Source organism: Hibiscus syriacus, unplaced genomic scaffold (assembly GCF_006381635.1).
Source record: "Hibiscus syriacus cultivar Baekdansim isolate YM2019G1 unplaced genomic scaffold, ASM638163v2 tig00112523_pilon, whole genome shotgun sequence".
NCBI classification, from domain to species: Eukaryota; Viridiplantae; Streptophyta; class Magnoliopsida; order Malvales; family Malvaceae; genus Hibiscus; species Hibiscus syriacus.
The window spans coordinates 1,128,206-1,189,153 of NW_024063355.1; the positions used below are offsets into that span (position 1 = coordinate 1,128,206).

General features: G+C 33.1%; 9 protein-coding genes, 1 non-coding gene and 2 pseudogenes across 13 annotated transcripts; 5 read left to right on the forward strand and 7 right to left on the reverse strand.

Moving 5' to 3' along the window:
- Positions 1-5,413: 5,413 nt before the first annotated feature.
- LOC120181469 (1-aminocyclopropane-1-carboxylate synthase-like) lies at positions 5,414-7,164 on the forward strand. Its single transcript, XM_039186585.1, has 3 exons — positions 5,414-5,694; positions 5,806-6,098; positions 6,195-7,164. The coding sequence occupies exons 1-3, from the start codon at positions 5,548-5,550 to the stop codon at positions 7,162-7,164; spliced, it is 1,410 nt and encodes a 469-aa protein (XP_039042516.1). The 5' UTR covers positions 5,414-5,547.
- Positions 7,165-14,329: 7,165 nt separating this feature from the next.
- On the forward strand, positions 14,330-15,556 carry LOC120181321 (homeobox-leucine zipper protein HAT22-like). Its single transcript, XM_039186484.1, has 3 exons — positions 14,330-14,979; positions 15,070-15,149; positions 15,255-15,556. The coding sequence occupies exons 1-3, from the start codon at positions 14,464-14,466 to the stop codon at positions 15,529-15,531; spliced, it is 873 nt and encodes a 290-aa protein (XP_039042415.1). The 5' UTR covers positions 14,330-14,463; the 3' UTR covers positions 15,532-15,556.
- A 10,647-nt stretch (positions 15,557-26,203) lies between these two features.
- Positions 26,204-28,508, reverse strand: LOC120181320 (annotated as a pseudogene).
- A 2,589-nt stretch (positions 28,509-31,097) lies between these two features.
- LOC120181407 (receptor-like cytosolic serine/threonine-protein kinase RBK1) lies at positions 31,098-33,115 on the forward strand. Its single transcript, XM_039186538.1, has 8 exons — positions 31,098-31,125; positions 31,212-31,619; positions 31,712-31,969; positions 32,094-32,245; positions 32,325-32,404; positions 32,488-32,623; positions 32,708-32,857; positions 32,951-33,115. Exons 1-8 carry the CDS (start codon positions 31,098-31,100, stop codon positions 33,113-33,115), a joined length of 1,377 nt encoding a protein of 458 aa, XP_039042469.1.
- A 1,848-nt stretch (positions 33,116-34,963) lies between these two features.
- TRNAA-CGC lies at positions 34,964-35,036 on the reverse strand. Its single transcript has one exon. It is a non-coding gene; the product is annotated as a tRNA-Ala (tRNA).
- A 600-nt stretch (positions 35,037-35,636) lies between these two features.
- On the reverse strand, positions 35,637-38,421 carry LOC120181310 (annotated as a pseudogene).
- On the forward strand, positions 38,112-59,841 carry LOC120181308. 2 transcript variants are annotated; one of them, XM_039186472.1, is made up of 3 exons: positions 38,112-38,122; positions 44,380-44,387; positions 59,294-59,841. In XM_039186472.1, the coding sequence occupies exon 3, from the start codon at positions 59,295-59,297 to the stop codon at positions 59,808-59,810; it is 516 nt and encodes a 171-aa protein (XP_039042403.1). In that variant the 5' UTR covers positions 38,112-38,122; positions 44,380-44,387; position 59,294; the 3' UTR covers positions 59,811-59,841. The 2 variants fall into 2 exon arrangements, with proteins under 2 accessions (XP_039042403.1, XP_039042404.1); XM_039186473.1 differs by lacking the exons at positions 38,112-38,122; positions 44,380-44,387 and adding exons at positions 53,105-53,111; positions 58,989-59,005.
- On the reverse strand, positions 42,996-45,148 carry LOC120181306 (IMPACT family member in pol 5'region-like). 2 transcript variants are annotated; one of them, XM_039186471.1, is made up of 6 exons: positions 44,916-45,148; positions 44,713-44,828; positions 44,518-44,623; positions 44,398-44,451; positions 44,131-44,319; positions 42,996-43,437 (listed from the first exon to the last, which is right to left on the reverse strand). In XM_039186471.1, exons 1-5 carry the CDS (start codon positions 45,144-45,146, stop codon positions 44,305-44,307), a joined length of 522 nt encoding a protein of 173 aa, XP_039042402.1. In that variant the 5' UTR covers positions 45,147-45,148; the 3' UTR covers positions 42,996-43,437; positions 44,131-44,304. The 2 variants fall into 2 exon arrangements, with proteins under 2 accessions (XP_039042402.1, XP_039042401.1); XM_039186470.1 differs by lacking the exons at positions 42,996-43,437; positions 44,131-44,319 and having other exon boundaries at positions 44,331-44,451.
- LOC120181304 (cyclin-D4-2-like) lies at positions 46,755-48,748 on the forward strand. Of its 2 annotated transcripts, XM_039186468.1 has the most exons (7): positions 46,755-47,401; positions 47,519-47,605; positions 47,685-47,783; positions 47,868-48,069; positions 48,142-48,263; positions 48,336-48,600; positions 48,632-48,734. In XM_039186468.1, exons 1-6 carry the CDS (start codon positions 47,063-47,065, stop codon positions 48,582-48,584), a joined length of 1,098 nt encoding a protein of 365 aa, XP_039042399.1. In that variant the 5' UTR covers positions 46,755-47,062; the 3' UTR covers positions 48,585-48,600; positions 48,632-48,734. The 2 variants fall into 2 exon arrangements, with proteins under 2 accessions (XP_039042399.1, XP_039042398.1); XM_039186467.1 differs by having other exon boundaries at positions 48,336-48,748.
- On the reverse strand, positions 53,303-53,785 carry LOC120181408 (GLABRA2 expression modulator-like). The gene is made up of 2 exons (XM_039186539.1): positions 53,719-53,785; positions 53,303-53,595 (listed from the first exon to the last, which is right to left on the reverse strand). Exons 1-2 carry the CDS (start codon positions 53,783-53,785, stop codon positions 53,303-53,305), a joined length of 360 nt encoding a protein of 119 aa, XP_039042470.1.
- On the reverse strand, positions 53,793-54,439 carry LOC120181309 (GLABRA2 expression modulator-like). The gene has a single exon (XM_039186474.1). It carries the CDS (start codon positions 54,267-54,269, stop codon positions 53,850-53,852), a length of 420 nt encoding a protein of 139 aa, XP_039042405.1. The 5' UTR covers positions 54,270-54,439; the 3' UTR covers positions 53,793-53,849.
- On the reverse strand, positions 55,640-56,842 carry LOC120181305 (putative clathrin assembly protein At4g40080). The gene is made up of 2 exons (XM_039186469.1): positions 56,342-56,842; positions 55,640-56,250 (listed from the first exon to the last, which is right to left on the reverse strand). Exons 1-2 carry the CDS (start codon positions 56,824-56,826, stop codon positions 55,662-55,664), a joined length of 1,074 nt encoding a protein of 357 aa, XP_039042400.1. The 5' UTR covers positions 56,827-56,842; the 3' UTR covers positions 55,640-55,661.
- Positions 59,842-60,948: the final 1,107 nt, after the last annotated feature.

Below are 60,948 nucleotides of genomic sequence, written 5' to 3' on the forward strand. Positions count from 1 at the left end.
AGTACTAAACGGATCAAAATTGATAATTTAGGTATTAAATATGTCATTTACGCTTTTATTTATTATTTAGTAAAACTAAGAAAAATAACAAAAATAAGAATTTAAAAAATGTATTTTAAAATAACAAATCTCTTCCCATAATTTCTCAATCTTTTACTGCTAAATAAAAGAAAAATAGGAGGCTTACACGTAATGAAATGATCTCCTGTTCCAGTACTAGAGTTTAAATTCAACGTGGTTTGTTCGAGTAAACCACCTTCTCTAATTAAATTCCACTAAGATTACATGACCTGTCCCTTATTTTTTAAATAATATTATAGTTTAAATTATTAAAATATATTTAATGCATTAATTGTTTGATTATTAGGGTCTGTTTGTTTAGTTGTAATTGGTTTTCCAATTACAAAAAACCAATTAATTTTCTGGAAAACCAATTCAGAAAACCAATTACAATGTTTGGATGTTGCATTGTAAAATGTTTTACACTGTTTGGTTAATTTTCTTGAAAACAATTTACGAAATCTATTTTTTTTTTGTAAAAATGTATATATTTTTATATTTTTCTTGTTATTTACATTTTAAAATTTTTTAAGTTATTTTATCATATACACAAATATACATAAAATTATTATTATATATACTAAACTGATCCCAAGATTTTCAAGCAAAAAAGTGTTTGTTTTTAACAAATATCAACTTATATTACATGGTTTCACTCATCTAATACAGATCATAACCACAGTATACAAGCATAAAATATGGCTTAATTTTACTTACTTTCCCTTGAAAAAGAAACAGATTTATCACCAATAACTCCTTGATTTCTTGATCCAACGACAAGCCTATTCAACTGCAGGAAAAAAAGAGATATATTAAAATCCAATCACCATGAAAAGACAACAAAAGCAAAATAGGTAGCAATAGAACAACAGAAAACAAACAAATAAGCACATTTACAGAAGTACATGAATATATGCATGCTAAGATATTCAATATGCCAACACCATGGTAAAACAACCATCTTCAAACCAGTCTTTATATGAAAAAAATGGAAAGGTCATCTTGTTGAAACCATCAATTCTAAACTCCCCTCTCTCTGGTTCCACACTAGTTCATATAAGGTATGAAAGTGAAAATGGAAAGACCAATATCATATGAAACATGCATATCAAATCTTATAAACAACTGCTACTGAGAAAGGCTAATTATTGACATTCATCACACTGCAACGTTTATAAATAAACAGAACATATATAGGCAGGAATCATATGTTCCATTGCAACTTTATTTTTACGAGCGCAACTTCTTGCATTTAGATATCCCTTGAGGTGTTGATTTAGCAAACCCGCTAACAGGTCTAGGGCCAGAATAAATCCTAACACATATTAAGTTTTAGGGTCATAATATAATGGAAGGGAAAATAGAAGTAGCTACAAAAGCAATGCAGAAGTGTCAATGCAAACAAAACAAGGACCCACAACTCAATTAGTAACCAAAGTAATGAAATCTCACCTCTCCTTTATCAAACAAACGGTACTCATCATCTTCAATGTATGCAATTATAGGGGCTTCCTCTTCACCATCTTCCAGACCTCCAAACACCACTTCTTCCATAGCATTTTGACCCAAAAATTCATATTGGGAAGCATCATACGAGTGAACATGCCCCGTTTGGTGGGTGTAAAGATCCAAAAAATTCCAACGGAATCTAAGTCCTTTCTATCAAAATAAAAAAAGGGTTGAGGAAACGTAAAAAGAAACTTCGAATGGTCGTGATTGTGCCAAGGTTAATCATTTCGATCATTAGCTAATAACTTCCAAATACTTGAAATCTAATAACTAGAGCAATTACAACGGAGATCAAAGAACAAAAGCCCGTAGACAATTGAAATCCATTATGTGGATCAAACAAATTAAAAAAAATAACGAATTCCCTTTCAAAATAATAATCGCATGATATTATGAAGATTCTATCACAAATCCAGGAAAAGAAGTGAAAATTTTACCTAGTAGCAGGTAGCTCAGGATGAAGGAGAACAAAAATCAAGAGGAAAATAAGGGGAATGATGGAAATTGGAAGGAAAGAATCGGAGGAGGAAGGGATTTGGGGAAATGAAAATAACCGGTGAGTTTAGGAAAATGACTTACCAAGAAATAAACGGTAAGTTATTTTCCCGTGTTTTATTTCATTTTTTCCGTTGACTGTAGTTTGTTTTCCTTTGACTGTGTTTTCCTTTTCCCAACCAAACACCGGAATTGGGGGAAAACCTTTTCCGTAAAATGAAATACCTGAAACAAACAAACCCTTAATATAATTAATAAATTATACTCCATATTTTATTGTAAAAAGCAAAAAGTGCATGAAATCTACGAGCGGAGAGCACGACAACCCATCTCAATCTCACCGACCTAATACCTTATGCGTTTGGTTCATGGAATGTAAGATTACCAGTGGGAATAAAAGATTACCAGGGAATAGGATTACTGGGAATGTTGTATGTTGTGTTTGGTTGGTTTAGCAGGAATGTAAGATTATAGTGTTTGGTTAAAGGAATAAAAGATTATTGGAATGTATATTTGACCAAATTGTCCTTATTATATATTTATATAATATTAAAAATTGTAAAATATTTATATATTTTCTTTAAAAAATTAAATTCATAATATTTATATAATTTTTTTTACAAAATTAAACATATAAAAAATGTTTAATGAAAGGGTAAATTTTTTTAACCCCTGAACTTCATATAAAATTTTAATTATAGATTTTTTTTGTAAATCTAAAATAATTTAAGGATAAATTTGTAATTTAATTTCGTATAATTTTTATTATTCAATGACATAAGAAGGATATTTTATAAAAAAAATAAAAATTTAAGGGCATTTTAGTCCAAAACGCCGGTAATGTTACAATACCTAAGGGAAGGGAGGTAATGACATTCCCGGTAATATACCCCAAAATATCTACTATTGGTAATAAAATATTATCGGGAATGAGATTCCCGGCCAACCAAACATGGGAATGTGGGATTCCTATCTCATGTGAATCCCACAATCCTTGAACCAAACACCCCCTAAGGGTACGTTTGGTTCATGGAATGTAACATTACCTCCGGGAATAGAATTATCGGAATGTAATGTTGCCTAATACATTACTGAAAATGTTATATTGTTGTGTTTGGTTCGTTTAGTAATAATGTAAGATTACAGTTTTTGGTTAAAGGAATAAAAGATTAATGAAACTTATATTTTATCAAATTGTCCTTATTATATATCAGTTTTTTTAACAAGTTGAATTGTAAATATTAAAATGAAAATATTTGAATAAAAGATTATAGAAAATATATAATTTTACTATTTTTAATTTATTTAATTTCTTTACAATTTTAAATTCATAAAATTTATATAATTTTTTTACAAAATTTAAAAGATAAATAGGTTTAATGAAAGAGCTTAATTTTATTTTAACCCTTGAACTTCATATAAAATTCTAATTATGGACTTTTTTTTGTAAATCTAAAATAGTTTAAGGATAAATTTACAATTTAACTTCGTAGGATTTTTTTATTCAACGACAGAAGAATGATATTTTTGAAAAAAAAAATTATGTTAAGGGCATTTTAGTCCAAAACGCCGGGAATGTAACAATACCTAAGGGATTGGAGGGTATCACATTCCCGGTAATAAGCCCCCAAAATGTCACTGTTGGGAATGACTTATTACCGGGAGTTGAGAATCTTTGCAATCCAAATGGATGAATCACATTCCCGAAAAAATATTCCCATGATAATCTCACATACCCCATCAAGCGCACCCTAAGGAGTTAATGCTTTTCACCCAACCCTTTTTGTCCCTAATTGTTAAACCCTAAACAAATACCTTTTTAATCACTTCAAATTAAAGTTCATTACCACCGTCTCCATGTGATCATGACACCCCCAAACCAGGTAGTTATGAGAAACAAAGGGCGGATTAAACGATTGGTTTAGATGATTCTTAAGGTTAAAGATGTTCAAACCGTAGATTCAATTGATTATCAAATTTTATTTTTTAATAGTCCGAGTTAATGATATGATTATAAGATAATATAGTTTAGAATTTTTTTTTAAATTATTAATAATACATCCGTACTCTATAAACACAATTACTCAAATTTAATACATTTATGAATAACCTTCTCAAATCACTGATGAATTCTTAAATTAAATTTTAGTTCGATTTTAACTGAATAATGAGCATCCCTAAATAAAGTAATTATTGCTCGTGTTGATATTTAAGTGCTATCTCGAGCCTTGTGACTGCCCCACTCTTTAGTAATTGGACATATACCCCTTCTTTCATTTCACCATCAACCATTATACTACCATTTATCCATTATGTTAGAATCCACCATTTGTGTTTGCATGTGATGGCCCATATATACACTTACATTTTTTCTCCATTTGTATTATTTTATGCTGATTTAGGGATTATGGGAGATTCTGATTTGATTTTTTGTAGAATCTGGGGAAAACAAAGAAACATGGAAATTAAGCTAGTTAAACGAAAGAGTGGCCGACAAGGGTGTTAGATGGGTTAGGACAGGAAAGGGGACATATGGACCAGATTGGCATACTCTACAGTCCAATGACTTTTGTGGGTCACTTTTGCTGTTGTCTAATTAGATTTGCTGTCGGTATGGCTTTTAGCTCTCTCTATTTTTGCTTCTTTGTTTTTCATTAAACATAACACTATAACAAAATCAAAATCTGAAACAAAATGCTCTGCTTACCCCAGTTGATTACTAAAATTTGAGTATAGAAGATGCCTATGTCCCCTTCACGGTGGAGCAATTGTTTATAAATGATGACTCATTGAATTGTCTTAGTAGAAAAAAAATAATATTCTTCGAAGACTTAAATTTAAATAGTAATATTTGTAGGGTTTGCACATGTTGTCGATAATAAACTAAAAACAATTGCAAACAAATTATAAAAAAACATATTATAACCATCCAGACTATTTAAAATATATAAATACAAATAAATCATGAAAAATGTCGTCTTTATGATAAGTCTTTACAATATCTAACTTAAATTAGTTTACCAATCAAATATCAATTGAACTAAAGGAAGTTGTTTGTAAATTTATAGAACTTCATTTCAAATATATGCAAAACCAACCCTAAAATTGAATTATAAGGACATACTCTTGAGAGGAACTTAAAAATGTCTAGCATAAATAGTGAAAACGAACATCCAAGGCACATATATAAACAACCCTAGATTTAAAGTCCTTGTCTTTGACCACAGAGGCAATGTTTTGAAGTGGGCTAAGATATAATAATTTTAAATAGTTTTTGGGAATTTTTTATTATTTTCTCTGCCCTTATATATATCACTGAATTTTGGATAGGTTTGGCCATCACCAACAACAATCAAAGTTTTTCTACTCTTTTTTCAACACTTGCTCAAAAGCAACAGCAAACTATCATTTTAGTGTTGTTGTTTTTTCCCTGGCTAGTTTTGATCTAAGCATTGCTTTCACACTTTTGGCTGGAATCTTATAATGGGGATGTTGTCGAGGAAAGTCACGTGCAATTCGCATGGACAAGATTCTTCTTACTTCCTGGGATGGCAAGAATACGAGAACAACCCGTACGATGAAGTGAAGAATCCTCAAGGGATTATTCAAATGGGACTTGCAGAGAACCAGGTAAATAAAGAAAACCCAGAAAAATACAGAGTATGTTCTTTTTCATGATTAAAAGATTATTGTAGTTCGGTGTTTGTAGTTTAATAATGTGCATGCTTTTTTCTTTTTCAGCTGTCGTTTGATCTTCTAGAGTCTTGGTTGGCTAAGAACCCAGATGCTGCTAGTTTCAGAAGAGAAGGGCAATCCATATTCAAAGAGCTTGCTCTTTTCCAAGACTATCATGGCCTCCCTGTATTCAAGAAGGCATTGGTTGATTTCATGGCTGAAATCAGAGGAAACAAAGTAACATTCGATCCCAATCACATCGTCCTCACCGCCGGTGCAACCTCCGCCAACGAAACGCTCATGTTTTGTCTCGCCGAACAAGGCGACGCTTTCCTTCTTCCAACGCCGTATTATCCAGGGTACGTGAAATCGTTTATCCTTCATCATAAACCTAAAAATGTTAAAACAACATCTTTGAGTTTGTGTATTAATTCATTCATATTTTGTTATTACAGATTCGATAGAGATCTTAAGTGGCGAACGGGAGTTGAGACTGTGCCGATCCAATGCACCAGTTCGAATCGCTTTCAAATCACTGCATCAGCTCTCGAAGAAGCTTACCAACAAGCTCAAAGAAAGAATTTGAGGGTGAAAGGCGTGTTAGTCACCAACCCTTCGAATCCATTGGGCACGACTATGACGAGAAACGAATTGGATCTTCTCGTTAACTTCATTACGGACAAAGAAATCCATTTAATCAGCGACGAAATCTACTCCGGAACTGTGTTTAACTCACCCGCTTTCGTTAGTGTCATGGAGGTTTTAAAAGATCGAAAGCTCGAGAAAAGTGAAGTATGGGAAAGAGTTCATACTGTTTATAGCCTTTCAAAGGATCTGGGTCTGCCTGGTTTTCGAGTTGGTGCAATTTACTCCAACGATCCCATTGTTGTGGCCGCCGCCACAAAAATGTCCAGCTTCGGCCTAGTTTCGTCTCAAACACAGTATCTACTCTCCGCCATGTTATCCGACAAGAAGTTCACGAAAGAATACATGTCCAAAAACCACAAGAGACTACAGAAGCAACAGAGCAAGCTCGTTGCCGGACTAGAAAAGGCCGACATCGGCTGCTTAGAAAGCAACGCCGGGCTATTCTGTTGGGTCGACATGAGACACCTTTTGAGGTCCGACACGTTCGAAGCGGAAATGGAGCTTTGGAAGAGGATAGTTTACGATGTTAAGCTGAATATTTCCCCTGGTTCTTCGTGCCATTGCAGCGAACCAGGGTGGTTCCGTGTTTGCTTCGCCAACATGTCTGAAGATACCCTAAAACTCGCCATGCAACGGTTGAAATCCTTCGTAGGTTCGATCACCGTTAACGACCAGAGCCACCAAGAGTTGAAGAACTCGAGGAGGAAGTTTCGCACCAAATGGGTTTTCCGGCTGTCGTTTCTGTCGTTCCATGATCGGGAGCAAGATGAACGATAAGCCAGGCAAAAAAAATTTCCAGTATGTACTACACATTGTTCATTTTGAAAATACTTTTTGAGAGAATTTTTCTCTTTTATATAAATTGTCCAAAAGTAATTATTTCTTTAACTGTAGACATTGAAGAAGCTGCACTCAATCCATATGAGATTTGGTGTGTGCTCAGTAAAATTTAAGTTACCACGTGGCATAGAAATTTCTTGAATTTACATTTAAACTGTTGTCTTGTCTCCTTAACGTCCTTATTTTAGTTTTTACATAGCGACATATATTTTGTTATTTCATAATTTTCTTAATTAATTAGTTGATAATAAACCCACACAATTTAAGAATATAATTATTTAAACTCAAAATTTTAATAGAGAATAATATTTTTTTCATCGTGGTTTAGTGAATTCTTAAAATATTAAAGTTTAAATATATTTAAGTGTATAATATATTTGCACAAATCAAGTGACATCAATGGTAAAAGTATTGTTGTTATTCCTTGAGGTTTTAGGTTTAAGTATCAGGAATACCAGAGATATAAACGTTCAATACCAAATGATTAAAAGTTATCACTAAATATATATTACCTTATATTTACTATAGATTAATAAAAAAAGAATTATAGATAATTTAAACACTCTTTAAACCGGTTGGACAGGGTGACTTTGATGATCATCATGTAGGTTTGCTCGGTACTCATCCATTAATCGTGGCTCAACCGACCCTATCGAACGCATTAGATTTAGGGTTTCCGAAAATACATTCTTCTGTACAAACATATAGATAATATTCATACGTATAATTACTATAAACCTTCAATTCTCTTCAGCTGAAAGAAAGATTGTGTGTGTGTATATATATATATATATATATATATATATAAAGGTTGAAACAGTTTTTGTTTGGTTTCAAAGTCGTCACCTACGACGCAAGATCTATGAAAGAAGAGTTGCTTGCAAGAAAGATAATTAAAGGTGAAAGAAATAGGGTTTGAACTTTCTAGGGTTTCTTTAATCAGTGCTTAAAAAGGTAGACAGTTTACACGGTTTTCAAATCAATAAAAAGACTGATTTCATGGATGTTTAGTCATCAGTAATTACAAGAAAGCAAACAAAAAGCATGCCAATTAGTGATTATATTGTCGACGACTTGTGCAATAAAATAAGCTTATCAAACACAAATAATATGATTTACTAATTTATACTTTGCAATAAAAGAAAATTGTTTAGCATATTTTATGAATATCACACTATATAAAATATTAAGATTAAGAGTCACCTTGTCCCTATAGTAGACCCGATTTATAACTTTTTGCTCCTATCACATTTTCACATCAATTTAACCCTCGAAGTTGCTTAATTGCACCATTTTATAATTTAATTAGCATATTTTATGTGCCAAATTAGTGTAAAAATACGATAGGGACGAAAGTGATAAATCAAGTCTACAATAAGAACAAAAGCTACCCTTTTACCAAAATATTATTAAAATAATATAGACACACAATAATGAAATATATGTTTAAGTATAATAATTTAAATATGAGTATAATACGTGAAGATAATGAAGATATGATTGGGATAGCAAATGAAGATAGCAGGGCAAATGAACAAAAATTGATTACTGGGTATGGGAAGCATGTGGTTTTCACATGAGCAAGGACAAACCAGAACATGCCATCGCCCAAATGGAACATAGAAACCACCTGCACTTCACAAGAGTATATATAACTAATGCAAACCAATATGTAACTATTTTTGTAAAAACAAATCAATTCATGAATATATTGAATATTATAAAATTTTAATTTTTTTAGTATTATTTTAATAAAAAAGGTATACATATGCAAATCGTTAAGCCTCACATATTTTGAATTATAATTTATTTTTTGGTTGGATAAATATATGAAATTGGCAGAGCAACCTGGTATGCACCCCTGTGGGTGGTGCCGAGGGTCGTGGATACATGAAGGGCCCAAGTGAACATGTCTCACTGCTCATTGCCCTTCTTTTCATGGCTCATGAACCCCCTAACCCACTTCCCATGCTCATAAATAAATTTATAGTAAACAAAATAGAATCTTGAATTTGGGGTCCCATCCATGGGGGCTCCAGATGTTGGTCTGTGTCGATGATTTTTTTTTTTGAGTTCTGGATTTTGAACCATTGTGAAATAACATGATTTAATTGTATTACTTTTGTCTTTATAGTAATGGTACGAATAAAATACTCATACGAGTCGAATTGTATGGTACTTTAGTTCCACTCGATTCATAACTCAAATTGTTTGAGCTCAAATCGAATTTGATTAACTTACGAGAACAAATATCTCATTTACACCCTTAATTCTTTAAAGTCTGTCCAGTTTTCTCAACCCATACGTTTGCATATGGAGAAAAAGACGGCATTTGTTTAAACACACGAGCGCAGTGTCTGGGAAAAGTATGTTTTGATGTTGGGAGTGGATGAACAACCTACAAAGCTTTTCAAAAGTTAGCTCTTTTTGCTCAAAGATCTTGCCTTGATTTCAACCAACACCACCATTTGTAAATTTCCATGCCAGTCGGAGTTTGCAGCCATGATCATATTCTGACATAAAGTCAATCCCAAAATGAAAAATATGTACATAATGACTATTTTATAGTACCATCTACAAGCAAATTGTACTATGGGAAGAACAGCTAATTAAACTGCATTGATGCAAATGGGCAATTTCCAGGAAATTTCAGGCTTTTCTATACATTATGGGATCTGGTGATTTGGGTTTTGTTTGGTTGGATGGAAAATGGAAGGAGGAAAGGAAGAATTAGAAAAATGAAAAGAAAATAAATGTATCAAATCAAACTTTAATTAGCTTTCTTATTCATTTACATCTAAAAGCGGAGCAATATCCCTAATTTCACTCTTAAACATCATGGTTTTTGGCCAAAGTTTTTGTTCTTACGTGCTTTGCTTTACATGTGGGGATTCGGGAAAATCAAAGGAGTTATTGGCCCCACAATCAATAAAACAGAGAGTAAAATACATAAATAGTCTCTTTACTATAAGTGCACTTTATTAAGTAATCCTACTATAAAAAGTTAAAAATATCCTCTCACTATAGAAAGTTAATTTGTTGAGTCTATTGACTATTAAAAGTTATAAAATGGTTATTTGACTATTTATTATGTTCCAAACTCTTCATTTTCGGTTAAAAATTTAACGCTAGTATGAGTTGTAGATTAACCTGCTGACTGAGATCATGAGATTAGATTTTATCATATCTCAGTCAGCAGGTTAATCTACAACTCATACTAGCGTGACTCAACAAAACAACTCCCTATAGTCAGAGGGTCATCTTATAACTTTTAATAGCCAAGGGACTTAATAAAGTAATATACAATAGTCGTGGATCATCTGTGTATTTTACCTAATAATTTTTTAATGAAATTAATTTGCTATTACCTCATATACCAAAACAAGAGTAAAAAAATAGTAGTTAAATTAACTAATGCATTCATGATTTTAGTACAATTATATGCCCTAACAATGTCAGCTGGTTTCGTAAAGGGCCAAGGCTTAGGGGAATCAAACGGTCAGGCCATTAAGCCTATCATGCAAGCAAGCCCAATTTAGCAATCACAAAATAATTTACATGAAATAAATACATTATTAAATTTCTTATTAAATTAAATTAATCTGATTACGTCATGATTACACTAAAATTACCAACACATTTTAGAATATAATATTTCTATCAACAAGAACATTACTTATTACATAATCATCCGTATAAGATGTTTTAACTGATAATGCTTTTGTCAGTAATTGAAGTTTAAAGCAGAGTTATTATCGTGTGAATAAGAATGGTCATCTTAATTAATGTATTTGGACAACTTTTAAATTATAATCTAATCCTCATTATTTTCTGGATCTATCTCTTTATTTCTTTACCAACTTTAGGTAACATCCAATTACCCAACCACAATTTACAAATGTATTAAATATGTATATATTTCTCTCTCGAACATGTCGATTTTATTTCTCAAATTTTGGGATGTGTTTGACAATTTAGAAAATTAAATATTTAATTCAAATTATAAAAAATATTTTTTATTTTATTTAAAATTAAGTTTAAAAAATAACTAGGTTTTTATATATATATATATATATATATATATATATATACAAAAATATTTTTTATTAAATGAAAAATATGTCATTATCTGTTTATCATTTTCTATATATATATATTACTTGGTGGGATGAAATGAAAATTTAGGTAGGATAATAAATTATGAATTTTGTTGTTCAGGTAAAGCATTAAGGGTAAACTACACATTCAATACATAAACTATTAGTTTTGGTCTGCTTTCAATTTTTTCAAAATTATATCTAACGTTTAGTTTTTATTTTAGTACCCGTCGTTAGAAACTTAACGTGATTAGTACCTAGATTATCGGTTTTGATCCGCTTTAGTACATAAACTTTCAAAAATTTCAAAACTTAACTTTAAATTTTGAACTTGGTACTAGAATGAAAAAAAAACTAAACTAAACTTTAGGTATGATTTTAAAAAAAAATTAAAAGTTTAGGTACTAAAATGGTTTAAAACTGTTTGTTTAGATACTAAATGCATAATTTACTCAAAAATTAAATAAGAGTATTATCATTGACGAATGAAATACGTATTGAACCCTATTTGGGGATTTTAGTACGTGAAGGAAGCTTCACATATCTGTGTAGCAATATGTCCACCATAGGGAATGGTCCTTGCCCCAATTGGATAATATTAAAAGAAGGGCAGACTTTAAACCATTTGCAATCACAATCTCACTTCAAAAAGAAAGTTCATGTGCATGTGGATGAAAATGACATTTTTGGCTCAAGAACTAACTCACTCTAGATTACAATATACTTCCCATCTCATGAAAATGATGCAAAACACACATCAAACCATATACATATATGATGCAACAAGCAATTAAATCATTCTTTTTCTCTTTGGATCGACTTGTGAAAGAGTAATATTATTGTAAATAACTGCAAATTATGAACTCATTAAGTGGTCTCAGTGATAAAATGATGTGCTATTTTTCTTAGAAGTCTAAAGTCCGAGTTATTGTTTCGGTAAGATGTGTATGATTTATCAATAACTAAGAAAGGTTCCAAATAGATGCTATCATGTAATTATTGCAAATTATTTTAATATATATATAGGGACAGAGCTCCCTTAGGGCCCAAGGGGCCCCGACCCCTGTTAAAATTTATATATTCGATATAATTTTGGTTTAATAGTATTTTGGTTTATGTAAAAATAAATATTTAAATTTAAAAATATAATTTTTATTAAATATTTAATCAAGTAGGGTCGAACTAAAGAACGATAAGTCCGTGTTTTTAAATTTTTGGACTAATTACAATTTAAGTCATTGTAAGTTTAAATATTAGACAAATTAAAAGTTGTCTTTTCAGTTTTGAGTTTTTTTTTTAAATTTAGAGTGAATACAATATAATATATGTATAAAGACTTTCAACTATTTGACAATGAACGCTCATATCCCTATATACGTGCTTGAACTCGGGGCCTCAAGGATAACAACAATCCCTTAATCACTATGGTCGCTTGGTTCATGTTGAATTTCGAGTTTAAATGTATAATAAGTCTTTATATACTTTTAAATAGTCTAATATTTCGGTACTTGTTAATATTTAATTCTGCCTCCATATATATATATATATATATATATATATATATATATGAAAATTGAGTCTATAATATGTGAATGATCAACAATGAAATTATCTTTGCTCAACAAACCTAAAATAAAAGCACGATCTCATGCAATTTGCAATAGTTTTGTCGGCATTATTTTAGGGGATTTTTTTATCATGATTTAATGGGTTAACCTAACTTCAAACCAGTATACATAGACGACAGAAGCATTATTGGGAAGTGCTTATTACAAAAATATGTAGTTCCCAACCTCCCCACATAACTTTATGATGAAATTATAATCCGGCACCATAACCATTATAGCTCTTTGAAACTCTCTCATGGTGTTACTTTTCTACCTACTTTCTTTTTTACTTTCCCAGCAAACAAACAACAAAACAAAGAAACTAGACACCACAATCATGATGATTTGAATCTAAATGTTGAGAGTAAATATAATTATCATTTGAAATTATAAGTGAAAACAACCACCCACCAGCATCTTTAAACTAAAAAGAAAATTAAAGTAAAATAAAATAGATTAAGTGACATATCTGGTAAGCATGGTGACATGATACCCATGTCTAAACTGTTCAACAAGGCATGGAGAGGGAGACAGTTCATGTGGTATGTAATAAAAGGAACTTGTTTTAATATCCAATGATGTCCCCCGGCCCTTTGATGTCATAATTCTAGATTAATGGCAGCCTTTAATAATTACCAATTAATACTGCTATTATTATAAATCATCATCAAATTTTATTCTTAATTTGAAAAGAACATTTTCATAGTATAAGTAAGACTATAAGTAATCTTTGCATGGGTGAAAAAAACTTTGGCTGGATATATAGATTATTTACTATTGCACCAAATTATAATGTCAAATAAAAAATAAAAATATTAAATTTAAATATATTATTATTAAAACGATTCTATTTTTAAAAATTATAAAGTATAAAATAAAAAATATTAATAAAAATTGGATATATAAATGGTGGCGAAGTGCTGACGAATCATTCTCTTGATGTGTTTCCGCTTGCCACGTGATTGTGGGATTTTCTGTAGCTTTAAGAGAGGGACACATCCAGGGAGAGGAAATTGCCTTGTTTTTTTGTTATACTTATAAATATATATTGGAGATAATTGTAGTCCTTGTTAGTTCAAATAGTCAACCGTTTTATATTCACATATATAAAAATAATTGTCTTTTAAAAACAAAAATTTAATATATCGTAACATTAATTTTAATTTTATAAAAGTTAAATATAATTTAAAAGTACATGAAAATATTTTAATTTTATTTATAAAACCAATACTCCTAATAATAATGTATATATAAATAGAAAATTACGTACGAATAATATTATATTCATAATTTAATTTAATTAATATTTAATAAATTGAAGACTGGGATTTCATAGGTTATATTACTTCTTGTTATTAGTAATAATGGCCATCAACCAACTGCCCAATTACTCCAATAAAAGTCTCATTCAGTCTCTTCCCTTTTTTGAAACCACTTTAATTTCCTCTCTATTTTCCCATTCTTCTCACATACATAAAAAAAAACCCTGTAAAACTCCATTGATAGAGAAAAAGAGAAGAAGGCTGAGCTTAATGGGACTTGATGATGCATGTAATACATGCCTTGTTCTAGGGTTAGGCTTCTCATCGACCCCGGAAAATCCACCCAAGGCCGAAGATCAAACCTCCAAGAAGCCACCAGCCATGGCGGCTCCGGCGGCGAGTTTCGAACCGTTCCTTACGCTTGGTCTTTCCGGTGAGGGCTACAGGGTTACTGTCACCAAAAAGGTTGATGTGAACAAAGGTGGTTATCTTCATCACCATAATCATCCACACCGTGAAGAACTTCTCACCTCCGCCGCCACTGTCACCGCCGGTGAATTGTATCGTCATGCTTCTCCTGATCCCAGTGCTGCGTCATCGTTTTCTAGTGGTAGGTTCAAGAGGGAGAGAGACCTTAGCAGCGAAGAAGTAGATGTAGAGAAGAATTCATGTAGAGTTAGCGATGAAGACGAAGATGGCGTCAATGCAAGAAAGAAACTTCGGCTCACGAAAGAACAATCGGCTCTTCTCGAAGAAAGCTTTAAACAACACAGCACTCTGAACCCAGTAATTCTCTCTCAATATTCATTGTTTCTCATAAATTTTACCACCTTATCAGCTCCGATTAACCAATCTTTTTCGCTCTATAAAAAACAGAATCAAAAGCAAGCTTTAGCAAGGCAATTAAACCTGAAACCCAGACAAGTCGAAGTCTGGTTTCAAAACAGGAGAGCCAGGTAATTGTAACTTAAGATCATAATTCATAAACCCCATTTATCTTTTTTGAAGTTTTAATAATCTGAAGAAGAAAAAAATGAAGAACTTGCCGTTGAACATCGCAGAACGAAGCTCAAGCAGACCGAGGTGGATTGTGAGTTCTTGAAAAGGTGCTGCGAGACGCTGACGAATGAAAACAGGAGACTGCAAAAAGAGATACAAGAGCTCAAAGCACTGAAAACGGCGGCGCAACCCTTTTATGCGAACATACCGGCGGCGACCCTCGCAAAGTGCCCGTCGTGTGAGAGAACTGACGGCGCTGGGAATCCCAAGAACCCGTTTTCAATGCCTTCAAAGCCTCATTTCTATAATCACGTCACTGATCCTTCAGCAGCATGTTAATTAATTTAAGTTTGTTAGAGCGTACGGCCAGCAAAAGAAAGTGAATTTAAAGTAGTGTGATTAATTAATTTTTAGACCAAGAAAAAAAAATAGTATAATTACTGATCAATGTAAATGATCTATTAGAAAGATAGTATAATCTATGAAGGGATTATTGCTGCTAATTATCATCGTCGTCACCGTTATTATTATTATTCCATATGCTTCATTCAATATGGTATGTAATTTTATTTTTTTTTAAAAACACATGACATATATGTAAAAAAAAAAAAATTAGCACTGTTTATATATTATTTTAATTTAACAAAATCTTATTAGCATTGACTTTGCATTCAAGCTTTCGTTAGTTGGAAATCTTTGTAGTTGAACATGGTTGAAAATCCACACCTGCTTCGAAACTTCTTGTTGCGTACTTGTCATAAAATACTTTATAGTACTTTGCAAATTCCAAACATTAATAATTAAAAATCAAATTTATTATCAAATTCCAAAATAAATTATGATTAATGTAAAGAACAATGAAAGAAGGAAAGGGTCATCCGAGATTGTGTCTGAAAATGGGAAAAATCAAAAAAAAAATTAAAAAGGTGGGTGGATATAATTAAGTGAGAGGGTGAAAGGGCGTGGGAGGAATGAAGTTAGCTCACGTTTATGTGTCTTTTTGTTCAGTTGTTTTCATATGAATGATTGATTTTTTATTTGCATTTATTTAAATTCAGTTTGTAAATTTTATTTATTTATATATCATGATTTATCGAATTAAATGAATAATGTAAGCTTTGGATAAGTGTAATGGAAATTTCAAAAGAAATATTGAATAGAAAATTAATGGAGTAGTCGTAGTCTCGTCAGATGCTCTCTCTTTAAGGAAACCGGTGGGTCCTAGCCCCACGTGATATCCCAATGGTTCTCCTCTTAAAAATTCTTAATTAATTCAAATCAGTTTAAGTTGTATATTTGATTTTAATAGCAATTCTTTTAACGAAAATTTTATACATACATAAAACTTGAATTCAAAACATACTTAAATGATATAAATTACTTATCACTTGAATCAGTCTCCGTCGACCATCTCTTACCTTTCTATTCACTATTATTTTCCCTTTAATTTTTTAATTGTTAGTCCAAAATTATAAAATGACGAGTCCATGAGAGCAATTTCCGGGAAAAGTGGTGAATTTCCTGGAAAATACTCCCTTATTTTCTTCTTCTCTGTCATCACCCCTTTCATCACTTTTTTTTAACCATTGCCATCATCATAACATACGAATCTTCAACCCTTTATGGGACTTTCAAACACAAAAATAATTATTCATTTGACGTTTGCTAAGGTATGATTTTTCGTTATTTATAATCCTTTTGCTTCTTTCAAACTTGGGTCAAAGTTAAATATATAAGCAATATAAAAAGTGGTTGAAAAGAGTAAGTTCCGGTGTGGGGAAATTGGCATATTTCCTTTAAATTAATAAAATAGCTTTTATTATTTTTTTTAAATTCTATTGACAATGATTAATTAATAATCTCATCTTTTACATGGTTAAAGTTGTGCCAACATAATTATTAGTAGATTTAAAAAAGAGGAAATCAAAAGACATATGTCTTGTGTTGGCTAATTTGTAGGTCCATGAAGCATTTATTTTAGTAATCTAAGCTTGGATATGACATTATCGGACGACAAAGCTTTGCATTATTTAGTTCTCGTAAGTTAAGGTTTCTAATTTTATAAATAATAAATAAACCTACGTGTTGTTCTGTACTTAATAGTACAATTACACCCCCCTCTAATTAGGGTTAGCTTCATTGCAATTTCTCCCCAAACATCATCAAGCTTTCATCAGCCTTTTCAAATAATGTATATACATCAAAATCAAATTATTTATATTTAACTCGGTTATAATTGTCAACCTAAAATAATTATTTAATTATATATTTATATTACGGTATCCAAATAAATGAACCGGGTAGCTTTAATACGCACTTGACCCTTGGTTGAACATTTATGTGTAAATATGAACTTAAATTTAGCTAAGTTAATCCATCCAATTATTAAAAATATGGATAATAACGGTTTCTTATGTATAGAAATTTTAAATAAATTTGACATTTTTATTATCCTATTATAAATCAAGTTATATATATATAGTGATTATATAAAATTTAAAAATATTTAAGATTTATTTAAAATTTGAAATGCATTATCTAAATGATTTAAAAATAAAAATCATAAAAGGAACTCAACCAAAAACCGACATGCTAGTTGTAATACCTCGAAACCCGAGTCATTAGTTTGAGTCAACCCGAGGCCTTTAAGTCAAGTCAATTAAACTTCCCAAGATAGTTGAACCAAGTTATATAGGTATTGGGCTTAAGTAAGGCCCAAGAGTTAAGGGTAAGTGATGGTTTTAAGTAGATGTAAAAAGGAGAGGGACCAAAAGAGTAGCTTACCCATAGTTGGTTTTAAAGGTTATAAACCCCTTCTTTAGATGGATTTCACGGGAACATTCTACCAAAAATATCTCCCACCTTTCCTCTTCTCTTCTCCTTTCTTCTTCTTTCCCATGAGAAAACAAAAAGATAGAAATTTCTTAAATCCCAAACCTAGTTTGAAGAAACCAAGGTAGTAATCATATTCCTCATCCCTTAGTCTTCATTTCAAGCCCTTAATCTTTAGTTTTGGATAAGATTTTAGAAAAATAGGTTTTTGGGAGTTGAGAGAAATCAAGTGTTTTAAGCTTGTATTTGGGTATATTTGAGTCGTAGGAGTTGTATTTAAGCTTAATCCAACCTCTAGTTGAGTAGTAATCCATTTCCTTGCTTGGTTTATTTAAAGAGGTGAAAAAGAGTTTCAAAGCTAAGGATAAAGGTAAGGTGACTCCTAGTTGAGTTGAAGGAGATTGTAGCAACCAAGGAGGCCAGTTAACACACTATCAACTCTTCCATACTCCTAGCGATAATTAAAAATGAGTTCTACATTGGGAGTAAGTTATGAAGCTTAGTGTTATATGTTAATGGTAGATTACATGATTTATGTTATAAGCATGATATGAAGCCTTATTTATGCTCCTTGTAATCACATAAGACTTTAAAAAATGTTTGGGGACCTCACTAGTGTCTTTGGGATTGAAATATAGCATTTTCGTATGTGTTTTATGATTTTTGTAGGTAGAGTATCAATACTATAAGGATAATATTGATACTTGTTATTCGTTTTGGGCAAATTCGTGAGTTTCTGGGCAAGAGTATTGATACTCTTTCAAGAGTATCGAAACTTTGGGTCATAGTTTCAAAACTGGGCATAACAGAATGTTTAAAAGTATTGATACTTATATAAAGTATCGAAACTTTAGCAGGAGTATCAATACTCCAGAGATAGTGTAATACCCCAAAAATTTAGATAATGACCAAAATGCAAATTTTGAAAGTTTGTTGGGCAAAGTAAAAAATTGGGAAAAAGTTTAGGGAATTAAGTGATAATTTCCTAAAAAAAAAATTATTCCATAAATAGATAGTTTTCTCTGAGAGTGAGGTTTATAGAAATCATATTTTTGGATTTGGAATTTTGGTAAATAAAAATTAGAAAGGGGTAAAGCCGATAAGGAATTGGTAATTTCAGATCGAATTGGAATTTTACAAAAATTGGAAGGATGTAATAAAATGGTTGGAAATATTATTTTAATATTTTAGATCAAGGAAATTTGGTTTGGAAATGTGCAATTTTTCAGATTTAACTGAAACAGTGGAATTTAGTGACTAAAATGCAATTTTTAAAAAATGCATGGGAAATTTCGTAAATCAAAGTCAAAATAATTCATCTTTGACTTTGGAAGATGATAAGGATGAGTTGTCATGGTTTTATGGTGAATATGAAGATTCATTAAGGGTGATTTGGTCTTATCTCAATTTCATGAATATTTTATTCATGTAAAGTGGAATATAATGTAAACTAAGATGAAATGCACCCAACATTTCATCCAAATTGCTTATCTTCTTCTCCATGCTGCGTGGGTTTCTCCAAAGGTGAGAGAAAGCTTCAATTCAATTTTTAAGCAAATCATTTGGGTTTGAGTATTCCTTAAAATAGAAATTTCTATGTGGAAAACGCTATCATTTGCTACCAACATTGCATGATAATCTTGTTGGTGTTCAAAGATCCCAAATTTTACAGCTTGTGTTCATATAAGGGATCATGAAATTAATGATGGATCTTGATGTTTGTGAGGTAGTAGATTTATATTCAAGCATGTATGATGATTAGAACATGTTTAATCTTTCTAGAATTTGTTCTTTAAGTTTCGGCCATGGATTGTTTGAGTGAGAAAAATTATGAAAAAAATTATATATGGGTTGGAAATGATGAAGGAAGTATTCTACAAGTCTTAGAAAAATTGGGGACCATTTTGTAATTTTTGAAAAGTTGGGGATCAATTCAGTAACTTTAGAAATTGATGGGTTATTGTGTAAGTGTTATATAATTGATGTACTATGTTGGAAAATGCTGTTTTGGAATTGAAATGAGTGTTAGATGTGAAATATGACTATTTTGGAAGTTTGAAAAGATTAGTGATATAAGTACAATAATTGTATAGTTTGGGTACTTAAATGTAATTATGCCTTTGTAAAAGCATTTGAATGGTAATAATTTCAATACTGGAATTATTGGTATTAAGAATCTAAGTGGTAAAATGGTGAAGGACCATTTTATATAAATTGGAAAAGTTGGTTCCAATGTTAAAAAGGAATTATTAAGAGTTAAGTATTTTATAGATAATGAGTTTCTAATATTATGGAGTTATTTTGGGATATGTTTATGTTAGTACAATACTAACATATATATCGTTATAAATTTGTGATTTATACAGATCGTGATTGAATTGTGATCGAAGCAAGTCAAATAGAAAATAGTTTATTGTGGACAATTAGTGAGGCACATATTTTGAATTATAAAGTGTCAAGGTGAGTGCAATACATGCATGACATTATACATGGATGTTTTATACATCATCAGGAAAACTTGCGATAAGTCGACCTTGTTTATAAAAGCATGATATTATGTCATTTATCATATATTTGACATATTCTAAATATGTCAAAGGTTGAATATAAAGTCAAAGGTTGAATATAAAATGCATTGATCATTGATTGTTGCATATGATGTTATCATGAACATATATGGTTTTTATCATGAATGATATTGCGGTTATGAACTGTCCAATGTTAAATGGTATTTATAGACTTTGTCATAGATGGTTTGAATAAAATAGACTATATGCCCAAGTAAGTTATTGAGGGACAAAATATAGTTGGTATGCCATAGAGTCCAGCAGCAGGCTGCATATTCGGGAATACACTAAAGGATATCTAGTGTATATGGTGGGCACGACCTTATGTGTCATATTCGGGACTGTACTTAAGGATACCTAGTACAGATGGTGGACACGACCTTATGTGTCATACTCGGGATTGCACTACGGTGCAGGTATTTTGACTCGTGTACCCAGGGTCCTCAAGGTGTTAAATTGGGCTATTGTCTATGGTTTACAAGCTTATGGAATTAAATGGTAAGTATATTGGTAAAATAAGCTTACGAGCTTATGGAATTAAATGGTAAGTATATTGGTAAAATAAGCTTACGAGCTTATGGATTAAATGATAAGTATATTGGTAAAATAAACTTACGAGCTTATGGAATAAATGGTTTATGGCATTTTGAATTTGACATTGAAATTCATGCATGAATTGTATTGCATTGATTATTGTTTTTAATTGCCTCACTAAGTATATACTTAGCGTGTGATGATTTTTACGCGTAGGTAAAAAACCAGTAGTAGAATAAAGAGTTCAAAGTGACATCAAGCATCGAGGAGTATATTTCAATATCAGTAAGACATCCTATAATGGAATTTGACTTAGATAGTGGCATGTAATTAATAATGTTCAATTTGTTTTGTTGAACAAATTTAGAAACAAAATGGAAACTTTATAGTGAAGAAAGGTTAAGTTTTTATGAGTTTTATATATATTTTGCTGAAATTACTGTAACAATACCAACGTTAAATTTTTTCCAGAATGCTACAGGGGTATTGATACCCTGCTATAGGTATCGATACCATCACTGTTCATAAAAAAAATCTTTTGAATTAAATTTGTTATAACAAAACATAATTTATATGATATGATATTTTATAATATCAGTTATCATTTTAAGAAAACAAATTTTTAAATCGCTTTAAAAAATAAAAAAATGTGGTTAGTAATTCGGGTGACATTTATAATCTGTATAGGTATAATTATACGGGTTATGGGTGTTACAGATAGTATCGATACTTTCAGTCTGTTTTGAGCAGTAAAGGCGGTTGTTAAGCGTTTTAGACTCGAGGTGTCCCAACACTTTAGTAATTCTTATTATAAGACTACAAGTGAGAACGTTAATGTTATTTTCAAACGTAGAAACAAGTTAAAGTCAGGAGAAATAAAACTAGCATTGTTTGAATGCTCGGAAAAACGACCAGAACCCGAGTTTCTTTAGAAAAGATAGCAGAGTCGAAAGTATAGATTCAATCTGAATATATCCTTAGGTAGGGCGTGAAACACTTCTTACTAACTATGTTTTCTAAGGTCTTAACACTCTTTAGAAAAAGGGTGGGTTAGTCAAGGGTATGATTTTCGATGCAGAGAATTCCAGGGGCCATATTCAGGGTAAACTAGAGGGGTATGTGAGCTCCGACATGCAGAACCCTCAGTCGTACCATGATGTCTACCATAGAGTAGAGAGTGTATACTCACTAAAGCATAACAGAACACACGAGTAGACCTTATAACAGTAGACTTGATAGCTTGAGCATTTCAGTGATAAACTTTTAGTATGTTTTAGTTGTTAGTGTGGTGTTGAGCTAGTTAGCTCAGCCTTCGGATGTTTCTGTTGGCAGTTAGTAGATCCATCAGTTGAGAAACTTTAGAGAGACTGAGGTCCAGACCCAATGTAGAGCAGAGTACGTCACAAGTTTCTTAAATGACATATATATTCATGAATTCAGTTGTATTGAGTTGTAAAGTCAGTTAAGAGTCAGTATGTAAGTATCTATGTAGTTTTTAGGGCTCTTAGATGTAAAGAGTTGTTTTAAAGTACAAGAAAGTAAGTTTAAAGTTGGTAAGCCACTTTGTGGTTCTGTGTAGCACCTTAAATCGGTCGACTGTGTGTCATATCGATCTAGGGTGTTACACTAGCTGGTTTTCATTAGGGGTAAACCTAATTAATTAAGCCTCGGTAGGGGATTAAATCATGTTTATTATTGATTAAACTAGCTAGACCTTGACTCGTCGGTGTTATTATAGGATTTGAGCTCCCGTTCAAATAGAGAGAAAAAGTTGACCTAGCTAGTAGTTACAAGGATGAACCAATAACTAAGAGGGATGGTGAAGATAATCGTCCCCTGAAAATTTAAAATTATATATTATTTAGATTTTTTTATATTTTTTATTAAAACATGTGCTCTTCCCTGTCTAGCTAATTATGGGTAACAAGAAAGCATAAATTCACTTGTGATATTCTTATTTTAGAATCCATAATTAATATTTAAAAAAAAAAACAAGACATATGAAAATTTCTTAATTCTATTTATTAAATTTAAAATATATATATATATATATATATATATATATATATATATATATAATATAATTGAAAAGCAAAATGACATTGCCAAACTTAGTCAAATTCCGATTTAAGGACTATACAAGATTGGACAATTAAAGTAATAAAAAAAGGACATAGGACGGTCCATGTTGCTTCAACAATGATGTGTCCTACTTAAATTAAGATGTGGAATTTGAGAATCAAACCCATGATGTCAATACCATGTGATTGACAGCCTTTCATTCAGACATTAAAGGATTGCTTTTCAATTCCTCCATCTACCTATTTTAAATTCGTCGGCAGATATTTGTATTTATTATATTTCACCTAATTATTATACAATCTTAGTGGCATATCTTAAACATAGGGTGTTAATCAGATTGAGATATTACACAAGTATAGTAGAAAGTTAATGAAAGTACGTATTTGATTAATGATGTTATTTTTAATATATTATTAGTTCTTAAATATATCGATTTTGTTATTAACTGTATTTATATTCACTTTTAAAAAATAATAAAAAGTATTTTTTATTTATTTTAAAAAAAATGAATATCAGAGGACGATTCAACAAGACTTAAAAAGCTTGCATTGACTGAGTTGATTTTCCATGTTTTGGATAATTTAGCAATTTAATTTCCAATAATTGTTTTAAATGTCAAGGAAACCCACATATTCCACAAACCCGTAAAACAAGTAAATCAACCAAGTATTCAGACCTAACCACATCATAATTAGGGTTGAGTAACAAAATCGAAAAAATTGAAAAATCGATAAGAATCGAGTAAAATGATTCGGTTCTGTTTAGCATTATATGGTTCGGTTTTCAGGTTAGTTTAAAGTCTCAATTCTTTTGATTCGGTTCGGTTTGAGTTTTCCATATGGAACCCATTTGTTTCATATTGAACCGAATAGACAATTTTTTTTTTAAAAATTATAGTTTCAAGTGATTTTTCATTGAAAAATTGATAAACTGAACCGAAAAACCCGAACCATTTAAAAAATCGAATCGAATCGAAAAAACCGATTTCGATTTTTTTAGTTTTTTAACCATTCGATTTCGGTTTAAATTTTGAAAAATTATTTATTTCGATTCGGTTCAATTTTTGATAAAAAAATCAAACAGAACCGAACCGAACCGAATTCACCCCTAATCTTAATGGAAGATTTCGCCTGTTGCATTGTCATGTTTCACATGATATGTTTTTGGGTAAATTACAGAAATAGTCACTAATTTTTGAGTCAGTGTTTGTTTTCTCCACTGAAGTTTTAAAAGTAATAAATCAGTCACTAATATTATCGATTTGTTATAAATTGGTCACTCGACATTAACCCGTTAACAAGCGTGACAGAATGCATAGCTGGACTATTTAAAGTTTATCTGAACTAGCTTGACTGTCACGCTGGAGACCATTGACACCTATTCTCCTTTAAAAAAATTAATCCATTAAAATGGAACTTTTTTCTCCTCTCATTCCATTCACTTTCCTTTGTCGCCGGAGGAAAAGAAAAAGAACAATTCACATTCCCCTTTAACACCCTTGTCACCGTTTTCATTTCATTTATCTCAATGTATATCATTTATTAACTTCAACACAAACAATGAGTTGAAATCTTTATGTTCTTTTTTAGTCGAAACTAATTCATTTGATCTTTATGTTTAGAATATGATGATTACGATAGAGATGATTTCACCTTCAGTAACAAGCAGGAAACGAAGGGTGTTGGCCATGAAGGACCGATGCTTGCTAAGCTTGTTTCGAACTCCAATGTTGAACTCAACTCGAAGGTCGAACTGAAGCAGACCATAATGCCTCTTGCTAGTGTCATGAACTCATACTCATCATGTCGGATACAAATACAATGTTGAACATGTGAGAATTTTCTCATTGAATTCAAAGAGTCTATTGTTGCTTTTATCTTAGCTCCTCGGTTTGAAATGATGCAAATGTGTTCCCTCATGACAACATGTAACCATAGATTTTTCAAGAAAAAAGCTCAAGACTATGTATCTTCTCTTTCAACAAGCGCAAAAGCAGTAAGAAGAATGTTGCGGTTACCGTCTTAGACAATTGTCAATAATAAAACTTGCTTATATTTTCTCTACAAGAATGTACCATCAGTTTGGACTAGGGATGGGCATGGGTCAGGTTTTTTGTCCACCCAACCCGACCCGAGAACAAGGAGTCCTCCACTCGAGACCTGACCCGACTCAACCAAAACAAGTTTTCACCCGACCTGAACCCGACCCGATATATAACTTAAAAACCCGACCCAACCCAACCTGACCCTAAATAATAAAAATATTTTTATTCAATAAAAATAGTGATTTAATTGAAAAAAATATATATAGAGGGGTATTATTGTATTATTTCTAAATATTTAAGCTAAAATTATATATTTTTTCGGGTCGGGTCGAGTCGGATATATTTCTCCCTAAACTCGAACCCGAACATCACATTAAAAAAATCTAACCCACCCCGAACCCACTTTTTTTTAAAAAATCCAACCCGATCGGGTCGGGTCGGAACCGTCAGGTTCGGGTCCGATGCCCATCCCTAGTTTGGACCACTGGTTTATAGTATTTCACCGCATTAATGCACTATGAGTAAGTCGAAAAAACATGGTAGAATTGACATTGATCTCGAGCCACTCAACCATTGTTGTATGCATGACGAGTTTCGAACTCAACTATTATCCCAAAATTCAGTCTTTGCATTACTTTAAACCAACTGGGTAGCTTCTTCTAATGAAGATAGAAATTATATTGTGAATAATAAAAATTTAAAAACTTAATAGAAATTATGTTGTGAATATTAAAAAATTTAAAAACAACAATAAAAATTTTAAAATAATTAATCACAATAAGTAAATGCATCAATTCAAAAATTGTCACGCCATTTTACCTGGACTTTACTAGTATTAAATTATGTGAGACTATTAGAAAGAATGTATTAAAGCCTCCCATTATGTTGAAATTTCAATACAGAGATTCTAAGATTTCATTGACAATGGTTAAAATATGAATAACAAGGAGATAGTTGTGTAAACGTATTTTATTAAATATTTGCTTCCTCTAATAAAACCCAAAGTGATTTATCATAACGCCACGAACAATGTCAGATTCATCTCCTGGAACAATTTTCTTGCAGGCTTGGATTTCGCTTGAAGATGAAGTGATCTTTAATCATTATCTCTCTCGGGTTGACTCAGTTGAAGATGAACCGGGACATTTGAAGCCTCCACACCCAAAACCATATGAGTTCAGGCCATTTCCATAAACCTGATGTCATAAACCCTAAGTGATTAACTCGTTGGACTTGGTTTTAGAAGATAGTATTGAACTGATTCGATTCTGATAAAAAAATGTAAATGAAAACACAGCTAGGGTTGTTTTGAATGACCCTTCGGCTTAATTCTTGTATTTCATCTGTTAATATCCGTTCCTGCAAAAGTTTAGAAAAAATAAGCATGTCAAGTTTACCGCCATGAGATTATGCATGAAAACTGCTTTAAAAAAATGGGTTTTTTTGTACCTTCTTCATGCGAAAAATGGGTTTTTTTGTTACCTTCTTCATGCGAAACACCCTTCAAACTCATCTCCAGTTTGTTCTCTAGATTCTGCAGTCTTCACTCTCAAACCATAAAGCTGTTCACCCCTGAGTTGCCTGGTTTATGTCTACATGAATGTTAGCGTGTGCAATGTGCATATTCACGTATATACACGTGTATATGCATGTATGGATTTGTGCATGATATGCATGTAAGATTGTTTACACAATCTCATGAACAGTATAACCGATGGTTTTCCTGCAAATTATGCACTTGTTGTCTCAAGATTGCAGCCTCTCTTTGCCAAAACTGTACGTAAACACCAAATCTTAAGTTATTTAGAACTTAAAAACATCTCTGTGTATTTAGTTGCTGAGAATTTTTCATTTGACTTTCTTTGAGCTCATTACAATAATGTGTATTATCATGAATAAATGTAGAATTATGTTAAGGCTATGAACAAATTATATTAAATATTTAGAAGTATAAGATTACAAAATTTCAAGAGGTGCAAAACTAAATCATCAATAAAGAACTAGATCTGATAAGAATTTAAAATTTTCATAAGATGCGACTCTCCCTTCAAGTTTCCCTTATGTATTATATATATAGTTTCTACATTATTCCAACTATTTATTTTTTCTAACGTATTTGGGTTCAACATATATTCAATATAAGTATGGAGGTACGATCATCCATATATATATATATATATATGAACAAATGTAGAGAAAATCAAATATATTTTTGCTAATTACATATTTAATCACAAAATGTATGTAATAAAAAGTTGTCTATGTATAGTAAAAAGTGGTAGGAAGCTTACCTTAACTTCTGATGATGGATTCAACAACGGTTTGTGTTCCTCTTCAAGCTGTTGTATCTTTCAATAACTGATTCCATGCTGTTATTTTACAAATTATACACAATAAAATAGTGTGAGAAATATCTCAATGATGTAATGTACAAAAAGAATATACATCTAATTGGTAGACATCACTAAATGTTTGAGATTTATAATTATCTTCTAAAAATATCATTTCCGAGGTTCAAAATTAATATATATATAAATATATCAATTTTTATGTGTTTTGGTGGAGCTATCAATGTTTGTCACTATGAACTTTCCCTTTTGAGAAAATTGGAGGTTATCTAAACGATATGGTTGGCATCTAACACATAGCTTAATATGGAAATGTACACTAATAAAATGCTGAAGTGAAATAAAATCCAAGTAGTAGGGTGTTTTATATGATATTATTTTCATGGTGGGAGCTTTCAACTTTATTATTGGATGCAATGCTCCCACCAAAATTGAAACCATATCTTCCCAAAAAGCACTTTCTATTCTTTTTTTTCCTATGATGATGATCATAAAAAAACCCCCACCAATTTCATATCCTTCATATCTCACCAACTTATCCCTTCTTGTAATTAATCCTTTTCTTTTGACAATTTCATCACAGGTTCAGTATGAACAATATATATCCAAGCTTGAAATAAAGATCCAGTTTCTGCTTTTTTATAGGTGAAAAAAGAAACCCAGGAAATCAGGCCAAAAAGATGAGGTTTGGTTTAATGTTTATATCTATTCTAAAATGAAGCAAAACCTGGAGCTTGCAAATTCATAGAGCTTTCCAGGGCTGGAGAAGATGAGAAGGCCAACTTGAGCATCACACAGTATAGAGAGCTCTTTGGCCTTTTTAATCAAACCCTTTCTTCTCTTTGAGAAAGTAACTTGCCTTCTCGTTGAATCATCGATCCTTCGGATCACAATCTTCCCTCTCCCCATCCTCCTTCTACCCAGTTTTCTGTAGTTCATCAAAGAAGAAAGATTAAAAACACGATCTTGGGGAATAAAAAAATAGAAAATCTGGGGTTGGAAAATGATAGCTTACAGGTTTAGAGCTTTTGGAAACAGTCAACAATGGAGTTTGGTTTTTCAGCTTTGAAACTGTTACCTCTTGATTTCCTGCGAATACTTTAGGGCAACAATGTGATTTCCTCTCTTCTTTTTTTCTTTAGTATTTTCATGGCGCCGTTGCTCGAATAAGTCGCTGACAGATGGAAATATGTATTTTATGATAATATATAACTTTAAAAAATAGATTTATTCAACCTATTAAGTTATCTCAGAGTTAAAATAGAATATTATTTCTCTAAATAATTTGAATTTAAATAATTACATTTTTGTAATGCATATTATCGATGATTAAAAAAATATAAATAAATATCATTTTCAGTCACCTAATACTATTTAATATATATATAATGAGAAAAAATATACTTATTTTCTCAACATTTTATTTATGTTTCTCATTATAGCCATGAAATTGGAGTTAATTCTCATATAATCGTTGGAGTTGGACAGATTTGTGTTGAACATTCAAATATAGAAAAATTCAGAGAAATATTATTTTATAAATTATAAATTAAATTCTAACTTATTTAGAGTGAGAAGAAGAGAGGACTCTTAATAAATTTAAAATTTATTATTTAAAAATATAAAAAATTAAAATGAATATTTTGATCATCCGACCAAATATATTTAACTAGAGAAACAACATTTTTCCGATCCAAATGTTGAACGCCTTGTATATTTTCCTTGATTTTATCAAGCTTAATTTTTTGACAAACTTTTATCAAGCTCAATTGGTCGCTATACATTTCATTTATTAATGTCGGTCAAATATAAAATTAAGTAATTTATATACAAATCTTTATTATTATACTTACAGTTATGTATTAACTAATTTTTATAAACACGTATTAATATAAAATATTGTATCACTCGATGAAGAATATGCACAAAGAAGATGTGCTATAAATAAATATGAATAATTAAGTAGAAAGTGAGGTTTAAGTGGGTGGTCATTCAACAAAGCTTACAGATAAGCATAATAATTAAGAGGCCATTGGTTAATGGTGACTTGTTGGACAAATAAGATTCCATGAAGCTTCGCCAGAAAAGCAAGATCTCAAGCTAGAAGAAAATTAGGGTTAGGGTTCGTAGGGGGGAGGAGTTCCCAAAATCCAAAAGAAATAGGAGGAGGAGCTTAGCCAGGTGTCAATCATCAACAAATGATGGGTGAACATAAAACCAAGTGCTTTTGGAAATGAACAATTTCCAATTAATTTATCATCCCCAACACACGTAAATGTCACTTTTATGAGTCATCCCACCAAACATTAGCTCTTGAGATTTTTGAAGTTGGAGAGTGGGACATAAATAAAATAAAATAAAGGGTAAAGCAAATAAATGGTCCATTGACCATAGAATATTACTTTTTTTTAAGTTCATCGATTATTGAAAGTTACAAAATGATCCTCCGACTATAGAGTGTGGCTTTGTTGAGTCATTCGACTATTCAAAGTTACAAAATGGTTACTCGATCATTCATTATGTTCTAAACTCATCATTGTCCGTTAAAATATTGATGGTATTCTGAGCTGAACATTAACTTGTTTACTGTGATGTGATAAAATCAAATCCTATAATCTCAAACTACTATTATATGTCGGTCATCATAATAACGTCCAGCTAAGGCAAGCACCAATCTTTAACCAAAAAGGATGAGTTTGGAATATAATGAGTAGTCGAATGACCATTTTGTAACTTTTAATAGTCGATAAACTTAATAAAGCAACATGCCATAGTTAGAGGATCATTTTGTAACTTTTAATAGTTGAGGAACTTAATAGAGCAATATCTTATCAGCAGGGTACTATTTGTGTACTTTACCCTAAAATAAAATGGAAAGCATATATGCACATGAGCGTTGATCATGACTCAAATATTTTCTCCACCTAAGAAAAGGGAAATTTTGTTTGGAAGGAGCAGAGATCTATCACCTCCTTTTGATGCTCTCAAGCCCACAAGATCTATGTCTCCACTTGTAATATTTCGTCATTCAAAGACCAGTTAGATTCTTAAACTTAACCGAAAAATTAATTAAATTCTTATAAACTATTTTTCTTAGACAACCTATTTTTTATTTTTTATTTTTTAAAAAAATTGGCTTGAATCAACTGTATAAATATAGGAAAAATTCAAAACCATTACCGGTTTGAATGTAGCTGTGTTTAGATGTTGTTAAATGGATAACCAATTTCCAAATTTAAACTAATTTTCTTTTAAAATCATTTTGCATCTAAAATTCTTTTAGTTAGAAACCAATCTTCCCTTGAGGCTGGGATTGTTGGAAAATCCTCCTTCCTTTTCTCCCAAAGCATGCAACTTTAAAGTTGGTTTCTTTTTGGGGACCTGAATGCTTATTTTATCCAAGAAACTTTTCAAATTCACATTTTGAAGAGGAATCTGCATTGAAAATAATAAAAAAAATGCCTTTTCTTTTGAGATTTTGACAAGTCTTGGATAATAATGGACGTGGAAATGGAAGGTGTTCCAGGTAAGTTTTTCCTTTCTGGGTTTTAATTTTTTGGTTTTTGGATAATGATGGGAAAATGATTACTTTTTTTATTTTGGTTGATGCAGAGGAGGTTAAAGAAACAGAAGAAAAAAACCCAGAAATTGTATCGAATAAACAACCATCACCAAGAGGTGTGTTGGAGAATTCTGAACTGGAATCAGACTCCGACAGTAGCTCCACCACCACCACCATCAGCGACGGCGGTGAAAACGATAGCCCAGATACTCAAAAACCCGTTTTTCAGAAACTGGCAGATTCTTATAGTAGCTTTCAATGGAGGAGAATATTTGAATCAATTAAGAGGAAATCAGCCAACAGTTTCTCTGTGATTCCTTTACTGACAAAATCTACAAAACGTTACGAGGAAGAAGAAGAAGAAGAAGAAGAACTGCTGGAACGCACACGTGAGAAACCTTCATGGAGGAGCTTTTCTTACTCGGAGCTTGTTGATGCTACTGATAATTTCAATCCTGGTATCCAATTATATCCCTTTTTCAAGACTTCGAACTCATTTTTAATTAGATTAACGACCTTTGATTATGCATATAACATTTTTTTTGGGTAGAGAATTTGCTTGGAATTGGGGGCCATGCAGAAGTATACAAAGGGCACTTACCCGATGGTCGAATTGTTGCGGTGAAGAAGATAGTAAGCATTGATAAAGAAGAAGATGATCAGGCCCATGGTTTCTTGACAGAACTTGGGATTATTGCTCACATCAATCACCCGAATGCGGCTCACTTGATCGGATTCGGCATCGACGGAGGCTTACATTTAGTCCTCGAGTTTTCCCCTTACGGCAACCTCACTGCCATGCTTTTTGGTACTAATCCCAATTTCCTCTGTTGCTTCAATCGGTCTCATTTAGTTTTACTAAACATGCTTTCATGATTTCATCTCCTATGTTAATCGATTCGGGTATGATCGGGAACTGTTATTCGATGCAGGCAGTGTGTGTTTAGATTGGAAAACGAGGTTTAAGGTTGCCGTTGGTATAGCAGAGGGATTGAAATACCTCCATCACGACTGCCGTAAGAGGATTATACACCGAGATATCACGGCTTCGAACATATTGCTCACTGAAGATTACGAAGCTCAGGTACTTGGATTTCATGCACCGAAAATGTAATCAATTTTATTGAATGAGAGCAGGCTTCTGAGTTCTTCTAGTATTGCAGATTTCAGATTTTGGCCTTGCAAAATGGCTTCCGGAACAATGGCATAACCATGTTGTTCATCACATTGAAGGAACATTCGGGTTAGAACTGCCAGTTTTCTCCTCCTTTGGTTCATTTGTTATTAGCATTGATTCATTATGAACTAAAACAAAGTTGCCTGCAGTTATTTAGCTCCGGAGTACTTTATGCACGGGATCGTCGATGAGAAGACCGATGTTTTCGCGTTCGGAGTTCTATTGCTGGAGATAGTAACAGGTCGCCGTGCAGTCGATTCGTCCCAAAAAAGCCTTGCGATATGGGTAACACAACTCCAGAACCATTGATTTAATATACTGCAGAAACATATGATTTATGAACTTCATATGTTCTGCAACTTTTTACAGGCAAAACCATATCTTGAATCGAATCAAGCGAAGGAACTGATCGATCCTCGAGTCGAAGACAATTTTGATCCAGCCGAAATGCAACGAGCAATGGTAGCAGCTTCAATTTGCATTAGCCACTTAGCCAACATGCGTCCAACCATGACGAAGGTATGAAAAACAACAAATCTTCCTAGGAAAGAAAAATCCATTTTTCCAGGAAAATTCAAGTCAAAAACCGCGGATTCTTCGGTGATTTTGCAGGTTGTGCAGTTGCTTAAGAACGAAGACGAAGATGGTCCTGTAGAGCTTCACCAAATATCTTGTGGAAGGAAAGCAGTGATTGTAGACGGCTGTGACTTGAAAGACTACAATTGTAACAACTATATAAATGACCTGAATCGTCACATGCAGCTGGTTTTGGAATAATTACTACCTATGTAGTTTTTGAGTATTAGTGTCGGACGGATATAATGTTAGTGTCCGACACTAATTTTTTAAAAAAATTAACTGATCTTTATTCCCATATATAATGGGATAAGGAGAGGTAAGATAGTAGACTGCCCCCAACGCAGGTTGAAGCAGCTTCCGTGAGAGACTTTCATATTATGAAATGTCCTCCGTGGGACTCGATCCCACTACCTAAGAACCTTGTGATCTACTAACTGAACTGGATGATCATTTCGTCTGACACTAATTCTTAAATGTGAAAATTCACAGGAAAAAAATGAAAATGTAAGCAAGTTTTTTATTCAGGTTTTGAGCTTCCTATTATTTTATTGGATTGTAAATATAATATATTTAGGTTCTGTTTCGACACCACAATCTTATTGTATAAAAAATATAATTACTAATTCTTTGTAGTTATTTATGTAATGTTTGTACAAATTGTACTTATAAAAGTTTATAAAACAATCTTAATTTTTATGAAAAATTAATCATAAATCTTAAAATTATTCTCTTAAAGTAAATGTTATTATTAATCACCATTTCGACTTTTATATCGAAAAATCATGATATTGCATTTTCGAAGAAAATTGAGTGTGAAAAGAAGTTTCATAAAACTAAACCACCAACTTAATGATGTAAATAAATTTTTTTAATTAGTCTATGTATTTATAAAGTAGTAGTTATTCATTATTATGTTTCAATTGTTGACGATACACGTACCTTACGTATGTAATTACTTAATTAGACCAGTTTATCATTAGGTAGAGTTTGCATTATTGAGTGTGACGGACGTGTCAAAGACACATATGACCACGACCACGACCACGCCACGCCACGACCCGAGACGGACGGCGGCGGCGGCGGCGCGCGAGAGTCCTCCTTGTTCTCTATCATTCAACAAGGAAGTGGGAAAGCCAAGCCTTAAATACCATTCCCAATAGTGTTTCCAATACTATGTGGGATTGAGCATTACCAACACTTGTTCCCAATACTATGTGGGATTGAGCCTTAAATAGTGATATTATTTTTTAATGTTTTGTTTAAAATTGCAATAATCGCGATTGATTGTAGATTGACTTTTAATTATGACATATTTAATCGTATAATACTAATGCAATTGGTTGCTGATTCAGCTGTTTTAAGGTGCATGATTGTTAATTGTTTCCTGAATAATCACATTGTTTTGGAAACAAGTATTGATAATGCTCAATCCCACATAGTATTCCACATAGTAATTGAAACACTATTGGGAATGATATTTAAGGCTTGACTTTCTCACTTCCTTGTTGAGTGATAGAGAACAAGGGAGACTCTCGCGAGCCGCCGCTGTCCGTCTCGTCTCGTCTCGGGGTCGGGTCGTGGTCGTGGTTGTACGTGTCTTCGACACGTCCGCACGAATACTATATTTTTAGAGAAAATTCTTAAGAAACAAATGCAATACCACCAGTCGTTGAGATTTTGGACTATCGCATTGCGATTTACATATTCGCGTTGCGATTTTGGACTATCGCATTGCGATTTACATATTCGCATTGCGATAGTCCAAGTTCGCATTACGATAATCGAAGTTCGCGTTTCGAATCTGGAGATCGCGTTGTGAATTATCGATCGCATTGCAATTTAGTTTGTCATTTTGGCAAATTCAAAAAAATTGGTTAAAATCGTATATTATAAAGCATTTTTGGTCAATGAGATTATTTTCTCTAATTAAAAATTATCAAAAATCATTAAAGTAATTAAAATATAATGTTGGCGGCTGACACTTATTTCTATTATTACATTAAGGAAAACGCTGAGGCAAGTAAACAACAAATTAAAAAAGGAAAATGGAGGTGCGGGGAATCGAACCCCGTGCCTCTCGCATGCGAAGCGAGCGCTCTACCATATGAGCTACACCCCCAATTGAAATTTGCGGCTATTATAATTTATAACATCTATAAATAACTATGATCATTCTCTTTCAAGTGAAGTAAAATGTTATTTTTATAGTTATCGTACGGTGATCCCCAAAAAACGTTGTTTTTTTTAGCAAATCTGTTTTCACATAAACTTCCGGTTCGTTCGAGATTTATTGATCCCGGGCAGGCTGATCGAAGTTGCAATCAACATATAGCAGCTATAGTTTTGACATGCAATGCCCGAAGCTTACTTCAATTAGTTCATTCAATCACTCACAACGATATCCGGCGAATCTTGAATTCGAGTTTCGACTTTGGGATACCCCTTCACCTATTCAAGTTGTGGCCTCCGTATTCGGATTTCTTCGTATTCCTTATCGATTTTTCGACTATCAAGCAATCGAGATGAAAACAAACAAATGATGAACTGATTATCGAATAAACTACCTTCCAAGCTTTCAAATGGAAAATCAGATACAAAGATGTTATTCTACTTTCACGAATTTCATGTTGCAAAATCTTGTATTTCTTCTAGCCCACTCACTGACCCAAACCATCTTCGAGATCAGTTATGCGCGATATCGAGAAGCTTACCTTTAGTCCCAACCGGGATGGAACTTCTAGTTGAGTCCCAAGCTGCCTTCTGCCGAATATTACGTGTGCAAACATCTCGAACAACAACAAAGTGAGGCAAATTTTCCAGGCAGAGAGTAGTCTGCTTGCAAAAATGGATCGGTTGCAACATCTTGAGGACGTGACCAAATGTACACCCCCGCGTTCTTGCGGCCGCCTGGGACAGTGTTGTCAAGTACAAATGCTACCAAGAATGTAACCACCATGCTCATGGACATCAGTGCATTTACAGCAAAATCAAGCTGACACGCATTCACAAAACAAGTGTAAAATAGGGAATAAGCGTGTATACTGGTTCACTAGCGGTGTGAACTGGTCCATCAGATGCAGCTGAATATGGAAGGAAATAACTTGACAGCACCAAACTCGACATGGGTTGGTACTGTTGGAAATAAGCAGGAATGGACAAACCGAGTAACAAAGACACCCCGACTATCGTCATGTTCCTAAAACTTGCTGTTTGAGTGTATTGCAAGGTTGAGAGGCCGATGGCCACAACAAGGGCCCACATGAAGCACAAAATCGCAGCAGCCAAGGACAGTGGTATAGAAGCAAGAATTGCACCGACTTTTCCTGTTACACACAAGTCAAGATGTCAACACAATATTGACCTCATACATGTACGATAAACTAGATATATTATCGAGCAGACATATTGAATACATAGGCAACCCCATGGATACCATATACAAAATTTCATACAGGATCGGGCAGTAAGATAAGAATGAGGGAAATATGATTTAGTACACCCCGAAATCATATTCATATCCCTGGAAGAACATTCTATCATATATCCACCATGCACCAAGAAGCTTTTTCCAGCCAAAATTGATTTTCGACTTTACCTACAAATGAGAAAAGGATCAAGAAAAGTGCTCTGAATGCCACAGCTCTTCGGCTGGCCATCTTTGTTATATTTATTGTATGTGTATTTTCTGTCAAAGTTGTTGAGCCGGTACCCAAACCCCAAAGTCCAGCCAGCAGGCTACAGAAACCTTCCAATGCAATGCCTCTGCTCACTACTCCAGGAGTTGGAGGCTTCGAACTGACTGGCAAAGAAGTAGAGTGATATGTTCCGACCTGCATGGTCATTCACAAGCAGCAATGTTAGGGCCATTACCATTATCTTCCTGTTCAGTAACAGATATTAAGAGTTAAAACACATTCAACATCGAAAACCAGTTTTGCTTCTTTGTTTTCTTGCTGTTACTTTTTCTACACGACTATTTAGCATTTCATAAATAGAACCATGCAAGAAAATTCTAGAGGGTAATTTTTTCCCAAAATCAAATATTTCCATCACAGCATACATTTGATACCGATATTTTGGAACATTATAGACTACTGACCGAATCCACTGATGCAACAAGTGACACAATGATCATAATCAAAGATGTCCGAACATGGAAGATAGGGACACCTCACTGTAAAGGGTACGGAATTCTGACCCAAGCAGCAGCTCTCCATGCATTCGAAACATCAGCTCTGCAATGCTTCATGGTATATACATGTTTTCTACACTCGTCAAGTAAAATGTTTGAACTCGGAATGTCAGGGCTGCAATCTTTGTAATCATAAGCTCCTCCCACCGTCAGAAGAAATGCATATATCCATGTAAGCATAACACTCAGAGGAACCTGCAGTGATCGAACAATGACACGGTGATCAATTAACAATATCTCTACCAAAAACAAAGAAACTACCATCTACCTGGACAAACCAAATATAGAATTCAAGAAAGGAAAGAGGTAATTTTAAAAAAAACAAAATTGAAATGAAGTTTTAGAAAGAATAAACAAGAGTACGTACTGCATATATTCTGAAAAATCGATGCCCAAAAATGGATACTCCTCGAAGATACTAGAAAAAAAGTAGACATCCTTAAAAGGGATAATAAAAATCAAAGTATCAACTGTATTTATGTTCTCGGTAGCTACACAGTATTAAACTTTGCTAAAGAAATTACTCACAAGGGTAAATATAAGAACCAACAATATCAATGGAACACCGACTTCTACACAACTACCAGCTTGTGGAAAACCATAACTGAAGAATGCTAAACCCACAGCGGCAACAGTTGGTGCAACCACAACTGGGTTAATCAATCTACAAAACAAAAACACAGTCAAACCCATGGATGATTCCAAGTTATATCAATATGCTAGATGGTGTACATATGCATGTTTCTCGTGATAACGATGTTCTATCTTGCCTGGTCAAATAAGATTGTAGAAACATTTGGAGATAAGACGCTTATGAATCATTAAATTCCTTTTATTTTAGCACAAAATTGCACATTGAGCGTAAATGAAAATTTCAAGATAGAATTACCTCAGTAAAAGAGACATCAAACCACTGAATCCCAAGATACTTTGGAATACTGAACCGACAATTATAGCTCCTTGCAACCCTCTCATTATGTGCCTGAATTTCTACAGTAATTTTTTTAAAAAAAGTATTATTGAAAACTAGAATAAGATGCTATTTCATGAAACACTAGTTTAAGTTTGTCTGCCATGAATTAAAGATGCGCTCAATTATTCTTACAGAATTGGAATTGGAAGCAAACTTTCGATGACAATAAGGGGACCGTATTTATTAAATTGATCAAACTTTAGAGCATCAAAGCCATTTACAGGAGAAACTAACAGAAGATACAACACTCATCTTCTTTTGCATAACTTACATGTTCAGAGAGGTTTCTATAATCCCGAGCATTGATGATAACTAGTGCCGGTGCCAGATATATGAACGAACTCCCTTGAACTAATGGAAGCCGGGTACAAAAGTAGAAGTGCATAATTGAGCTAATGCCAGAAATTAGCAGCATTGTAGAGATCACAGTGGCAGTATCTTTCTGCATTGCATATCAGAAATATCACTGCATTTCATATTCCAAATCTCTTAAGATGTCGAGTAATCAATACTTCTACGGGTAAAGAAGCTTACATCTGTTCCGCCCATGGCTGGTACCATAACCAATGGAATAAATATAAGTGAGCCTGCCAATGACATTCCTTGTTCAGTATTTGGTAACTACAACATTCAATTACACTGTAACCATGGAAAACAATTCATGAAAATTAATGATTTATGTCCTTCCCTTTGGTTAAAGCCTCAAATAATAAAAATAAGAATCATGTTCGAATTGGAAATTTCATATAAATGTTTGACAATATCCAAAGCTGAACATGCATTGATAAGTCACCTTTCATGTTTTTCAAATGATAAGCATAAACTAAACCCAAAAAAAAAAACTACAGCAAAACAATCGAAGTTAGAACATGAAGCCTAGAAAAATCCGAGCTCTCCATCTGTATCGAGAAATTTCCTACAAGTAGAAAAACTTCAGCAATTTTGTTTCCTTAAATACACACAAAGCCAAGCAACAAGAGACATAATCACCATATCAACTCCAGCTTCTAGCTGTTGGAAAACTCAAATACTGTGATTTCATCTACTAACATAACATCTACATGGAAAGAAATCTAAAGTAAATAACAGTTTAATCGACACTAGCTAAGAAAACAGTATTCAACACATCATCAACAATGAACATAAACAAAAAATAATACAAAAGCAAGCACAAACAAAACAAAAGGTAGATTATCTCTCAACCCGACCTTCAACCCGGGATGATTTTCATTCCACCCTTTTATCCTTGAAGTATAAATTCCATTTTAGTCACGAATGAAATGGCAAATTTTCGTTTTCCATATTTAAATGTTTCCGTATTTGTACTTTGGTCACCATTCCTTAGTTATTACTTAAGGATTAATTTCGAAATGGATTGGTTAATTTGAACATGGTTCCATTTTAGTCGTCTTCATATTATTTGTGTACCTTCAGGTTAGTTGTTACTTTCATCCGTTAATTCGAAATTTGTTTTATTACAGTCATGTTGTTTGTCCCAAGCTTAGCATTGTTTTATTTGCACTTCAAACCACTTAATCTTGTTTCGTATACATTTTAATCATCTTTTATGTATATTTATAAAGTGAAATATCAGTATTAAATATACCGTTAGATCCCCTTAAATTGTTATGGTTTTGATTTAGTCCTTAGAGTACTTTACATGTTTTTATAAATTTTATTTATTTTTTATTTTTTATATAGTTATTTTTATTTATTTATTTTCTTTTTTAAAGTCTTTGTAAGCATTCGTATTAGCAAAAAGTTTTCTTGTGTAAATATTTAAATTCGAAAATTATCTGATATTATTTGTTAATTGTTTGACTAATTTAGGAAAGACCTCCAAATAGCTGGAATGCCCTTCCAAGCGATTATTCGAATAAAATTCTTCTGATATGATTAGTTTCTATTTATTAGGTTAATCAAATGTATTTTAAATAATTCCTTGCTGATTAGTATGTTATTTATATTCATAATTTTTTAAATTATATACTTAGCTTTCTTATAGTTATAAATAGTCCCCCAAAAATTTCGTGACCTTGATTTATCGTTTATTTATTTTTATGTCATCCATTAGCTTATGTTTTATTTTTATTTTTATTTATTTATTTGTTTGTTGTGATTGATATCATCTTTGTTCTTTGTATATGTGTTTATTATTATCACATTAATATACCATGCATCCATTTTCTCGTCCTTCTTAAAATTTAAGGGCAATATTATCTTATGTCGTGGGTTAACAAAATTTCGTCTAATATAACTGGAGTTCAATTTCTATTAATTTATATAGTAAGAGAACATCCCTCTTTTAATAATATCAAGTGAATTAAGTAATTTCACTGAGTCAAATATTTTCAAAGAATTCACTCTTTTAAAATTCACAGAAATAGAAAGGATCGTATTTTAAATTTTGAATTCAAATGTTTAAAATTCATCGTTTTAGATAACGTATAATCGAAGGTACCAATCTTTTGGGCATTGTGGGAGTCCTCATCATCCCCACGCGTAACCGACTTTTGGACACTCTAAAATAAATTTTTGATAAACGCAAATCAATTTTTGTCTTAGAAATATTTTTTGTTTAAAATTGTTTTAAGAGACATTTTTAGATATTAGACTACTTAACTCAAATGTAGATGGCGACTCTAAAATTCAAATTAAAAAAAACAAAATTTCCAAAAAAAATAAAGTTATAATTATTTTTAAATTTAATTTATAATTTTAAATAAAAAATAGTTATGAAAAAATTAATTAAAAAAATTATGACATATGGTTTTAAAAAAATTAAGTACTAACACAGATTAAAATTAATAATTTATGTATTTAATGCCTAGTTTACCTATATTTTAACCTCGCAAAGTATTTATTCAGTATTTCGGTTTTCCCTGTTCCTTTCTACGCTCTCTCTCGCCGGCCACAAAGATTCCGATCCGAATCATCCGGGCTTTACCAAACCCTGGGACGGCCGGCCGACCTTTTCTACGCTAAGGAGACGCTCTATTTCCAAAATCCGAGCCCTAATCCTAACCAAATCCTCCATTATCTTAAAGGCTTAAACCCCAATGAGCGATAAATTCAATTTTAGTAAAAAAGTTGCCAACTCCGGTTTCAATCCACCTCAAAGTAATGGTCAAACCAGCCTAAAAAAGATTGCAGGCAACCAAAGGTGGGAAACCCACATGGGTTTCGATGACAATGAGCTCAAAAAGCATGATGTAACGCAAGGAAAAAAAGGGAAATTTGAGCTGAAAAAAAGTCCAGTAGAGACTGAAAACGTGAAGGGCACATTTTGGACTGCATGTTCCTACTGCTATTACAAGTTCGACTACGAGAAGAGGTATGAAGAGTGCCACCTGCGTTGTCGGAATTGTAGAAAAGGGTTTCATGCGATGACGGTGGCCGCGCCACCGGAACATTTATGGGTGAAATGCGATTCGGGGAATAGTTCAACGACTGACAAAAAAGGGTCCGGACGGCGAGATACTACGAAAAGACATGTTGTCGAGATTTCTGATAGTGATGATGAGAAGGAGATGGAAGTGAAAAACGAGGCAGGTGAAGTGAAAGCAGAAGGTTTCAACAATGGTGAAGGAAGGGTCATAATGAAGAGAGTAAAATCTGTGGGTTGGAGTATTAAGAAAATTGCAGGGAGAGGGGTGAAGATCAAGACAGTTTAGACTGGAGCTGCAGATGGTTTAAATGAAGATGAATCGGAGTCCTTTGATGAAGGAAGAAAAATCAATGGCTGTTAAGGGATTCCTCACTGTGCTTGTATGATTTTTAACAGTAGACAGGTTAACATGAAGCAAATTTTGTGTGTAGAGGCTGGTGTGGCTGACATTGTGTTTTCTAGCCCGTTTGGTGGTAAAAAGATGCACTAGTTATGGTACAGGTTCTTGAATCTTGATCAGCTTCTTGTTGTTTTGTCGTTATTATCAATGGAAACTGTGTTACGCTTCTTAATTGTGTGTTTTGATGTTATGTTCTTAATTGATTGTGTCAATCTCTGTTTCTTGAACCGACTTTTGTAGGATTTAGTGGACGTTTATATTTACTCGTGTATTTCAAGTTCTGCAAGTGCAAGCACAGTGTTAGCTTCTTTAGATTTTAGATGAAGATCAACCCTTCGATTAAAGCAATGTTACTCAGACTATTCATTTTTCATGAAGTACACATATAAGGCACATTTTCGATACGGGAATGCAAAAAGGAAAAAGGAAAATAGAGCATTCCAATATTAAACTTGCACCTTTCTCCGACTCTCACATTTGAATATTAGGATTGAATTGTCTATTGGTTGAAATAGAATGAATTTGTGGATACTTGGGAGTGATGACCTACACACCGTTATTTTCTTAGGAGCTTCGGACAGTCTTTGTGGTCCTTCAAATCATACCGGTATTGCACTAATAGAGTTTGATATTCCTAGGTACCGAAATTAGCATTTTGAAATGTTAAGTTCTTCTGCATTTATCTATGGTCTTCGTCTCTTTCTGAAGCTAACCTTGATTTTAGTTTTTTCTTGCTAATGCTGTCAGGGCTGCTAGAGCTTAAGCATTTTATAATTTTTTACCTGCTTTTAAGTTATAATTTTGTATAACGTTTTGCTAATTCTATCAAACGAAGCAGATTCAGTCAGGTCCATGTTTGATGTGTCTTGGTGCTCTTTCTGTAAGGGGACAGCGCCTAAAAGAACCCGCCTAATTTAAGTTCTCTTCAATATCTTTAATTTATAACATTTTTCATTAGCTATTCCTGTGCTAGTAGGGTGGGGATAATGGCAAATTCTCCACGTTCAACTACAAGACATGAAATCATAAGAAAATCATGCATATCATAATCAACAACTCCAGATCCCAGAATCTGGAGAATTAAATGTTTAGATTGTATCAAATATTTCATGAAATCATCCCATGTTTCATGCATTAAATCTCATTTATTAGCTTTGATGTCTCTTATTCTTCATCTCTTTACCGCATGCATATGTGGTCTTATTAATAAACTTTAAAAGGGTATTACCTTGTTCAAAGATTGTTTAATCTTCGAACAAAATCACTTTCCCAATCTATGATCTTTCTTTCTACGGAACAAGTTCTACTGGAGAAAACCCAAGCTCCCCCAATGGTTCGTCCGAAACAGGTAACGGTTCACTGTTTCTACCATCTTCTCATTCTTTGGTTGAGAAATCTTCCTATAAATCATCTGCTTTGTACCTGTGGTTAGAACAGGATATGCAACACCATCTCAGAGGTCACTATGGTTCAGTTTCAGCGATTGATTTCAGCTTCCAAAGTTTGACGAAGAAGACTAAATCAAAGGCTGAGGTTATCGTAACCAATGCCCTGAAACACAGAATTGCTGAGAGGGATCGAAGAAAGCGGATCAGTCAACAGGTTCACATAACCATCCTACCGAACTTGATCAAAGTAAGTGAAGAAGAGATCACATAAATTTAATTATCATTACATTTCCGTGGTAACATAATTGATAATCCTAAGCTGAGGCCTCCTTTATAAAGAAAAAGGGTACTCAGTTAAACTTTTCATTTCAAGTCACAGATGGACAAGGCATTGGTGTTAGACGAGACAGTGAGGTTTGTAAAGGAGCTGAAATGGAGAGTAAAAGAAATGAAAGGCGTTTGTAATGGAAGCTTGGAGCGTGTGCTCCCTGGTGAGTCAAACAACTTGAGTTTGGGTTATCGTAAAAGGATGGGAGTATGGTGAAGGCAACATTCAGCTGTGACGACAGGCCGGAGCTGATACATGATCTCACACGAGAAATTAGGAAGGCAAATGGGACGGTCGTGAGGGCGGAGATGGTGTTTATAGGAGGAAGGAATAAAAGTGTGTTGTGGATTAAAGGGTTTAGTGGAAATGAAGGGATAGGTATGCTTAAGAGAGCTTTGAAAATGGCGATAGACAGACCAATAAGAAAATTGAGAAGCCTCCTTTCACTCTCTGATATTCACATGTCAAAATTATGTACTTTAAACACAATTATGATTTTGATAATAACACATGAACAGTCGAAGTCCAGATTTAGAGCATATACCAATTGTTTCAGCTGTGAAAATTGTAGAATTCAACGCTTTTAGAACACAAGTTGTCTGCTACAATTCGCTCTGATAGACTCTTCCAACTTGTCAAGCTTATCGAAATCAACTTTAAATGAAACCATGGTTATCCCTTCTTTCCCAGTATCATAATCCTGTTTAATGTCCTCTGCTTAAAATGATTGCAACTGCATTACCAAAAACATGACACAGATAATTAACGTCTCAAAATTACCTTAAACATTCAGAAAAAAAACAACGCCTACTTGATGGTACAGAACTCCCAGAAGATCGAAAGGAACCTCCACACCCATTGGAACCTTCAAAACTTTCCAATCAAATAATTAGTGTTTCAATTGATTCAAATCAAAAAAAAAAAATCTTACTTTAGATTTGATGAGACAAGTCGGAGCATTTCTCAAGCATTCCGACGCCACTCCACCGTAAGCCCTAACAAGTCCTCCCGCTCCCAATTTGATTCCCCCAAAATGCCTAAAATCCATTTAGAACAAGTAAATTCGGTTTCCATTTTGCCCCTGTAATTTTGATTATGATTAAGAAATCAAAGTAATTTAATATACCTAATAACGACTACCATGACTCTATCTAAACCTGAGAAGTCAATCGCCGATTGAATTGGTTTCCCCGCCGTACCAGAAGGTTCGCCGTCATCACTGGACCGGTACTGATCCCCAACCTATATAATCCTTTTAACGACGTCAAATTCATAAGCTGGAATTGGATCACATATAATAGTAAACCGAAATGGCGACGTATCAGATACCTTGTAAGCCCAGCAATTGTGAGTGGCACGCGGATCCTTGACCTGATTGAGGAAAGAGTGAGCGGATTGCTCGATGGAGATTGAGCCGGCGACGGCTATGAATTTGCTCTTCTTTATTTCTTTCTCCAATGTTACCGTCTCTTTGACTGTGGTAAACGCGCCTCCATTAGTGGTGGCGCTAGAGCTGCTGGCGGTGGTGATAGTAGCTTTTTTCTCTCTCGTTGCTGCCATTAACCTTTTTCAAATGGAAAAGTAGTTCACATTTGGACAAAGTGTTTTTCGGAAGTGTTTTGTCGCTATTAGGTCATGGTCAGACCGATTCGTTGTCCTAAAATTTTCATTTTCTTTTTCAGGGAAAAAAAATCTAAAATTTCGATACAATTATGATTTGTGAAACTTTTTATTTAACATTTTTTTAAAATTTAAAATTAAACAGTAGCCCCTAAAATTTATTAGATAAAATTATATTATTAATCTTTGTATTATCTAAAAGTTATAGATTTTAATTCATTTTTTGTTTAATTTAAATATATTATTCTTATAATATTTAAATGTATAAAGTTAAAATTAATTGAATTATAGTATGAGGATTAAACTTATAATTTAGGCTTAGTATAAGATTTATTAAGAGACAGTAACAATTCATTTTATGTTTCATCCTCCTCCAAGGTTTCATTTTTTTTACTCTTATATGTCTTACTTCTTTATACCTATTACAATATATTTATCAAATTTATTAATAATTTTTAAGGATAATTTTATCATTTTCCTCGATCAAATATATCATGCATAATTAATATTAAACACGAATTATAGGACAAAGGGAATACTCGTTAGTTTATAAAGAAACTTATTTATTTAATTAAGTATTTATTATGATCATTGTTCTCTATATTGCATTATGTGTCCGTTGGAGATTGGATATTTGGGACGACGGTGGACCGTTGTAAGTCATTTTTCGACCTAGCATCTTATTCTAATCTCTTATTCTAATTTTTTTTTATTACAATTTATCGTTGGAGATTAGATCATTAATCGATTTAGCATCATAGATTGATTTTCTATTTTTGATTTTCGAGTGACATAATAGTTGTTAAATATGAATGATTCATTCGGAGATGATTCCTTCGAAAGGTCACATTATATTTTCATAAAATCTCGAGATGACATAATAAGTATCTATGTTATTTTATGTTGTAATCACTTAATATCGTATTTAATTTAAACTAGTTGATAATATGGTGTCATGTGTAATACATGTAGCATGTGCAATAGTTATCTATTTTTATCTTCATTCTCTTCTAACTTCTGAAACTAATCAAAACTGATATTCAAATTAATTTGACCTTAAATTTATTTTCATTTTCTTTAAACTCCGAAACCAATCAAGATTGATATTCAAATTAATTTGACATTATATTTTTTTTTTAAATATAATTCTAATATGATCTAAAGAAAATGATAAAATAGAGAATAAATAATTTTAATGGATATTGAACTCATAACTTAAGAATATACTAGAGAATGAAAATAATATGTATCTTAGTTCATTTATAAATTAAATTTATAAGGATAAAAGTCATCATTTCGATCAAATAAATGAAATCAGTATACAAAGATTATCATATGTAAGAAACAAAGAAGCTTATGCTAATATACGGTTCTATGTTTGGTAAAAAAATCTGATGATATGAAACTAAAATAACCATCTTTATCGTGAAAAATAAAATGAAAATGAATTTGGTCAATTTTATTATTTTTTTTTTCATTTCCATTTTTGTAGTAGTTATAACATTTTTCCAATATATTTCCTTTCTAGTTCCTTTTTTTTCGCAATGGCGCGGCTGCCCTCTCCTGGATCCCTCGATTTCGTTTCTCATTTTGCCCTAAAATCTCAACTTCTCTTTGCCTACATAAAGCTTCTCTTATTGCAACAGTCTCCGCTCAGCCCCACTCCCTTTCACTCTCTCTTCTTGGCTTTATTGTTATAATCAAAGTTATGCTCTTCCCCGCAACCCCATTGATGAGCCCTTTTCAACTCAAAGCTTCCACCTTCATCCTTAATTGAAGTTTCTTTCTTTCTTTTTCTTTTCTTTTTTCTGGGGTTTTCTTATACTTGACCTTTTTGGTGGTTTTCTTGAGAAAAAATGGCAGAAAATCTCGACTGTTCGGCCACGAATCTCCTCTGTACAGAGAACACAAGCTGTTGCTTTGATGGTGATCTTGATTTCAATGCCGTGGATGAGTTTGGGGTTTCCCCTGCCTTTAAAAACCAGACCTTTAATCAAAATGACCCTTTTCTTGTAACCAACGGATCAACTTCTTTGATGGGTTGTCCTGGTTTTGAATTACAAAGTGATGATGTAATTAAGGAAATGGTTGAAAAAGAGATGATGCATTTGCCTGGAGATGATTATCTCAAGAGACTGAGAACTGGGGATTTGGACTTGATTGCCAGGAGACAGGGCATTGAATGGATTTGTAAGGTCTGTTTTTTTTTGCCTCTTTGCTTGTTTGATCCATTTAACTAGCTTTTGTAATTAGTTTTATGTGTTAATGTGCTGTGAAATTGATAGTTTTAATCCTTCATTTTTCATCAACAGGCTTCTGCTTATTTCAGCTTTGGACATTTGAGTATTTGCCTATCAATTAACTACTTGGATAGGTTCCTATCAATGTATGGCTTACCTGTAAGTGTTCGAATTTGCCTCGAATTTCGATTCTTTAAGTTCTTAAATCATAATGTAGTTACTGATTAAAATGATACAGAGAGATAAGACATGGACAATCCAACTGTTGGCTGTTGCGTGTTTATCTATTGCAGCTAAAATGGAGGAGACAATGGTGCCTTCATCTGTAAATTTGCAGGTTCTTGATTCAATGTCTTTTGCAATGCAGTTTAATCACTCGTCTTTTCCTCGGTTCGAGTTTCGTGATTGTTTTTGTTTGCAGGTAGGGGAACCAAAGTTTGTGTTTGAAGCTAAAACAATCCAAAGAATGGAGCTTTTGGTTTTAAGCACATTGAAGTGGAGAATGCAAGTTCTAACACCTTGTTCCTTCATTGATCACTTCTTGAGCAAGCTTTGTAACGATCAATATCCGTCATCGACTTTGATCTCTAGATCATTACAACTAATATTGAACACGATCAGAGGTTTATCTCTCACTAAATCTATTTTGTTTATGTTTTTCATTGAAAAATGGTGGATCTAATAAATGAATGCAGGTATTGACTTGTTGGAGTTCAGACCTTCTGAAATTGCCGCAGCGGTGGCCGTTTCCGTTTCTCTTGAAACGCGAGGGTTCACCGTAGATAAAGCTATTTCATCATTCATCATTATACAAAAGGTAAAAAAAATTAAGATGCACAGCTCAAGAGAGATGACAAATTCGGTTGATCTTCGACGGTTTCTTTTGCAGGAAAGAGTGTTGAAGTGTGTTCAAGTGATGAAAGATTCGACACTCATCGACGGCACTGCAGCTCCTTCAGCTTCGTGTGTACCCCAAAGCCCCATTGGGGTATTGGATGGCTCAACATGTTTGAGCTATAAAAGTGATGAAGCAAAACATGGGTTATTTCCGAATAGTTGTCATCCCAGACCAGACATTAAAAGGAGGAAACTAGACAACAAATCACCTCAACTGGATGTCATGTTCCATGAGACCTGAAATTGCCCTTTGCTTAGTTTTGAATCTGGTTTTGTTGCTGGAAACAGAGTGAAAATGAGAACATACATAGGAATAAAATCTCAAGGCCAAAAAAAAAAAATGTTCACATATAGTTTAAGAACCCACAATTATATATATATATATATATATATATATATATATATATATATATATATATATATATATATATATTACGGGAAGAAGTGGAGGGTGCCTCTGCCATTGTCATGGTGGGTGTTGGTTTTAGAAAGAAAAACTACAGGTTTCTTATTATTGTTTTTATTTGTTGTAGATTTTAATTATATATATGAGAAAGAAAATCAAGTTAGAAGTTATAATCAAAACTGAGACTGTAATATTCTTTCAGGCAGCAATTAGGGTGTAATTATGGCATTTTAGTAATGATTAAAATAGTTTTGTTTATTTTATGGTGGGTACTTGGTTTGTGCATTTTCTTTGTCTTGTTTAAGGTATTTTTAAATTTAAATTATTTATCTTAAATTATTTATATATTTTTTTTGATAAATTCGGAGCGATTATATGGTAATATCTGTGCAAAAACTTTAAACCCTCTAAAATTGAAGGTTCATATTCTTGCATACATGATGTTAGAACTCAGAATATCAAAAAATAATAACAATTTCTTTAATCACTAAGATCGTTTGGTTCGTGTTTCATATATTTATATTTATATAAAGATTATCATTAAACCACCAGTCTAGGACGATGATTATATGACATTAATATGATATTTTTAATTTTATATCATTTTTTATAATTAATAGTCTCTATATAAAAAATGATGAAAAAAATAGTGAAAATACAAAAAATAATATCATGTTATTGTCTTTATTAAAATATTTATTAATTGTTATTAAAATAAAAAAATATTAGCTAGTATTTTACTAAAAAATTAATTTAATGATTAAATTAAGAAGTAAGTAATGTATTGGTGACTAATGATTTAGTTTACCCTTTATATAATCACATTATTTAAGAGGTTTTCAAGAAGGTGCCTTATGGGTGGGGGGCCCAGAGAGAGTGAGTTTGCCAACAAAAAGGGTTTCGGTTTCAGAGTAAGACCGGTCAACGTCTGAGATTTGGTTCAGTTTTAAGTCAGTTTGTGTCTGAATTCTGAAAGAAAGCACAGAGCAAAATACATTATATAATAACAGTTTCGGTCCAAAATACATAGTTGTTCTATTTTCGTTACACACCTGAGAGCCGGATGACAAAAAGTAAATAAATTTAAAAGTCTGATGGTAAAATCATAATTTTTTATAGTTGGATGATCAGAACAAAATACAGTAAACTTTATGCGACTAAATACTGAATTTACCCATGAAAATACTAGTAATCTGTTGTTAATAAATTTGTCCAATGACCCAGCGCGAATTACCATATAAATTTGTCATCAAATTATCACTTCCAGATGCTATAAATGTGCATAAGTTAAATGTATCAAATCATTTTAGCACGAGACACAATGCATAAGATTGCACGGATTACAGCAACTGCCATTTCAATTACATTGAGCTTAAAACAGAACAGATTCATTATATTCTTCTCCTCTTGACAGTCATCAGATATCCATTAACGTTACCAAACTTTTCATTTCCAACACTGAATAGCTTATATCAGATGCTCCCGATCGGCCGAGTCAATCCGTCGAACGATAACGAGCTGCACAACGGAGTGAATGTTACACTGGTAGAAACGGTATCACGAAGACTGAGAAGTATGGAGCTGCAAAGCTTCCTTTAAGAATGTAACAGCTCCTTCATAGTTTAAGAATCCCATGAACCAAAATTCATGACCATCAACAGAGACAACTTGGATGTACTTTTCAGCAGAATTGAGTCGGCTCGTTGAAGGATTAACTGTTTTAAGTTTACGTAAAGGCTTAAAACTCAAAGAGACATATTTCCTTGCTCTGGTTGAACAATCTTGGCTTTCACCTGTCACGGGCAGTCCAATGCTGATTCTCTTCTCCAAGCTTAAGCGTCTCAAATCTCATCTCAAACCCTCAATAATTCTTTCTTTAGTGAACTATCTTCTCGGGTTATTTCTAAAAGAGTTGAACTGGAGCAACAACAGCTTAAAACTCTTAAAGGAGAAGCTTGCTATGACTTAGAAATCCCTTTACATAAGGATCTTATTTTTTTTTGGAAGATGCTGAAGCTATGTTCTTGAAACAAAAAGCCAAAATTCAGTGGCTCAAAGAAGGGGATAAATGTTCTAAATTTTTTCACTCAGCAGTTGCCCTAAAAAATAAATGAGACACCATTAGACTATTGATTGATGACCAAGGGAACAAATTAGAATCTTTTGATGCTATGTCATCTGAGATTATTAACTTCTTCTCTAATCTACTGGGTTATTCTGACCTAATGGTCAAAGGTATTGATCCAATTTTGCTAAGTGACCTGCTCCATACTACTATCCCTATTGATCTTGATGCAGATCTTACCAAAGAAATTACCATGAATGAAATTAAAGATGGATTTTTTTCTCAAGGTAACGATAAAGCCCCTAGTCCTGATGGCTACACCCCTATCTTTTTTAAACATTCTTGGGCTATCATTGGTGAAGAGACCTCTGCTGCCATTAAACAATTTTTCTAGGAACCATTTATCCGTCCTACTTTCAATGCTACTACAATAGCTTTGATTCCCAAGATTCATAATCCAAGTAAGGTCAAAGATTTTAGACCAATATCTTGTTGTACTGTTGTTTATAAAGCAATTTCCAAAATTCTGGTCAATAAACTCTCCAAAGTAATTCCAAATCTCATCACCCTCAATCAAACAACCTTTGTTAAGGGGCAATCCATTGTTGATAACACTCTGCTGGCCCAGGAATTAATGAGAGGGTACAACAGAAAACATTTATCTCCTCGTTCTGCTATGAAAATTGACCTCCATAAAGCCTTTGATTCTGTTAATTGGGGATTTATTTCTACTGTTTTAAAGGCTATTGGTCTTCCTCCTATTTTTATCTCTTGGATTGAAACTTGCTTCATGACTACTAGCTTTTCAGTTTCTTTAAATGGAAGTCTGATTGGGTATTTTAGAAGAGCTAAGGGTGTAAGGCAAGGGGATCCTCTTTCCCCATACTTATTTCTCCTATCAATGAATGTTCTTTCAAATCTCTTGAACTTGGCAGCATCAAAAGGGTTGTTTAGTTATCATCCCAAATGTAAGCGCATTGGCCTTACCCATCTCTCATTTACTGATGATTTACTAATCTTCTGTAAGGGCACTATGGACTCTATCATTGGGGTTAAATCTGTTCTTGATACTTTTTATGAAATTTCTGGACTGAAATTAAATGCTTCGAAATGTGATATGTTTTCTGCTGGTATTCCTATCTCAACTCTTGAGGACATTAGTCTAATTACTAGATTCAAAATTGGCAGGCTGCCAATAAGGTATTTGGGAATTCCTCTGGTTACTAGGAAAATTACTGAAAACGATTGTTCTGCTCTTATTGATGCCATTAAATCTCGGTTACATCTTTGGTCTGATAAGACTCTAAGTTATGCTCGAAGATTAGAGCTTGTCCAAGTTGTTTTATATAATATTACAAATTATTGGCGCATATAACTTTTCCTCTCATTCTCTGTCTTGAAAAAAATAGATCAATTATGTTCTAGGTTCTTTTGCAAAGGGGCTGATAAATCAGCTGCTGGTGCAAGAGTGAGCTGGAAACAAATCTGTCGGCCTAAAACAGAGGGTGGTTTGGGTCTTAAAGACTTGAAAATTTAGAACAAAGCTTGCATGATGAGCCTAATCAAGAATATCCTTGTTGGTGAAGGATCTCTGTGGGTTGCGTGGTTAAAGAGCTATATGTTCTGCTCCAACGATTTTTGGTATGTTCCTGTTAAAACTAATATGAGTTGGAGCTTAAAGCAAATTTTGAAGCTCAGGTCAAAAGCTTCCGCTGCTATGCCTTTGGTTTCCAAGAAAGTTAAAGATTTATGGAATGATATTAGGGAGAATAATCCTAAAATTCATTGGCATGCCCTGATCTGGTTTCCTCTTCTTATTCCCAAACACATTCTCATTACGTGGATGGCTATGCTTGATAAGCTTCCTACCAAAGAGAGGCTGCACCGTATGGGGATCGCTAAAGACTGTACATGCTTATTTTGTGATGCTGGTATAGAAACCAAGAATCATCTTTTTTTGAAATGTTCGGTTGCCAAGGCACTATGGACTTCTATCTTCTCCCTCTACGGTCTTCGGTTTAGGCACTCTAATTGGGATCACCTAGTCGAATGGGTAGTAGCTACCTGGAAGGGTAAATCACTTTTTACCTCTATCATGAAAATCTCTTATGCTGCTTTGATTTACATCATTTGGAAAGAAAGAAACAGAAGGCTTTTTCAATCCCAAGCCACTACTGTTGAAGCCATGTTTAGTGAGATCAAAGAAATTGTTGGGTTCCAACTTAGGGGCAGGTTTATACATAGATTTGATAACGTTAACATTACTCTTTGTAACTAATGGGGTATAATTTAATTTTGTTCTGATTGCCTTTCGTTTTTTTAGGTGATCGTTGTAATTTTGAACATTGAATGTTTTTTGTAGCAGTTCTATGCTCTTTGGGTAATAAAAATTGAATTATCAAAAAAAAAAAAAGAATATCAGATTAATACGAGTATTTCAATTACAATGAAGAATCGAATCGATATGGTATTCAAATCTATAGTTGCATCAAGTGTAATGCAGGTATACCAAATAGTAGCTCCATTCAGTTTGGGTACCATTTTCATAGGAAAGAGGAGTGTCACTGCAATATGCAAGCTTTGATGTAGAAACATATAGAACTCCCATGACAGGGCCAGCTGATGTGGAAAAGTAACATGGAAATGAATTTCCGAGTTGCTCTTCCGGAACCGTCGCAAAAGTTTGCCTGAATATCTTCTCGTACCCATCTTCTGCTAAAACCTTTGTTCCTCGAGCAATTCTTCCCATGGCTGCCTCACCAAAACTCGGACTTGTTTTTACTGATATGATGACCATGGATAATAAAATCAAAAAACTTAAATGAAGATTTTAAAATTAAAAAATAATTGGTAGCACATAAAATATACTAGTACTACATAAGAAATAAACAAGAGAAAACACACAGTGCTGCCACGTGTTGACTGCCAGATCCTCGGCTTTTCTCGCGGCTTCTTCGGCTTTTTCCCCCATCTCACCAATACCTCTTTCACTGTGTCCATTTTCTCTGTTTCCAATTTCATAATTATTTAAAGATTTAGAGAAAAAAAATAAAGCTACTGAAATCGGAATAAATGTCTAATTGCTTGCCTTTGAAGGAAGTCGAAAAAGATTCGGGAGCGGAATCGTGAGCGATGTAAGGATTAGGTCCGTCAGGAGCGGATCCGGCAACGCCGTGATCCGCAGCAGGCGATTCACTAACCGACTCAGGACTCCAGTGAACCGTTTTCCTCGATCCGGATGACGTTTGATTCGGTGATTGCATTTGCTCGCTTTGAATCTCACTCTCTCTCGGATTCTGAGTCTGTTTCCCTTGTTGTACTTCCGGCTCTGTTGTTGACACCATAACAAAGCCTTCAGCGTCCATTGCGGGATCCGACTCTTTCTGGTGAGATTCTTCGGCCGGAGGTTGCTTTGATCTGGACTTTGGCTCGGCTACCGTCTTTGATTGCTCCATTCTGCGAACGTTCAGTAAAAATGGCCGCGCGCGAGGTTTTTCGCTGGAAGTTTAGCGGCTGGAGGTTGGTATTTTATCTTCGCGACCGCCTTGTGTTTTATTCTTTTTGATTTGTTTGAATTTAACTGAATTGTTTTTATTCTTTTTTAACAAAAGAAAAGAATAACTTAAGCTGACCAGAACTGGAAAAGGAAGGGATAACTTGAGCTCCTAGTGGATATCTCCATTAAATAAAGAGAGAATGTTATATCTGTATTTTAATAAAATATTTAATATAATATATAAATCCAATTAATATTCTATTAAATATAAATATTATATATTTTAAATAATTATAAAATAATATATATCTAAAAATACTAATTAATTAATAATGTAAATATCGTGCTTACGACAATTATTTAAACCCAATTGTTTTACGAAAAACAATAATTTTGTTATCATCGCTAAAATCATTGAATAGGCTTAATATAAATATTGTATTAAATATTATATTTCGTGTTAAGCGGATGTTAATAAAATTTAACTTGAAATTTCAGGTAAAAAGGTATTAAAGATTTTTATATTTAAAAAATTTCAATATGACTCTTATATTATTTTTTCTTTTAACGTAGTCTTTCAACTCACAAAATAAATTTAAAGTGACCTTCTGACTAACGCTTTTCGTCATTGACCGTTACAGTACTGACGTGACGATCTACGATGTTGACGTAACGATCAACAATGGTTGATAAAACGATCAACAATGGTTGATAACGTATAATATAGCAAAAAAAATTAAATTAGTAACTTAAACATGATAGATAAACTATTATATCAATATCGTGAATCACTATGTTAGCACCGTGAATTGTCAAATGATAATCAAATGGTCATATTAAGTTTTTTTATTAAGTTTGAAAGCTACATTAAAAAAATAATACGAGAATTATATTGATTTTTTTCAGAAAATACAGTTACCTCTAATGCCCTCTAATATATTTTTCCAAAATTTTAAGATTAATGAATTGTTTTAAACGTTATAATAATATTTTTTTATTAATATTTTTAGTGTTTTTTCAAAATCACAAAAGAGGATCGGTACAATTACAAATTGGAGCATTGGACTTCAGAACAGCATGTGCTTGGGTTTAGTTGAGAATGAAGTTGGTGTAGTTCAGCACGTTGCACCTTTTGGCCGAGTGGCCGACACGTCACTAGAAAATTAGGTTCAATCAGCTGCTGCTTTGTTATTGGTTAAATTATACACGATTTTAAAACCATTCATAACGCAAAACTTATTAAAGAAAAAAATCTAAAATTATCATTCATCCAAAAAATTTATTGGTTAATAGTATATCAAACAATAATTTTATATATATATATATCGCAAGTACAAATTAATCTTGAAGCTTAGAAAGAAAACCTTATTGAAGAGAACTTAACTGAGTCAGCAAGCTTCACAACTCGCTCCCCATACCGAGATGACTCGCTAACCTTGTTCTTGCTGCTTCCCATACTCGACCTTCCTCCTCCGTCGTTCCCGATTTGAACCTTAATTTCACTTATCGAATGCCAAACAGTCTCAAACAACGCATTCTTCATTTGCGAAAGTGATGACAATCTCTCCTTACAATCTTCTAATCTCTTCAAAGCAAGCACCAACTCAACCGAGTCAAAAAAGCTCAAACAACTCAGTCTCTCTTTAAGCTCACCGACTCGGATTGAAACTTCGTTGATCGACGACAAATAATCCTCAACCACCGACCCCGCAACCTCTTCCACCAATAAGTTACCTTCGGCATGAGAAGAATCGGGCATTCTCGAAATCTGTTCGATCAAATTCACCAGAGAGTCTATCTCATTAAGCAACTGGCTATTTATAAGCGATGACACTTTCTCTTCTTGTTCTTCATCTTTACCTGCACTGCTTGAAGTTGAACTTAGAAAGAACCCCAGAATCCGTGACGTTTGTAACAGATTTTCAAGGTATAAAGCATACCTGCAAATTGTTTTCAATGAATATTTGCTCTGAATCTGATATCGTAACCAAATATTTTCTGGGAAAAAGAATCTAATGAACGAAAACGTACCATCGAACCCAAGAGGAAAGTTCCCAGGTTAACGACGTGGTGTTATCTCTGAAATCGGAAAGTTTAAGGTAGTTCCGGCCGCCATTGGAAGGGTAAACAGAGAGCTGATCTTGAAGAATGAAGCTGCCACGTTTAACGATATGATGAGCCGTAATGAGGCACTTGAGGGCAACGGAGGCGTCACGGGTAGTCTGGAGACGGTCCATGAGGGCCTCGACGACGGTGGAAACGGAGGCGCGTGAGGTATCACCGGAGGCAAGTAAAGCGTCCAAGTGCTTCGGGTCGGGTGGAGCGAAAGGGTCATGGGTTGTGGCTCTTAGTAAGGCTAAGTGGAGGGATAGGGTTTTGGGATCGGAAAGCAAAGCTGCTTTGCTTTGAGAAGCTTTGTCTTTGATGATTCCGATGATGTCCCTGAGAATTGGAATCCGCCCCATTGAAGAACAAATCAAAGGAAATGAAGACTCGGAAAAAGGTGAAGTGAGCATTTATTGTGAAAATATCAGATATCAAACTTATGACGTGTTTGGCGGGTTGGTTTTTCTTTTGTTTTGTTATAAAGTATTGAATTATATTAAAAAAAATATTAATTTTTAAAAAATTATAAAAGAATCTTTAAATACATTAATTTATTACAAAATAATCTTTATATTCATTAAACAATTATAAAATAATTCTTAGATTTATTAAGTTATGATAACATCTTTGTGAGAAATATTTTATTGTTCGTCTTTATTATATCAAGTTATCGGATAATTCATTAATTTTCAAAATATCGTAAGTTTAGATTATACAAATGTAATCAAAATTGAATACGTATACATGTTCATGTGCTTTATAATTTCAATTTGTGTCGGAAAATTGTATAAAATACCTAATTTGTGGTTATGGCTCTAATACGACCACTTGACTGCATATCATTTGAATTGTGTGTTTATGTATTTTGATAAGAAATTATAATACCATGTTATATATTAGAGCATGCTAGTATATGCATTTGTTACACATGTTATTAAATTGATTGTCGAGTAGATTTGATTAAGGTTGTAACCCATGTTATTAGTGATATTTGTCATTATATAATTAGAAGATTAAATTATTATATTAGATTAAAAATTTTATAATATATAAGTATAAATGCTAAATATATAATTATATCAATTTTATTAACCGTTAAATCAGCTTTTGAGTCAAATGTTGATGGTAGATGATTTGATTGACATTATTTAAATCATTAAATTATCTAGTTGACACGTAATGGCACATGCCACTATATGATTGGTGGATTAAATTTATTAAACTAGATTCAAATTAAGACCAAATTTATAAAATGTGTAAGTAATGGAAAACAAATGTATGATTATACTCCTTTCATCACACTAAATGTGCCTCTTTTGATTTTTAAAATTATTTCATTAAAAATGTCATATTAGAAAAGTCAACAAACAACAACACATATTTCTTTATATATATATATATATATATATATATATATCTACTAAAATTATGTTCATAATCAATATAAGACATATATTATGAGATAGAAGATAGCACCATTTTTGTTATCAATCACATCAACTCCTCCGTTAAATGTTATCGACATATGGTTTGATTGATATGATTTAAATAATCAAGTAAAATAATTGATAAAATTTAAAAATCTATTGTAGGATTAGAATAACCCATAGTTAAATGGCCACGGTTGTAATTTACCCATTTATTTTTTAGTTTAAGTGGTGTTCAAAATTTGGTGGGCCCATCTAAGATCATTGAATTATACAAACTCTGCCGCAGTTACTCTTGAGCAGTTTTCGTTTTTTCCCCGGCAGCGGTGGTGGTCTTCTCTGGCCACTACTTATTACTTTTGACCCTTTCTCTAATAAAGATATCATGGCTATCAGTATTTTTAAACTCTCATGCAGGTTTTTTATTTAATTTTTTTCTTGATTTTTTATTTTACTTGATTACATGATTATTGATTTTTTGATGCATGATTCCTTTATTCGTTTGTTCAAGAAAGTTCATTGATTATCGCATAAAAGTGTCAAACGAGATTAATGTTAAAGGGAGATTTTTTTTTCATTAGCCATTTTAATGTTTCTTTATCTCCTCCATGTTTAATGCTCGAATCCGTAGTGTTCGGTTTTGGACTGGTTTTGAAGTAAAAATGGAGGTGACAGTGATACATAGTCGGGGCTAGGCAACGATGGTAATGGTGATCAAATGGATAGCAAGGTGGTGCAGACATTTCAAAAGAGCTTTGTTCAGGTCCAGAATATATTGGTCCAGAACAGGCTGCTAATCAACGAGATAAACCAGAACCATGAGTCCAAGATGCCCCACAACTTGACCAGAAATGTTGGTCTGATTAGGGAGCTCAACAACAACATACGAAGAGTGGTCGATATCTATGGCGATGTTTCGAGTTCTTTCACCAGATCCATGGATGGCAAAACTGGTCTCAAAAGAAACAGGCCTGCTTGATTTCATTCTAGAGAAAATCAGGGTTCTTCTTTTGTCTCCCTAGAGAAGCAATTCTTTTCACATTGTTGTGTGGCAATGAACTTGCATAGCTTTGCTGATGATCTGATTCTGCAAAATTTTATTCTATTGCATTGTAATTCCCGTGTAGGCTTTGAATCCAATTGAGGTTAATAAAAAAAAAAATGGTGGCCCCACTGCACGTGAGAGTGAGAAAGCTCAAGTCACTGTCTAAATTTTGAATGATATTTCATCAAACATCATGATCTTTTAAATGATCCATCGGCTATGACCACCACATTGATCTACAAAGATCACAGTGACGTGTAACTCACAGATTTGGTTTTGCAAACGACTATCTACGTACGCTGAACGTTCTAGGAAGCATAGTGATTGTGTGTATATACAGAGCAATCAAAAAGATTGAACAGTTTGAGAGTTTCATTTCATTTCATTTTATTTTTTAAATTCTGGGATGGGCTTCTCTGAAAGATGCAAGAATCACCCAAATCACAATGAAAAGCAAGGGGTTTGCGCTTCATGTTTAAGAGAAAGACTATCTCTTCTTTGTTCTGCTTCATACAAAGAAGTTAATTCAATACTCTTCGCTTCTTCCTCTCCGTCGCCATATTTTTCTCCCGCCGACGACTCTTCGCTTCCATCTTCGACCACCGCTTCCCCCGCCGTCTCTCAACACCGTAAGCTGAACGGTTTCGGCGGGACGGGAATAAAGGGGCTGTTTTCGTCGTCGTTGTCGACGACGTCGTCTCCGTCGATCATGGTAAAGCTTGGTAGTATTAAGGGTTTGAAGAAGAGCAGATCCATTGCGTTAGTAACAAGGAACGTGGAGGAAGAAGATGCTAAGCACGGGAAGAACAAGAGAAAAGGGTTTTGGTCTAAGCTGATGAGTTTCAAAGGGAAGAAGAAGAATGTTCTCACGCATTCAACGAGTATGAGATTAACGATCGGTAGAGTTAATCAGATTTTCTAGGGTTTCATTTTCAATGATAATTTGTGCTTGAATCTTTTTACTCTTCTTCTTCTTATTCCTTACATAATTATTGTATGGGAACGAAAGTTTTTCACTCTTACTTAATATCAGCTCAAATCCTTTTTTATATATATAATACAAGGGCGGATGCATATAGTCACATATGGGTCAAATACACACTCATTATTTTAGATTAAATATTTAATATAGTTCAATATATTAAAAGAATAGAAGAAAATAAAAAAAATTTGCATACACATTATATTGAAAAAAAAGTATTAAAATTTTTTGATCTCATTTTTAAATTTTTAGATCCGTCACTGATATAATAATATAAATCGTAATTGTTTTGAATTTGATTTTATCAGATATCATTTATCAAATATAATTGCAAAAATTAAATTTAAATAAACTCAACTCTAATTATAACTTCTAGTGTAGTAATTAGGGATGGTAATCGGGCGGGTCGGGTGCGGATATCCCCTCCTCCATTCTCATACCCACTTAATATTTTTTAATCTACCACCCGCCCACCACCCATGATGGGTACAAATTTTCAAATCCACACCCTCCCACGCGGGTACATTTTTAAATACATCCCCACACCCACTACCCACTAGCGACATACCCATCTAGACCCGCCTAACATCAAACTAATGGATGTTGGAGTTGGTTCCCAGACAGTTCGTGATGGGGTAACAGCGTATGCTTCAATTTGTCAGATGAGTGGCTCTACGAATGTTATGGAGACAAATTGTAGGGAGCATGTAGTCGCAGAGCTGGATTGTTGAGTTGCTTTCGATGTTAATGCTCATAGTGCGCTTAATATGGGTTTGAGGGGCTAAAGAACATGGAAACTGATGCTTTTGATGTTAATGCTTATAGTACAACTAATTTGTGTTTGTATGGGCAGCATGGGCTAAAGAACATGGAAAGTGACGTGGTTAGTGGGATTATGGGTTTAATCAAAGAGTCGAATATTTCTCTAATTAAAGACCAGATTAAAGACTAGATTAAAGACTAAATATCCTTAATATTTGGTTAAATTATATGTTATATATTATACAATATTAAAATTTATAAATTAGTCTCTAAAATTACACATAAATTCATTATGGTCCAAAATTTAATAGATATT

Excerpts from the sequence above, each read along its gene's own strand:
- LOC120181469 (XM_039186585.1), top strand. The coding sequence starts at position 5,548 with ATGGGGATGTTGTCGAGGAAAGTCACGTGCAATTCGCATGGACAAGAT. Across the intron at positions 5,695-5,805 it reads TGGGACTTGCAGAGAACCAG|CTGTCGTTTGATCTTCTAGA; the intron begins GTAAATAAAGAA and ends TTTCTTTTTCAG. Across the intron at positions 6,099-6,194 it reads CCAACGCCGTATTATCCAGG|ATTCGATAGAGATCTTAAGT; the intron begins GTACGTGAAATC and ends TTGTTATTACAG.
- LOC120181321 (XM_039186484.1), top strand. The coding sequence starts at position 14,464 with ATGGGACTTGATGATGCATGTAATACATGCCTTGTTCTAGGGTTAGGC. Across the intron at positions 14,980-15,069 it reads AACACAGCACTCTGAACCCA|AATCAAAAGCAAGCTTTAGC; the intron begins GTAATTCTCTCT and ends TATAAAAAACAG. Across the intron at positions 15,150-15,254 it reads TTTCAAAACAGGAGAGCCAG|AACGAAGCTCAAGCAGACCG; the intron begins GTAATTGTAACT and ends TGAACATCGCAG.
- LOC120181407 (XM_039186538.1), top strand. The coding sequence starts at position 31,098 with ATGGACGTGGAAATGGAAGGTGTTCCAG. Across the intron at positions 31,970-32,093 it reads CCTCACTGCCATGCTTTTTG|GCAGTGTGTGTTTAGATTGG; the intron begins GTACTAATCCCA and ends TATTCGATGCAG. Across the intron at positions 32,405-32,487 it reads CACATTGAAGGAACATTCGG|TTATTTAGCTCCGGAGTACT; the intron begins GTTAGAACTGCC and ends AGTTGCCTGCAG.
- LOC120181306 (XM_039186470.1), bottom strand. The coding sequence starts at position 45,146 with ATGGCAGCAACGAGAGAGAAAAAAGCTACTATCACCACCGCCAGCAGC. Across the intron at positions 44,829-44,915 it reads ACAATTGCTGGGCTTACAAG|GTTGGGGATCAGTACCGGTC; the intron begins GTATCTGATACG and ends AGGATTATATAG. Across the intron at positions 44,624-44,712 it reads GTCATGGTAGTCGTTATTAG|GCATTTTGGGGGAATCAAAT; the intron begins GTATATTAAATT and ends AATGGATTTTAG.
- LOC120181304 (XM_039186467.1), top strand. The coding sequence starts at position 47,063 with ATGGCAGAAAATCTCGACTGTTCGGCCACGAATCTCCTCTGTACAGAG. Across the intron at positions 47,606-47,684 it reads TATCAATGTATGGCTTACCT|AGAGATAAGACATGGACAAT; the intron begins GTAAGTGTTCGA and ends AAAATGATACAG. Across the intron at positions 48,264-48,335 it reads CATTCATCATTATACAAAAG|GAAAGAGTGTTGAAGTGTGT; the intron begins GTAAAAAAAATT and ends TTTCTTTTGCAG.
- LOC120181408 (XM_039186539.1), bottom strand. The coding sequence starts at position 53,785 with ATGGGGGAAAAAGCCGAAGAAGCCGCGAGAAAAGCCGAGGATCTGGCA. Across the intron at positions 53,596-53,718 it reads AGTCAACACGTGGCAGCACT|TAAAAACAAGTCCGAGTTTT; the intron begins GTGTGTTTTCTC and ends TCATCATATCAG.
- LOC120181309 (XM_039186474.1), bottom strand. The coding sequence starts at position 54,269 with ATGGAGCAATCAAAGACGGTAGCCGAGCCAAAGTCCAGATCAAAGCAA.
- LOC120181305 (XM_039186469.1), bottom strand. The coding sequence starts at position 56,826 with ATGCTCACTTCACCTTTTTCCGAGTCTTCATTTCCTTTGATTTGTTCT. Across the intron at positions 56,251-56,341 it reads CTTTCCTCTTGGGTTCGATG|GTATGCTTTATACCTTGAAA; the intron begins GTACGTTTTCGT and ends AACAATTTGCAG.
- LOC120181308 (XM_039186472.1), top strand. The coding sequence starts at position 59,295 with ATGGGCTTCTCTGAAAGATGCAAGAATCACCCAAATCACAATGAAAAG.